Source organism: Echiichthys vipera (genome assembly GCF_963691815.1).
Source record: "Echiichthys vipera genome assembly, chromosome: 19".
NCBI classification, from domain to species: Eukaryota; Metazoa; Chordata; class Actinopteri; order Perciformes; family Trachinidae; genus Echiichthys; species Echiichthys vipera.
The window spans coordinates 19,772,959-19,845,047 of record NC_139844.1 but is presented as its reverse complement, the minus strand read 5'-3'; the positions used below and the strand labels follow the sequence as shown (position 1 = coordinate 19,845,047).

The following is a 72,089-nucleotide window of genomic DNA, read 5'->3' as shown; positions in this document are numbered from 1 at the left end:
GAAAAAGCAAAACACCACCTTTGCAGCACCGAAAAGCAGATGGACAAAGTTAGAGACTAACTGGCGAACATATGTGGAGTGTGTTTAGAAGCTGAAGAGATAAATATTCCCCTCAGGGTTTGGTGGAGGTCAAAAAATAGATCTAAAAGGAGAGTGAAGATTGGACCTATTGAACCTAGTCTATTCCTATCGGTCTGTGGCTTCTCTCAACGTATCTGTGAGACGTGGAAAACAGGGCATATCCAAATGTCTTGAGCTGTCTCAGGTAACTATCAATGAGAAGAAAACCATTTGCATGTGCTTCCCCATCCGTAATAGGCCTGTAAACGATGTATTTGAGGTACAGATAGAAAATGAAGTACTTGAATCGGTAAATGAAGTAAAATACCTAGACGTCATCCTGGATAAGAATTACAAATGTGTTACACAGATAAAGTATGTTGCAAAGAAGGTCAGACCAAATCTAAATTGTTTCCATTTTAGAAGAAGGGACTTGTTAAGTCAAACCGCAAACTTATTTATGTTCGCTATGATTTTCTCTCATTTGTCGTACCGCATCACATCATGGTCACAAGCTTCTTCTATCGCATTAAAACCTGTCTATGTAATATACAGACAATAAAAGTCCAGGACCGGAAATCCATGACATGGCACCACTGTGGCATTGTTAAAAAACACAACCTTTTCCCCTTTGACAACTTTATTCATTTAAGTAATCTTGAATTGTTTTTCCAAGCGTGTAAACAATCATGTGTCACCGCTGTCGGAATATGCCATCAGGCGTCAGAGCTCTCATCGGGCAAACCAGTGGTGATTGTCTTGTTCCAATGCACAAGACATCTTTCGGTCTGTTTTCTCTGTAAAGGGGCAAAACTTTGGAACCTTTAGCCACCTCATTTAAAAACAGCAAAACTTTTAATAAAGAGTTTAGACAATGGTTAAAAATCAAATCAACAGTGCTCACACAAATCATTTACAACTGGTTTATTGTCTGATCATGCTGCCTTTGCCATTACATTGCTGCTCCTTAACCACTGTATTTTTTTTTAAAGCCTCCCGTGGACATGTCTTGAAAACTAGCAATTATGCTAATACGCTTAAAGCTGCAGTTGGCAAGTCTGGCAGATCGAGTTGACTCAGTCAAATTTCAAATGTTTACAACTCTCACGCCCTTCCCCACTACCACAGAGCTCCTCCGCTCTCTCCCATCGAGTGCTCGTCAGTGCGTGTGCACCAGATTTCTGTGAACGTCTGTCAGCCTGGCTAACTTACTCATAGATATCAACTGTTAACATCATTTAGCGTATGCCTAGCTTGATGCCTGTGCCTGTGACATTGTAACATGTACGAGGGGGCATCTGTGGTGTGTGCATGAACTGTGACTGACAGTCAGCTCTCACACAGCCCTACTCTGAGTGGACAGGATGACTCGGGCGCAGTAGATTTTTGCAAAACAAACAACAGGCTTTAGGTGCAAGTAGAGGCGCATTTCTTTTTATAACCGGATGATTCCTGTTGTTCTATTGGAGCCTAGTGTCTGTTTCAGTGAATGCGATCAGTTGTGTTGCCGACTGCAACTTTAAAGCAATACATCTGCTTTGTCCAATTAAATTGTCACGTCCATGTCAAATAAAATGTACTGAACTGAACAGCGCATCCAAAAGTGCCACAGGCACATGTCAGTGAGAGCGACAGGAAGTGTAACTGAGCTGCTGCTGCCGGTCTGTTAGATCTATTCGATATCTTGTTACATGGTGTCAGAGGTTATGATTACTGTTAACTGCTGGTATGATGTTACAGACCTCCACCATCTCCGCTTTCACACAAATCTTTATTGACAATTGTCAATATCCAGAGTGGTCCACAGGGGCTGACAGGCCATTTCATTTTCTATGTGACACATACAGTGTGAGCACTCAGGTCGCACTTTAACGCCTGGACCATGTGTGAGCTTTGCCTTTACATCACAGACAATTTACTTGTACAGTATGAATTCAAATTAAACAACACTTCCAAAACCCTACAGTGTGTGCCCAGTTTAAGGGAATAAAAAAGTGGTTCTGAAAAATCTGGAGTAGGGATTTTCCTCGTCAGCATGCGGCTGGGAAATCAACACTACAGCAGCTTCTGCCGCTGTGTTTCATTAGGGTGAAGATTGGGTTAAAGTGAGAAAACACTGCGTGACAAAGCAATCCTGATAGTGGAAAGCTTTTCTATGTGGCTGTAAGAAAGATAAAAAGGAAAAGGAGCAGAGCAGGAACGCAAAGGACAAATAGAAACGGAGAGACGGACAAACAGGGCAGAGAGCCCAAAACAAGCTGAGACTAATGACGGCAACAAAGTTGGCGATAAGATTGAGGCGGAGTAAAGAGACAAAGGAGGGAGTTTGTGGTGGAAGAGAAAGAGCGTGTTCAGCAATATGGATCCATACAGCCCTGGGTTAGTGAAGACAGAGAGAAATCTTCATCAGCACCTCGACTGCTGCCGATATCGCTGAGTCATCATCGCCCGGATACGCAGCTGCAGGATATATATATATATATACATTTTTAAAGCCTCTAACATCATCACCTCTATTATCACTCATCGGCCTTGTTGTCATGACACAAGGTGAAATCGGTCACGCGTGTCATTCAATATGAGAGAAAGCCAACCTATTCACTTTTGATCCACTTTATGAATGAATCGAACTGTTGGTGGAGTTCATCCTTTTAACTATTCTTCCCAAAGCCTAGTGGGAGACGCCTGGAGCTGTTGGGCATCTTTCCCAGCGCCAGCCTCACACCTGCCCCTGGCAAAAACAAAATAACTAAGCAAAACTGGCTCATGCGGGCTCCCTCTCCTTCCTTGTTTCCTCTTTCAGTTTTTAATTAAACAGAAGTAGAGGGCTGAGAAAACCTGCTACTAATTACACAGCGGCTGCCTCTCTCACTCTCGCTCCTTCTCTCTCTCTCTCTCTCGCTCTCTTTTTCTTTCTGTTTGCTTGTTTCTCCTCTCTTCTCCCTTCACTTCTCACTCTGTCTTCCCTCCTCTCTGAGCTGGGTTGGAACTCCGCCAACAGCCTGTGGAATCACTTACCAGCTACCACGATGGGGGGAGAGGATGTATACACATGTTGATAAGTACACACACACACACAAACACACACACAAATGTGAGAAATCAAGCACCCGCAGACACACTGGCACATGCACAGATACAGACGAACTGTGCAAAGTGCACACTGCAAACACACGCAGGTCACACTCAAGACATCCTGACAAGCTTGTGCTTATCCATTTAGCGCCTTTGCTTTCCCAATGTTACGTGTGTGTGTGTGTGTGTGTGTGTGTGTGTGTGTGTGTGTGTGTGTGTGTGTGTGTGTGTGTGTGTGTAGGGGCAGTGGACTAAGAGACAAGTATACAGGGTCCTCATGTGAGGAGGGCCCACACAGATACTAGAATGAATAGCCGTTGATGTGGGTAGGGGCTAAATGAGAATGTCTATGGGACCAGGATTTGAAGCTACACTCCTGTGAATGAATGTGTGTGTGTGTGTGTGTGTGTGTGTGTGTGTGTGTGTGTGTGTGTGTGTGTGTGTGTGTGTGTGTGTGTGTGTGTGTGTGTGTGTGTGTGTGTGTGTGTGTGTGTGTGTGTGTGTGTGTGTGTGCGTGTGTGTGTGTGGCAGGCGCGAGGGTGATCAGCTCCCTAATGAGAGAGAACAGTAATCATATTTCACACTGACACAAACACAATCACAACATCTGTATCTACTGTGGCCCGCCCTCTCAACCCCCACCCACCCTTCCACCGATGCATAGCTTCCCTCCCCTCTCCTTCCCCCTTGCATCTTTCCCCTCAATCCCCTGCTTCCCCTCGCATCCTCTCCATCATGTTCTCAAGCTTTCTATCACTTCCTTTTTTCCTCGTCCCTCCTCCCCTGTCGTCTTTTTTTCCTCTTCCTTTTCTGAGGTGATAGAGCGGACATTAAATACACAGAGATGGAAAGCTTAAGACTGACAACCCTCACCCAACAACTCTCCTTTGCTTCATCTTTCCCTCTGTCTCTCTTCATCAAACTATGTGTTTCTTTCCACTCCTTTTTTCCTCGCTCTCCTTTCCATCTTAATACAGCGCGCTCTAATTTAAGCTTGCGCTTTCAGGGGCGGGCAGCGGGGACACTGTAATTTAACAACGGGTTTGTCCAATCCATCACATGGACAATACACACACTGCTGCCATGCATTACCTGCAGGCGAGTGTGTGCATCTGTGGCTGTGGTGTGAGAGAGCAGTAGGAGTGAAGGGAGCAAAAGGGGCAGAGGAGAACACATATAGTATAATAACATAGGCAGAGATAACGCGTAAAGTCACATCCACAAAGGAAACACACAATAATGTCTGTGAGCAGAGGTGGGCAGAGAAGGGAGTGATCAAAACAGGAGTGGTAGCTTGATGATAGGGGGTAGAGAGAGCAGCTTTAGCTAAAGTAGCTGGACAGCAGGAGTGGGCGGGACACAGAAGCCCCCTCTGCCGCAATCAAGCCTCTGTCACCATCTGGACGCCATTTTAAAACCATCAGCTCTGGCTCCCCATGTAAACAAGGGCGCGACCCCAAACATGCTCCCCTTACTAAATGGGCTCTTTCTGGCAGCTGCAGACCCCAAAATGGCTGACCTTGTGGGGTGAGAACTGGAGCCAGAATGGCTGACGGACTGTATTACAGGGGAGGCGGTTGTCCTGTTGTTCATTAGTGCAGCATTTCTGACTGTGTACAAATTATGTTAGGCTGTCATTTATCCAAAACGCGTTAGCAGTGGTTAGTTCAGTGCTCCAACACCATCAGAATGGCTGACTTTGAGGAAAAGGGGATGCAGGTGCGTGGTTCAACTGAATTTTACGTTTACTCCCATCTGTAGAGGCGATATGAGTAAAGCTGAGACAGATTATCAGGACAATTCAATACTTTTTTTTTTCAAGTATAACCAAGTAGCTATTTATTTATATGGGCACAATAATAATTAAATTAAGTTAAAATGTTTTTATGCAGTCTGAATCCAAATGGTGGCCCATTTTTTTCCATTCAGCCAATAATAACAGTTAGGGTTAACAAATAATTTTAATATCAGTTAATCTGTCAATGGTTAAATCGATTTGTCGTTCATCTGGCTCATAAAAAAAATGCCAAAAATCACAATAATTATAGTTCTTGCTGTGATCATATCCTTTTCAAATCTACTGTAATACAGGGGTTTAAAGGCAACATGTTGACATGCTTTAATGTTAAAATGTTCAGTCTGAATACACCCTCTTTTATAATAATTAAAAAAAAGAGAAATCTCACTTCTTTAAAATATGGAAACTTAAACAAATCTGTTGGATAGAGCAAAATAAGGTAAAGTAAATACAAAAGAAATGAAGAAATTTAAAACAGACCTGAGACTTAAAGTTTATTATTGACCTTGCAAACAATGTCAAGAATGTCCGCATGCTAGTTTTTCTCCTGAGCTTTCATCGTCTTCCTCAGTAGATGCTCCTCAGTTGTTATTTTTATCACAATCATGTCTTCTAATTGTCTGTTGTTGGGTTTTTTTGTAGCAACACCAAAATCCAGAGATACAGAGAACTAGAAACCCAGCAAATATTCATAGTTGAGAAGCCAAAACCAATTAATTTTGGGCAATTTTGCTTGAAAAATGACTTAAATTAATCACTAAATTACTAAAATAGTTGCTGATTAATTTTCTCAAACAACTTATGGATTAATTCGACTTGTATTTTCTGCTCCAACAACAGTTAAATAGGAAGTTATAGTGACAAACATTTATATCACTCAGATGATGCAAAAATGTAAAAAATAGATTTTTGCCATTACTATTAAAACAGATCTAACTCCTCCTTCTTTAAAATAAGCACTGGCAATTGTTGCCCTTCCACTAACAGGTTAACTTTAATTGGCATTTAGATTAACACAAACAAATAAGCAAACACAGATCATGAATGGCAGATTATTGAGAATTATGATGTGCTTACATGAGTGTGGGACGGAGATAGAGAGATAGAGTCTATGACAGTGAAAAACAGAGGGAGCGTGTCACAGGGATGTGTGTATTCCTATGGGGGATCGTATGTGAGTGTGTGTGTATTTCACTGTGTGTTTGAGAGCAACACAAAGAGAAACAGTTGAAGATCTGATGCAAAGTTCAGACACACACACACACACACACACACACACACACACACACACACACACACACACACACACACACACACACACACACACACACACACACACACACACACACACACACACACACACACACACACACACACACACACACACACACACACACACACACACACACACACACACGTGCACGCACAAACACAGACACATATCGCAGGCAGAAGTATGATAATGACATGGAAATGATATGGTAATGATATGGTAATCTGGCAACATTATTCTGCCCACCAGAGACTAGGAGGGAGAAGAACCTGCCACAAACTGCACACACACACACACACGCGCAAACACACACGCGCACACACACACACAGGGATAAGGTGAAATCTATGGACTGACATGGCTGAGGAGAGTAAGACCGGTGTGGGGGAAGGGGTGTGTTGTCAAAATGTTGATGATACCTATGGTTGCTTACACACACACACACACACACACACACACACACACACACACACACACACACACACACACACACACACACACACACACACACACACACACACACACACACACACACACACACACACACACACACACACACACACACACACACACACACACACACACACACACACACACACACACACACACACACACACTTTAGCAGTAAAGTGTAATATACAGTAAAGTGCAGCACTTTTTGAAACTTACATGTGAAAATCAATGGTGTGCTGCAGAAAACAAACTTACCATCGTAGATTTCTTTGAGCTTTTCAGCCAAATCAAATCACCTCTGATGACAACTGAGTAATCTTCATCCACTGAGGAACTGCCACAAGATAAACTCTAAGTAAGTGACTTAGACTTTGAGTTTAAAAAAATAAATAATAATATTTATATATAGATAGATAGATAGATAGATAGATAAAACACACCTACAGCATCAAAATAAAGAAGTTGACCATAAAGCACTGGTCTATTAATAGAGCTTTTATTACACCTGCTGCAACTTTTTTACAGTGAATACAACACTGCCACCCGCTGGATAAACGTCTACACTGCAGTATTTATAATGGAACAAGACATGAGGAGTACTTCAATGGAAGTGAGTGAGCTTCTATAAGTCATCTATTTAATAAAAACACATTACATCATGCAATACTAATGCTATGTATATGCACCTCACAAATAGATTTATTTGGTGAGATTTTGGTAAGATTTTTTATCACCTTACTGTACTTGCATGGCACATTGTCTCAAGATTATAGTTTTAGCTGTGATCCTGTCCTTTTCAAATCCACTGTATTACAGTAGTTGATGCAATTCAACATGTTTATAGGCTTTAATGTAATGTAATTCTGTCTGTCTTTTATAATATTAAAAAAGACATAGAAATCTCACTTTTTCAAATATGGAACCTCAAAGCCATTGGTTGGAAAGAGGAGTAAAATAAGGGAAAGGGAAATACAAAAGAAATAAACACATTTTAAACGGGCCTGAGAATGAAAGTTCATTCTTGACCATGGAAACAATGTCAAGAATGTCCACATGCTAGTTTTCCCTGAGCTTTCAGCCGTCTTCCTCAGTAGTTACTCAGTTGTTATTATTTCAGATTACTTCCACTATTCTACTTCTAACTGTTTACTGAGTTTACTGAGGAAACTCCACAAGATGCTCTGGAAAAAGCTAGTAAGTGGACCTTGAGTGAGTTTTAATGTGACAAAATAAAGCTGCTTCCAAGGATAAACTTCTTTCTCCTACCTTTCTCTCTCTGGTTGTCAGTGTTTCCCTAGCTGCTTCCTTTTAAGTGGCTGTGATTGACAGGTGGGCTATATCCATGCAATATCACCCAGCGCACGTTCCTATTCCCTCCTGGAGCCTTCATCCACCGGTCAAATTAACCTTCCGTGCCAACGGGAGGGGGCCCTGCGTGGGCCAATCAGCAGGTGATTAGGCCGGGGGTGGGAGGGGTGAGGGGTCACCGCGATGGGGCCATCGCAAGCCTGATTGGTTTCAATCAGCAGCCAGCCGCAAGGACAGCTGGGAGCTGAGCCGCGGTGAGCGCTAATCAACGCGTCCCACAGTGAGGCATGAACAGTCACACACACACACACACACACACACACACACACACACACACACACACACACACACACACACACACACACACACACACACACACACACACACACACACACACACACACACACACACACACACACACACACACACACACACACACACACACACACACACACACACACACACACACACACACACGAGAACTAGATTGATGTGGGTGTATACACACTGACAACACGGACATCACTGTTTGCACACATTCACACAGAGGCAAGAGACACACACAAATACACACAGCAAGACATGGGAAGCAGAAATGAACAGTCAAGACCACAACAGATAAACAGAAAATCCTATAATGGAAAACCAGTGAAGAGAGAGAGAGAGGGAGAGAGAGAGGGAGACATACTCAGAGCAACCACAGAATCTCACAGTACATTGAATGACTAATTGCATTGGATTCGTTAATTTGACCACTGGCACATCTGATAGGGGCCCGTGACATTGGTTAGCCATGCTCTGTCCTACAAACCACAATAACACCTCTTGTATGATGTCTCAAATGTGGAACAATTAGGATTCTCTCCGCCATGTCTGATGTTATGCTAATTCTTGTTCAACTCTCAGGAAAGCACGGCGTTGACCAATCACTGATCAGATGAGACGGGCAAAGTCACAAAGAGCATATTATAGATCCTCTTCGCTGGGCTGGAAGTGGAGACGACAGACTGATCTGCTCGGGTTTCTATTTATGACGGACAGGAATGTCTGCAGAGCTGCAGGAGGAGTGGTGTGTTGTTTGTACACTGCATTCACATTACAGCTAGAAGACTTGCTTTAGGTGAGTTTTCCAAAGGCTGCGGTGGAAATGTAAAATTATCAACTTCTGGTGTTTGACCTTTTATGTCACTGTCTGTAGGCAACAACATGCCACAGTGTCTCTCTTTCATTTCCCTCTCTTTTTACCCTATAAGGAACACAAAAATCATTAGCAGTAATGCAATGTGTTCCTCATTATTCAGAAATGGTGAAACAAAGAGAAACATTTTGGAATTGGTTTACAATAGATGCCAAACACGACATTGTGTTTTTGCACACTAAGATAATCAGTCTTAAATGTTTCATTCCCCTTTTCTGCGTTCACGTGGTAATTACAGTGGAGATTACAAGAGGAAATGCTAACTTCAGAGTGCCTGCAATGTATTAATCATTCCCTTGTTTACGAGACTTGCTTGGCTTCTCGAAAAGTTTCAAAACTAATAATTACCTTTCCGTGAAAAGATCCGAACCCTCAGAGATGCTCTTCATCCCCAACCAAAACATATATTTAAATGAACAACAGAGACGCAGATAATCCTTTATGATTCAAAATGGTAATGCAATTATCACAGAGTTGAGATGAGAAGACTATATGCAACTCTTATGTTTGTTAATAAATATAAAGCTACGGCACGCAGTCTGTTAGCTTAACTTATATCATAAAAACTACAGAAGCAGGGCGGGTGGCTAACCACATTCACATGACACTGTGTTGTAATGAGTGTGGGAAGTATTGTGCAATAAGACTATTCCAATGGCTGAATGACAGTAGGTGAGAAGAAGGTAAGACTAAGTTTTTTTAAGTCCATAGGTGACTTGGCTGGGAACTGGAGGGTCGCTGGTTCGAGTCCCTGTGTGGACCATCAATCGAGTGTGGACTGGTGGCTGGAGAGGTGCCAGTTCATCTCCTGGGCACTGCCGAGGTGCTGTTGAGCAAGGCACTGAACCCCCAACTGCTCGGGGCGCCGGTCACTGGCAGCCCCCTCGTTCTAACATCTCTCCATTAGTTGCATGTATATAGATCCTGTCTGTGCATGTGTGTGTATTTCGGGCCTGTGTGTGTGAAATGAAAAAAAAAAAATAGAGTGAAATGACCCTAACCCTAACCCCATTGCGGGACAAATAAAGGAATTCTTCTTCAGTTGCGCTTTAGTTTCATAATACAAGGCCTGTCCACTATATGTAAAGATCATTTTGTGACATTTTAGTGCACCCACGCCTGATGGCAGCAGTATTATACAACACCATCATCTCAGCCGACTTGAGCAAGACAAAAAGGCAAAATGTTTCCCCGAGAGGCTTACAGGAAGTGAATATTAGCTCCCTGCCAAATATTTTCAAAATGATCAGCACTAAGCAGACTTCCCTAATCCTGCCCCTGTCCACTTAAAATGAAACAGTCACTGGGAGCAAACTCACATGTTTTAATTTTAGGTGCAAGAGTGGAAGCAACACAATGACCGTATGTCTACATACAAATATACAATCAACTTCTAAAATTGATGTGTCTTATAGTCTTTGTAAAGGACTATAAATAAAATGTGGGATGGGATCACATTAGCCGCAACGTCAAATTGGCTTGGGGCTTAAATTAGTGGGGCAATGGTCCCTTCCCCACTTTCTACTCCCACTACTTCCAGCACTCTTGCTTGGACCATACACATCTTTTGATCTCACTACACACCTGTCAAGTTTCGTGACTATATCTTGCACGGCTGTGACACTACAACAGTGACAATATTTGCTTTGGCTTAGAGGTAGAGCGGGTCGTCTTCCATTTGAAAGATCGGCGGTTCAATCCCAAATTGCTCCCTGTGCAGTGCATGTGTGTGTGAATGTGTTGTTATTGGTCAGATTAGATGGCATGTAGGTGTCCACTGCCATCAGTGTGAATGTCTTTGTGAATGAGTGAATGTGACAATTAGTGTAAAGTGTCTTGAGTAGTTAGAAGACTAGAAGCGCGCTATAGAAGCACAAGTCGATTTACCATAAATCCCTATCAAACTACTCACAGCAGCCTCTGTGGTAGTAACCGCTACAGTATCTCCGGGAGCACATTTTGTCATTATGAGGCACACACACACACACACACACACACACACACACACACACACACACACACACACACACACACACACACACACACACACACACACACACACACACACACACACACACACACACACACACACACACACACACACACACACACACACACACACACACACTCACTCACTCACTCACTCACGCACACGCGCGCACACACGCACACAAACACGCACGCACGCGCACACACACACACACACACACACACACACACACACACACACACACACACACACACACACACACACACACACACACACACACACACACACACTAATGGACCAGTAGCCTAATAACAACAATCCAATTATATCCAACACTCTGACAGGGCCCATTCTGCCTCGACTAGGTTACTACAGAACTTGTACTCTTGTTACTTTACAGTTTTTAACATGAACAATATTATCTGAGTTGTTTTTTTTTTCAAAAAGTCTTTATTGAATTTTTGCAGACATGCAAATAAAAGTACAACAGTTGCACACTGCGTCAGAGTGTCCTCTCTAAAGTGAAAAACAAAAAACCCAACATGACTCCAACTATCCCTCCCAACAACCCACGTCAGACCTAGTCACAGTCAACAACTAGGTAATTACATAACATGTAGCACAGGTAAATAATTAAGGTACAATGAGACAAAATAGAGTAAAATAAACTGTAAATAATAGTAAAAGTAAAATAAAGTAATTAAAAAAGGGGGATGGGTCTCTCCTTCAAGTATTAGGATATTGGAGTTTATTTGTTTTTGTTTTATTTGTATTTGCTTTTCTGTTTTCCCCCTTTTTATTCCTTATAAATTTTATATGTTTTTATTACTTTAACATGAGCAATAAAGTGATTAAATTAAAAAATAATACATTTTGCCCATGTATTTTGCCTCTGTAGACTAGTTTATAAGTAAAATTATGAATATAGAAATTGTATTTGTAAAGCCTTGTTTATAGAGTGTGTTAGGGTTAGTTTTACTTAATCAGTGTGAACTTTTTCCACTTGTAAAAGGATTAAAAAGTGTTCTCCAGCTGCTGGAGACACAGAGGGAAGGCCCCACTGTTCTTCTCCTTAGAGGCTGCGGAGTCTGCGCAGAAGCGACCGACACAGCGTTCAGCGCATACGCGGAACATCAGGGGAAGGGGGCGAAGACGGGACCAGAGGAAGCTTCATATTTAAAGTATTTACAGTACAAAGAAGTTTCCCTCTCCCAAAGACAAACACACACAGGTAAGACTTACGCAGGCGACCTGAAAAACGCGAGTTGGGCCATTTTCAGACAAGTAAATGAGGTTGTCAGCTGATGTTGTTGACATAGCCCTTTGGCAACTTTTGCTTACCTCATTAGCAAACGTGTCGTGTAACTTGTGTAAACTGTAGCTTCCTCGTATCCGTCGTACAATACAATACGCATTTGTTTAACTTTAAGGTTGCTGGGTCCGTTAACATTCAGTTTTAAGTCAAATTATCAAAATAAGCTCACAGCTGTCGGGGAAACACTGGTTTCACTTTGTGTTTTGTAGTAAAACGCCCGCAAACTTAGCCCAGACATGTTACATTAAGCTAGTTTATGTCGAGTTATGACTTTGGTTGCGTCAGGAAACAAAATTAAACGGTTACAGCATATATAATTTTTTTTTTAATTTTATTTTATGTTTTTAATTTTTTTTTGACAGCGTACATTATTTTTTATATTACTTTATTTTATTTTTTGTGACAGCATGCATTATTTTTTATATTATTTTATTTTATTTTTTTACAGCATGCATTAATTTTTATATTACTTTATTTTATTTATTTTTATTGTTTTACAGCATGCATTAATTTTTATATAACTTTATTTTATTTTTGTGACAGCATTCATTATTTTTTATATTACTTTATTTTATTTTTTACAGCATGCATTATAACCATATCACCTCTTAACTGTGCCCGCGTGACGCATCATCCGCCGCATCTATTTCAAGGGAAGGTGGGGCCCGGAGCGCGAGAGCGTTGTTAATGACGTGTGACGGGTGGGATTTGACACGGGCTCGAGGAGTGAAACCACACAGTCACTGACAGTTGTTGTATCTTTGCTTTCCGGGCAAGTTGTGGTTCACCATGACAAAACAAAACCCAACTTAACTCCAAGTTCAAACATTTGAAATTAGGATGCTACACGCGTCTTTCACCGTATGCTTAAGGGGTCTTAAACTAACCGAGCTGTGGTACTTTACTGTAGAACAATTAAGAACAGTATTCCAGTTGTAACTGTGCGCTGCTCTACTACAGTTCAGATGTAAATATTGTATGTTTACTACTAGATTTGCGTATGCGGAATCAGATTCAACACACAAAACAGGTGTTTAGTGTGTAAAATATAGTTCATTGTTATTGAATAAACTACCCAACCTTATATAGCTATTATAATAAAGTGGTGGTCAGCACTGTTGCCTCACAACAAGAGGGTTTCTGGTTCGGATCCCGGCTGAGGCCCTTCTGTGTGGAGTTTGCATGTTCTCCCGTGTCAGCGTGGGTTTTCTCCGGGTTCTCCGGTTTCCTCCCACAGTCCAAAGACGTGCAAGTGTTAGGTTAATTGATGACTCTAAAATTGCCCGTAGGTGTGAATGGTTGCCTGTCTCTGTTCGTCTCTATGTGCCCTGTGATAGACTGGCGTCCTGTCCAGGGTGGACCCCGCCTCACGCCCAATGTCAGCTGGGATCGGCTCCAGCCCCCCGCGACCCTGACAGGGACAAGCGGTTGAAGATGAATGAAAGAATGAATGAATAATAAAGTAGTTCAGCTTCAAATCCACCGGCTACAAACTTCTGCTTACACAGTAATGCACCTGTGACTGTGAATAATCCAAGTACATAAAATATAATTAAATAATAACTCTCTGTCTTTCTCAGTAACTATTGCTTACTTGAGATTCAGAACGCAGAACTTCCACTCGTATTATCTGAAACCTCTCACCACTGGAACCGAGAGCATGCGAGCTTATACTGCAACCAAAGACAACATCAGCTGATTTCCCTCCTAGCTGCTCTGAGGTATGCTAATCACTGACATCATCTGATTTAATCTTTAGTTGCAGAAATGAAAAGTTAAAAGCTGCTTAGCTGGACGGAAAGCTTCAATTCCTCACCCCTGAAAGGCCACTGTGTTTCTATTTTTTTTTTAATCTCTATGCATTTCTATATTTTAGATCTCTGTAAAGTTAATATCTCCAGCAACTGAAGACATCAAATTGGGCTGTGGGAAACGAGCACACTATGTTTTAATATGTTATGTTAACTGCCCTCGCTCGGACCACACCCATCTTTGAACTCGGCCTTCATTTTGATCTCAACACACCTTTTTGTGACTGTATTTTGTGCAGTTGGGACGCCGTCGCGATGAAAACAAATCTGTGCACAGACAGACTCAAATTCAAATACTCAAAACCCCGTCTGTGTTAGTTCTCGCTAGAGTAGGTGTCTCCAGGACCACACACACACACATATACACAGTCTCACAATGTGAACACAATACCCCTGTAGCTGTCACGGCTGGTAACAGTTAATTGAGGAAAACATGATATATTCAATGATTGGTAACGATGGGTAGCTGTAGGCCTATTTTGCTGCGCTGTTCCCGTCTGGAGTGTTGCAGGTTTTCATCCCAGCACTACACCCAATGGTTGAAGGTGTGTTAATCAGTGACAGCACAGATCGTACTTCTTCATACACCGTCTCTCCTGCATAGACAGTATCCCTCTGTGATTACTCTCCTTGTGATTGTGGCTCCCAATTTAAAAATGTATCTTGGTTCTCAATGCAGAGAATGTATCGCCTACAATTATGATTATGGTTTAGTCACTTGTCCAGCAATAATGTCAAATATTAGCTGGTTCCAGCTTCTTTCTTTGTAAGGACTTGCTCCTTTTCTTTTCATTACATTTCTATTTTTTTTTTTTAAGGTTTGTACTGTTGGTCGGATGACATGAACAATTTGAAGGTGTCACCTGGGCTCTAGGAAACTGTGACCCACTTTTGTGTATTTTCAGACATTTTATCAACAATGATTAAATTAAAAATGAAATGAATTATTACTTGCAGTCCTGTTCTTATCATTGTGTGAGCAGCTTTCGCTCGGGGAGGCTGTTTCTCAATATATTCTATCAATCTCTGCAGACAAACTGCTGGTTCCACTCCAGCAATGTCTTCCCTGTGGTGGGAGCAGTGGACCCTGCTGGCAGGAAATGGTACCACTCCCTCTGGCTTCTCGGACAACACTAGCTGCTTCAGCTCCACACAGAGCACCGTGCTCAAGGATGTTGGCTTTGGAGGAGTGCCAGTTGTGCTACTGCTCGATTTCTCTGTCTTTGTGGTATGTCTAATAATCGACTGTTTGTCTGCCGTTGGTGTGATCGAGTGAGAGAAGACAGGAAATCTTTCTGTATTGTCCTTATAGGCAAGACACACTCCCTATCAAATGCTTTATATTTTCTTAGATATTTCTTTCTTTTACTGTAAAAATTGCACAAGAAAGTTGTTTTTACCTATTATGCAATTCATTTTCTGCCAACCTCTGCTTTGTTTTTGTCAAGGCTTCAATATATGTTTTAATTTGTGTCATGAGGTGCAAGCTGATTGGTTCTATTTTTCATGCCACCTGCAGGTGTTGCTGGTTGTCTTCTCTATCATCAGGAGGAAGTTCTGGGACTACGGGCGTCTGGCATTAGTTGCAGACAATGAAGGGTCAGTTCACAATCTCACACACTTCCAACGTCATTGTAGCACGGATTTCAGGTGTAAATTTCTTACTTGAATAGTCAGATTAGGGCTGTGTATTAGTATTTAATAACTTTTAGGCAGACTCACACTGTCCATCTGTACCGTGCCCAAACAGGTTTCACGGGTAAAGTCTGTTTGCACATGTACGAGCACGAGGCCTACAGCGGTGTTGACGTCATTTTCTGTGCGCCTGTTCGGACATAGAAAAAAGAAGGAGGGACCATGCGCGGACATTTAAAACAATGGCGGCGAAAGGTTCACGTTGGTGTGATGCGGAGGTGGAGTGTTTACTGCAGATTTGGTCGATGAAAATATTCAAAAACATTAGGAAAATGGAAAATGGTCTATGGAAAGATTTGTAAACAAAGCCACGTATCAGGATGACATCAATCTATGCGTCTGATATGTTACGGCGTGATGACGTATGGACAGGCAAGAAGCATTCGCGTGAGGCCCAGGCAGTGTGAGTACAAACGGGCCTGGCCCGCAGGGTGAGAGGGAGGGGGGGACAAGTACCCTAAAGCACTGGGCACGGTACGGATGGACAGTGTGAGTGCGCCCTTAAGGTATCCAATGAAATAACCTGGTAGTAGTAGTATCAAAACTTCTCCAAGGGGAAGCCAAGGTTATTTATAAAGCACTTTGCAACAACAAGGTGATTCAAAGTCGAACAATATCCGCTTTCAATCCCTTTTGTACCCAGATCTTGAAAAACGTGTATGGTTTGGATCACAGCCAATCACCGCAGGCATTATTTGATTTAATTGCAACGTGGGATTGGCCCATTACCGCAGCGACTGCAACCCATACAGTTCGTGGTGTCACACCCAGACTGAGTCAAACCCAAATACTATTTCACTGTAGTTTTGTAGAGTTATTTAACAAACATTTGAATAATTTGGTGGTGGCAATTGACACAACTGACGGCTTCCTTCCATTCATATGGCTATTGAATCAATTAAATGAAGTACTCCATTGGTATTGATATCACTTTGAGGGTCCTAGTATTGGTACTGGTTTTGCAATATTTAAGCGATACCCAGCACTAAAGTGAGATGAATCTTTTTTTGTCAACTTGATTTATTTCTTGTAATCCGTGTATCAGGTTCACTGAGTCAACGCGCCGCCGCTATGGACACATGTCATCCTTGGTGTCCAGCGTGGATGACCTCGAGCATGAAATGGTATGTAAAAGGAAATCTTTGTCATCAGTTTTAGCGCCAAAATCAGTATTTATAAAGCATAAAAGAATAGCCATACTAATCGAGATGAGAGGTCCCTTTATATTAATCACAATCTGACAAACTGGCTTCGTCAACAGTGCTATTTTAGGGTATCAATTGGATGCACTTTTGTGATTATTTAAACCAATCTCGAAACACAAAGAATTTACCATATATTCCTCATTAATATAATCTTAATTGTATGTTAGTTTAACCAAAATGTCTCTCATTGTGTTTAGGGATTCTGCTCTTGGCTGCCTTACATCCTCAGAATGAAGTGAGTGAGAGGTCATTGTTTCTATACTGAAGCCTCAACTGAAAGTTTTATTTTTTATTTATATTTACAAGCCATGTGTCGATTACTTCTAATCAGAGTGTGTGTGTGTGCGTGTGCGCGTGCGTGTGCATGTGCGTCTGTGTCTGTGTTTGTTTCAGTGACGAAAAAATAAAGGCCAGATGTGGCATGGATGCTGTTCACTACCTGTCCTTCCAGCGTCATCTCATCGTGCTGCTGATGGTCATAACTGTCACCTCCCTTGCAATCATACTGCCTGTCAACATGACCGGAGACCTGCTGGGTGTGTTGTGCACTATTTTGTCTGTTAAGCAAAAAAAATAGAGACTGTGCTTTACAGTGATTGCAGTTTAGCAGTACAAAAATGTAAATGATAATGACAACCAGTTTCTGTTTTTGACTAAAATTACACTTATCTTACATATTTTCAAGGTTATTTGATGTATGGACTAGGTATCCATTGCGTATGTTATGATGGCTTTAAATGTGAATCAAGCAATGAAAACTACACTATCCATTTCATAATTGGTGACTCGCCCCTTAAGTGTAATTTCCCTGTCTCTTTTTATTTACATTTCAGTTTGCATGTTGTTGTTTTAAATGCAGTTGTATCGTTTCTTTCAGATAACGATCCAAAGAGTTTTGGAAGGACAACTGTTGGGAATCTTCAAAAGGGGTAACTACTGTATAAGAGCATGACGAGAACAGTTTGTGTTGCAAAACATCATTTCGTGGGTTGGACAAGACAAAATATTTCGTGGTTTTTGTCTTTCTGCTTCTAGAAGCAACCTGTTATGGCTGCATACAGTGTTTGCAGTCCTGTACCTGACCCTGACGGTTGTTCTGCTGCGGCATCACACATCAAAAATGAAAGGCATGCGCAGAGAGACAGTGAGTCCCTGATAACTACACTACAAGACACTTGGTCTGAATGTGTCCCACAAACGTATACATTTAAACTGTGTCCACCTGACAGATTACAGATTTAAATTATATTAAGTAGATGCTAAGTGGCGCTCACCGGTATCTGACTCATCTTTCATTCTGTGCTTCTGTTTTTAGACCAGAAACACTTTGTTTGTCTGTTCAGTCCCTAAAACTGCAACAGAGGAAGCTGTAAAGACCCATTTCATGTAAGTAGACTGCACTGGAAAAACTGAGTGCTTCCTTATTTTGTAAAATCGAATTTTGGTCCTGACGCAGTGTACTTGAATGTTACCATAAATAGTAGCCTGCTGCTCCATTCCTCAATGTCAGCGCTGTTTTTGTACAGAGAGGCGTACCCTTCCTGCAAAGTCTGCGCTGTGACCCTGGGCTACGACGTGACCAAGCTCATGCACCTTGATAAGGAGAGGTAAGGAATCAGACGTTACCAAACATGAATCATGTGATTGATGCCCTCAGCACCATGGCTTATAGAGCCGCCAACCGTGCACAATTCTTTGTTAATGATTGTCTTTTGGTGTGAACTACTTATACAATATTTTCAGTTTAACAGAGTATCTAAATTCTATGTGAAGTGAAATTCATGTCTGCAACCCACAGAGAGAATTGTCACCTAACACAGCAGCTCTATTGAGCGTTGTGCAGCCTCTTCACACTCATTATTTTAGTTTTTATGGCCCACAAATTTACTGTATGGTTCAGTCTCAAACTTACTCCATATTTTATATTAATAATTAAATGGTTTCAGATGTTGTACGCATGTCTGCATGCAAACACCATCATTGAAGCCCATTTCAGGCTTAGAAAATATGTTTTAAATGTTGAAAGCTTCCTACTTTAGCTTCTTTTCTACTAAGTTAAACCAGCTTGTGTCTTTACTTTCTTCACCCTAGAATGCGAGCAGGAAAAAACCTGCGCTACTACGAACGTGCCCTGGAGAAAACAGGGAAACGGGATTTGATTAACCCCCGTTTGTGTGGTCATCTCTGCTGCTGCTCCAACTCTGAGAAGGTGAGATGGACCAGATGATAAAACTGTTTAATGCAAGGTGTCTGGATACTTTTAGTTTTTGTCTTTTATGTTCCAATTTAAAAGTACTGCATGAGAGGTTTGTAATGACTACAAAACTAAATAAGAAAAGGTTGTATCAGTTCATTTACAGTGGCAGAAAATGAAGCCAGCGTGAACTATTTTACGCAGTGATTTTAGTAAAGGTGTGTGTGTTTCTGTTTCATCAGGTTGATGCCATAGAGTACTACAGTGCTAAAGAAAAAGACCTGTTGGAAGAGGTGAGGAAGCAGGCAGAACTAGTGCCACAGCACCCCCTGGGGATGGCCTATGTCACCTTGCAGAATGAGGCTATGGCCAAGTAGTGAGTACCAATTTAAAGGTGCCTTTTTCTGTCATCACTTGTGTCTGTATTCACTGTACAGACAAATGAAATCGCAGCGACATCTGTATTACCTGATGAAACACCTGACACGTGGAAATACAATCCAGTCCAACAGCAATGGGCATCTCTCGATTTTTATTGTCACCGCATGACTTTTTACTGAAGGCAGGCCTTTGGGCAGCTGACATCGTTGAAAGCTGGTTAATATGTATCACTAACAACTGTCAATTACTCACCTCAGCATTCTGAAAGACTTCAATGCCCTTGAGTGTGGTGGCACAAGCTGCTGCTGTGGGAGGGTGCCCCAACCTTCCTCCGACAGCAGAACTCTGAAAGTGAACAAGTGGAGCGTCAACTTTGCACCCCATCCCAAAAATGTGTATTGGTAAGAAACACCAACCCTTCACACATGCAGATCATATGACTTGGTGTTTATAATACTAGTGCCATCAGGGCTGTGCAATAATTTAATATTAATAATATGATTACATTGACTTTTGGACTTTACTACATTGACTTTAGTGGAATCATATGGTGTTTGTGCTTTATTAAATCCAGAAGGCCAAATGAATGAATCCAGTTAAATTATAGTTAAACAGCATCTTTTGAAGTTCTACTTTTTATGCCTCTGCGTCGGCGACTAGATGCATTATGTGTTTTTTTAAGTTGATCGTCCCATTCTTGTTAGCGTGATATCTCAGGAACCCCTAGAGGGATTTTCTTCAATGTGGCACAAATATCCACCTGGACTCAAGGATGAACTGATTAGATTAGACATCTTGGATGTAAACTGCAACTTGACTGGTTGGAGGAGGCATACAACCGTAAGGTGGTCATTATAGTTATGTCCGATGTAATTCATAAAAGTGGAACAACACAATTCATTGCATAGATCGGCAGATGGATTTCTTTATATATCCATTCGTTCAACCTTTATTTACACTCGAGAGATCATTGAGGGGCAGCCCTCATTTACAATGATATCGAGTTACAAAGACAAAGAAAACAACAAAGAAAAGGAAGCAACACCATCATCAGAACATGAAAGGCACCAAAACTTTCTGAAATGGAAAAAACTATTTGATAAACACATCTGGACAACCAGGATCCAAAGATAAATACAACTATGTAAAGCAATTACAAGTAGAAGTTTGGTGAATCCAAAATCATATTTCTAAAATGTCTGATCATATAAAATCTTTCTGATCTAGTTCCCTGAACAAGAGGAATAGAGGTCTGTGTGGGAGGAATCACAATGGACTCCACACTGTTATGTTCTCTCTACTTTGCACTGCCTCTTTGTACGTAACTGTCGTGTGTTCCTGTTCTCTCCTTCCTACAGGGACAATCTATCAGTGCGGGGCTTTCCCTGGTACATGCGCTACTTGATGCTCAACTTCTTCCTTTTCTTCCTGCTCACCTTCCTCACGACTCCCACCATCATTATCAACACCATGGATAAGTTCAACGTGACTATGCCCATCTACTATCTCAATGTGAGCTTTACACATGCAGATACACAAACTAGTCAGAAATTCTGCTTTTCAAATCCACCAATCTACAGTTTGTTTTGTTTTTCACCCCCAGAGTCCGATCATTAGTCAGTTCTTCCCCACTCTCCTGCTTTGGTCCTTCTCTGCACTGCTGCCTACCATAGTTTACTACTCTACAATGGGAGAGGCACACTGGAGCAGGTATTACACACACACACACACACAAATATTGCTAGGGCAGTAATTGCATTCTGTTAGCAGAGAAAATGATTTGACCAAGTACCATCTGTGTCTCAGGTCCAGCGAGCAGCTGAGCATGATGCGTAAACTGTATTTCTTCCTGCTCTTCATGGTGCTGATCCTCCCCTCGCTAGGACTCACCAGGTAATTTACCATCAGTCTCAATAAGAATCAGTTTGCCCAGAACCTAGGTCGATTGTATCTTTGCAGTAATAATTTAGTTGTAGTTGTATGTCAGATACAGTGATAAATGGGGAACTAAAGCCCAGTTCAGACCAAAGATTTGCAAGACAACAAAACTATTTTGAACGTTGCAGGTAAAAGTTGCAGCGGTGTGAACTGACCCGTCTCGTGAATCTAGCTGGCTGTCGCTACTGGTTCAACTTGTCGAATTGCCAGCAGCTGGTTTTAGAACATCACACACGTCACCTGTTTCAACAGCCAATCAATCAATCGAAGTCTCAATGATCGCGAGAGAGAGAGAGACAGGAAAAAGAGAGATAGAGATAGAGAGGGTCGAGCGAGCAATATAATGAATAAGGAGAGGGAGCACCGGCCGTAATCCAGAACAAAGCAGTGAATCAGGGAAATAAAACTGTATTTTTGACGTTTCATCACAACTAAAAATGCAGCTGTAGCAAGTACCTCACTATCTCTGTCCTCATTTATATTTTATGATGCTACAAATTATACCCAGCTACGAAAACAAGCCTGAAAAGTCGGAGGTTAGAACGGAGGTACAGATTGGCGTTGCTATGGACATGATGCATTGTCTCACCACGTCTCACCTGTCTGAACTGGCAGGTTTCATAAAGTTGCAGTCCTGCACGTTGCAAGCAGTTGAAGAGTTCTACTCGTCTTGTTGCAAATCTTTGGTCTGAACTGGGCTTTACACACTCCGCACAAGATGTGACTCACACTTGACACATGTGAAATAGCAAATAAAAAAGTGAATGTCAGTCCCAGGCTAATACATCCATTTTAGCATAATTGAATTCAGGGAGAACCTTGTCTCTCTTAACCTTTTGCATCTCTTTGTTTCCCCCTCATTAGCCTCGCACTGTTTTTCCGCTGGCTGTTTGATAAAGAGTTTCTCACAGGTGGGAAACTGAGGTTTGAGTAAGTAAGCCCTTTTTTTTTTTGCTTCTTGCTTTTTGAAATCGAAACAAAATAATAATTATTTTGAACCACACTGATAATAAGTGCATTCAGTCAGTTTTACTCTCAGCTGCCATCATACAGGTTCAGCTGTATTCAAGTTGTTTTTTATAAAACATCCCATAGTTGCAATTTGTGACCCACTATTGCTTGTTTGCATTGTTTTATTTACTTATCAAGTTTCAAAATGTTCGAATGTCCTCTTAAGATTGGCTGTAATTTTTCTTTAGTTTGTTGAAACTGACGTGGTCAAAAAAATATGTGAAATATACTAATTAAGAAAATGTTTTTCTAAGAGTGGACTGGATTTCTGTTTTCTTAAAGTTCCTCCTTTTCATTAATGTCTTTTCCGCAGCGCTTCGACTTTAAAGTAATCTTTTCTTTCATCGTTTTTTTCCCCCTTACACCAGGTGTGTGTTCTTACCTGACCAAGGGGCGTTTTTTGTTAACTATGTGATCACAGCGGCCCTGGTGGGCTCTGGGATGGATTTGCTGCGGTTGCCAGGGTTACTGCTCTACATCATTCGTATGGCGTTTGCTCGCTCTGCTGCTGAAAGGAAATATGTCAAACAGGTTTGTAACGGCATTGTCCATTAAAGAAAATGCTAAGTCTAAGAGTCATTGATGTGTTTCATAGCAATATCTTAGTCTGGAACAGAGCACCAGGACCAAGTTGTGGGTAAAAAACCACCTGCGGTAACATTTACAAGTCAACTTTTCCTTTTACTTGTGTTTACAGAACCAGGCCTATGAGTTTGAATATGGAGCCATGTATGGCTGGTCCCTGTGTGTCTTCACAGTCATTATGGCTTACAGCATCATATGTCCTATTATTGTGCCTTTTGGTGAGTAGTTGAGTCTGTACACAAACGTGCACTCACATAGTCCATGGCTATTTGACATGCTCAGAGACCTCAGTGTCCTGTCCTGCACTTCTATACATCCAACATATTTCCATTCACTTTCCATGGTGGGTTTTATAATGGCTGTGCGTGCGTGTGTGCAGGTCTCCTGTACATGATGCTGAAGCACCTGGTGGACAAACACAACATCTTCTTTGCCTACCTGCCTGCTCGTCTGGACCGGGAGGTCCACCTGGCAGCTGTCAATCAAGCTCTGGCTGCTCCCATCATCTGCCTTATATGGCTTTACTTCTTCTCTGTCCTCAGAGCAGGTTAGAAACAAGTGTGTGGTGAACCTGGAGAGTTAGGGATAGAAGAGGAAAGTTCATATCAGCCAAGTGACTGAGATTCACTAAGAGCAATTAAAGGGGTAGTCCTGATTTTTTTAATTGGGGTTGTATGAGGTAATTATCCATAGTCAGTGTATTGCCCTCAGTAAATGGAGAAGTCTTGACACAGAAACTAAGCAATGTACTGCTAGGAACAGGGATAGCACTCTAAATGTATTTTAGCCACCTAAAAAAATCTATATCAGTTTAGGTGTATGCTGTACTAGGAATTGTTTCGCTTCCTTACCTTAGCCCTGTCTAAATTTAAACAGGGGACTGAAACCGTTCTATGCTCTCTTCGAAGCCACTAGACTCTGTTGACAAAACCAGCCATTTAAACCTTGCAGAACAAGAGAGTCGCTGTTCTCCCACTGCCTTCTTTAGTTTGTTATTTTGTGACTTTTTTGTGTTTAAAACGGTTAAATACAAACCAAACTGTTTGTTAAACAGCAGTAGACCAGCAACTCCTGTGTTTTGTGTGGTAAAAGTACTGTTTTTTTGTCAATGGAGTCTGATGGCTTTGAGAAGAGCATAGATAACAGCTTCAAAGCTTTCTGACAGCACGGTAAAGTGGTGTAAAAATTATAAATATAGTTTACACTTAAACTGATATTGATTTTTTGCTACATTTTGCTGCTGCGTCCATTCATAGCCACCATGCCTGTAATCCCATCTACTGTAGCTACACTGACTATGGATTAGCACCTCATAAAACCGCACTTTAAATAAAAATCAAACTATCGCGTTAAGCACTTGTGATGCTTAAAAAAAAAATGTAAATACAGAGGACACTTCAAATAAAAGCTTGGTGTATTGACAATTATTTGGCATTCAGACAGAACGGGTTACTTTATAATGACATGTAGGTGTTTGTATACTGCTACATAAAAAGTCGTATCTCTGTGCCACGATTTAAGCTATTTGTGTGTGGGTTTAAATTAAGCGTTCCTTTTCAGGTTTCTGGACTGCCACGTCTCTATTCACACTGGTGGCCTTGTGTATCACTGTCTGCATCTGTGTCAGCTACACCTGCTTTGGCCACTTCAAGTACCTCAGTCCACACAACTATGCGGTAAACGTTTGGTTTCGTGTGCATACGCTGCCATTTTTTTGTCATCCTTCACGCTGAGCCTTTATGTCGTTTGTGTTCTTTTGCAGGTGAAGGAGAAGGATGAGGACACAGCAGAGGGAGTGGAAGAAAACACTATGGTACCGTAAATTTGTTCCATAACAAAGTCTACAGCGTGAATAAAGAACAGATGTATTTAGGGCAGGTCTGACCTTAAAGTTAACTTTCCAGAGCTTGGCTGTAAATTCTCTAACCCCATCTGTCACTCTTCTGGTTTGTTATTCATTAACATAGTAAAATACCAGAGCTTTTGAGGTCAATGTTTTCATCCGTGCCTTCTGAACAATATGCTAAAGACCTGATTATTCACAATGAGCTGTTCTCGCAGTGAACTTTGGTCGTTGCCGGTCGTTCTTGCTGACCAAGCTCATATCCAACACGTCCTAGTTTGCCCCGTACATTTACAGGAGCTTTCTCTTTCTCTAATCTTCAACATTCTTCTGTATCAAAATCACACTTTGGCCATTACGTGCAGTATTGTGTCATACAGGGAGGCTGAAAGCATACACAAAAATGAATATTGAGAAACACCCTTTTTTGAGAAACTCCCTTTAGAGCCCTTCTTGTTTGTTTACAGTATCTCTTCTGTATTGTGTAACTGCAGGTCTACCTTCCCAGAGTGCTTAATCCCAAATCACCTGCCAGTGCACAACAGGGGTCTAAACAGTCTTACGGCTCTACAGAGGGCAGCCCGGTCAACAGCGCCAGCCCAGTGACGGACAGCATGTCGGACAGCTGAATTGGCGTGAATCAACACGAGTCAGGATGCTCACGACTCCTGATCAATGACTTCAGCGTTGAAGTCAGAGTTTGAATCGACCTCCATCCTACTGTCGGACACAGCCTCTCCCATTGAGATCAAATATCCAGACGGTACAAGAGAAAAGTGCAATGGATTCCAAAGACTTTGTTATCTTCTGTTTTTGAAAGAGATGAGTTAAAAGTACCAGTGAGGGACAGTGTATTGCTTTTTAATTGTTTTCTACACTAAAGAAAATAGGAACCTATGTAATCTTAATTATTTGCACTCGATGCACAAAGTAAGAACAACCATGAGAACCCTTCTTTTTTACTTAGTTACTTGGTGTCTTTTCTGTATGAAACCTCTGACCAATTCACCAAGGAATGTTTAGCCAACACCTGCCGTTTCAAACAAGCCATAGTGATTTTTAAAACACAAAAAAAACCCTCACAGGAATCCATTTCTTGCACACAGGAGCTAATTATGCAAGTGCTACCACAACAGGACAATCAGCAACCCCGATGCCAAAGATTTGGACACACAGAACTTTCTGTTTGTTACTTGTTATCCAGATTTCTTCACAGTGCCTTTTCTTGATGCCAGAGGACATCATCCACCAAGGGAATCACTTATTGCCCAATGTTCATAATGCACTTTTTGTATCAAGAGAGGCCCGTTTTGTTTTGACGCACAAGATTTTGTCGTATTACAGTGAACATTTATATCAGTATTGCAGGTTTGCAACCAAACCTATGTGTTTATCCACATATGACGATGGTTAGAGCTGTCATTTTGTATTATTATTTAGCGGTCCCATATTAAGAAATGTGAGACTTCCATGCCTTTTTCTTTTTTATTATAAAGCAGGTTGAGGCGCCATATAAATACTGTTAATGAAAATGCAAAATATAAACACACACAGCCTGTATTCAGAAATTGTGCCATTAAAAGTGCCACCAGGACGTCCGTATGGTTGTGATGCAACAACTATAGTATATATGGGTAGGAAGTGCCACTACAGTGCCGTTATTCCCTGTGATGGCAGCCGAGAGTGCAGATGCAGAAGACAAATGCAAATGGTGACCGATCAGCGCCGACTGGTTTCATAAAGGATGGATACAGGTGTATATATTCAGACATTATGAAAAAAGTATGCTTTTTTTTACATTTAAGCATTTAAACATGTTCTGCCCGAAACCTGGAATATGTAGCAACCTGTAAATGAGCACACTGGGGCCAAGATCAAATATGGTCTTCCATTAATGAAGGAATGTTTTAAACAGGTCAATGTTTCTTTGTATACTATGTACTTTTTTTTGTTTTGCAGCTTTTTAAATGTACATGAGCTAAATCCTAAAATCAATGTCACCAAATGTCAATATTAAACAATCTTACGTGCAGTTTTTAAATACTGTACAAACATCAGGAACAACCGTTATGAGCGTGTCTTGTCATTAGGGGGCACTGTTGAGCTGCAGTGAAGCAGCTCAGACTGAAATATTCATACTGGAGTGGAAAAAAGGACAAAATGCACAGTGTTGCATTGAGGATTTATAACTTATTCTGACATTGGAATGAGCCAGTTTACTGGACGACAATAGTGAAAGATCAGGTGAGGAGGTGGAGCTTCTGGAATTGTTTCTCTTTCTTTTCCCTGCCCTTTCGCTTCCTCTTTCCCCTGCCCTTTCCCCCTTTCTCACCACGGTACCTGCCTCAGCTGAGAAAGACCTCTATTGTCATTAGAGGACTTAAATGTCCTGCAGTGATTAGCAGGGCTGTTAAATATGGGTAATGAAGTGCTAAGCTAACAACATATGGGTTATTAGCTGTGGTTTGGATTGGACTTTTGGACGGGGATCAGTGTACCCCAGTGGAGCCTCACAATAGTGCTTGCAAAACAAAACTAAGGAACAGTAGCTACTGAAGTGCTCCTTAATAGCCTAACAACGGCCGAGTACTTCCTGTCTCAAGTATGTGACACACTTTTCTCTACGGTTTCATTATTGCCTTATAGATGCGCATACTTACAGGCCTTACACAGACTAAATACACACATAAAAGTCACAATGTTTTTTACATTTTAAAACACTTTAAGAGCTGCATATTTAGCCACTGGTCACACACAAAGTTTAAATTTTGTTCACAAAGAGACTTTGAAAACGTTTTTTTTCATATCTGAGTGTGCAAGGGTTATTGACTCGGCTTTACCCCTAATGTCGGACAAAGATTAAGCATTACAAAACAATCTCTTGTTTGTTTACTCTTTCTCAAGTATTATTTCATTGTGTGTGTGTGTGATTAAGCAATAAAGAAAGTGTTCTCAGTGCTAAATGTTCTCCAGTCCAGCGTGCTGAAAACCCAAAATATAGCCTGGTTTCGATCTAATAATCACACAAACATACACAGCATGACTCCCATGCAAAGAACACTCGAAGACAGATCTGAACAGACATACCTCAACAAAGTCACATGAGAAAGCTGTGCAGGGTCAGGATGCGGGGGCACTAATAACTTGCAGATATTCTCATGTGGCTCCAAGGATGAGCTGGGAAAGAGATGTGTGTTTCATATCAGATACCTGATATATTGTCTGTGGGTTTTGTGTTAAATGTGTGTTTAATGCACTTGCTGTTACAGAAGACTATATCCCATGAGCTCGGTGGAGCAGGAGTAATGTGGACGTTGAGGCTGCAAGAGCCTGGGAAGCAGCACTTTCCAACTGCAGCAGCCAGAACTACAGTGTGAAGCTTTCCAAAAAACCCACTTCCAAACTTTGATGCAATGATACACACCACAAAATTTGGTCTTGGCCTTCGGGTAATGGGTATACGTGGAAGTCTGATCTGAGGTTTTTTCCAATTACATTCAAACTGAGCAGTTTGTGGCATCTCGTGTTCAACCAGCTCACTCAGATGTTCTCACAGACATAAGTGCAATGCTCTGCACCTCACTAATGCCTCTCGCTCAGACACTTAAGGGAACAGTCAAAATCCTAGCACCAGAGGCTGAGTCATCCTGACCTTAAATCCCTCACGTGGGACAAGATCCAAAAATGCCAGATCCTACATTTCCCACAATGCAGCTTAACAACATTGTTTAAGACTCTCTTTGCCTGGTAAATGTTGAAATCTTTGGAACGCCGTGTACCCAGTCTTGTCCCACTCTAATCCAGTTTAAGACAACGTGATCATACACCCTTAAATTTGTTTGGTAACACCTTATTGTACATCTTAATTTGGCACAGATTATAGGAGAAAATGTACAAGAAAAGATCAATTCAAAACCACATAAATCTGATTTTTTTATTATATGAAAATATGTAACTGCATGCTGACCTGTACACAAATTTCATGTGCACGTTTGCATGTTCAATTGGCCTGTTGTGCACCAAAAGTGACACTCGGGGTTATAAGGTTAGCTTATTTAATCATCACCAAATTACATAGTTCTTTTACGGAAATCTTGGGAATTATAAGAACATTTACAGACCAGAAATTCAGAAATAACAGACCGGTAAAATAAGTATTTTCACGGAATATTATTACTTGCTTTCCTGCCGGGATTAAGATGAGAATGATTCTCATGCTGAATACGAGGCTACAGCCAGGAGAGATTCCTGTACATCTTAAACAAACAAGAGGTTAATCTGTAAACCATCTTCTGCCTTCTGTTCCCCCCTTGCGTCCAGTGTTTGTGCTAAGCTAAGCTAACAGGCTGCTGGCAGTGGCTTCCTATTTAGCACCGACACAAGGGTGGTATCAATCTTCTTATCTAAACTCGCAGCAAGAAAGCCTAAGCAAATAGCCTAAGAGTATTTATCTTGACCATAGCTTGACCATTGCAATGTCAAAGTAATCCTTTACAGAGTCGTGAGCTATGATATGCTACGTAGCAGGACATTTTAAAGTTGGAAATAATGGACAAAATATTAATGACAGTTTCTTAATGATCTCAAACACATCTTTGGCAGTTCGGTACTGGAATTTCCTGTCTCTATTGGTCGACATTATACACGTATCAGCTTGTTGCAGGTACAGTTTATCTGCAACAAGCTAATAATTTATCTTTATATTTGTGTATTTGTAATCTAATCTAAATGCAAAGTGTGTAAAATACAGAGGGAGGGAAGTATCGAGGCAAAAGAACAAGCCTTGAAATCCGAGTAAACAGATGAAATCTATTGATGATAATAATTACTGCTTTCGAGCAGTTTGTTGGCACTCCCGGTCAAATGAAACAGCAGTAATTTAGCCTCTAAGGTATTACTAGTTTACACAACACGCCCTTCTCCGGATCAAAATATTTATCCAGTGTTAATCCAAAACCTCTGTGTTTGTGTGTAGGTGTGCAACCCACTGAACTCAGTGCCCCTGATGCATTCTTGGTATTGTTGTCGTCTGTGCTTTTGTATACCACAGACACTATTATTTAGTCACTTCGCTCCCTCTCTCTCTCAGTATTCACTTAATTCTGCACTCCCAGGCCACTAAAACTTAAGAAAGAGCCCCTGTTTTTGTGTGTGTGTGTGTGCATGCATGTGCGGGTATCAAATAGGAATTAAACCTATTTAGAGTCCTGAGGTTTTGAGGTCAGGTTTCCTTCATGTCACCACCAAGATCGATGGATGTGACCTCTGACTGCTCCAATTTGTATATAAACATAGCGCAGGCCAATCACAGCATCGCGTGGGATGGTGCCAGCCAATGAGAGCGTCTGGCAGCATCATGCTCTGTGGCACTCCCATCTTTTGTCCGTCAGGATTAGTGCCGTGGCAACGCTGGTCGCCTGGGAGGTGAGTTTCCCAGAGCTGCAGGACCAGGACAGAAGCAAGCCGCTTCAGCCCAAGTATTACTTCCTTCCCGGCCAATTGGGAAACAGAACTGGAGTGGTGTGTCTGTGTGGGTCACTCTGTGGCTTCCAACTCCAAAACTTCCACCTAGACTGCCAACTCTAATGAGGTGACATCCCCAGCCACAAGCTCAAAGTGTGTTTGTCTGTGCGAGTGAGTGGGTGGGTTGGCGAAGGGGCTGTCCTTGTGTGTTCTCTTCTGTGTGGGGTACTCTGTAGAAAAGTCACCCCACTCTCCCTCTCTTTTCTGTTGGTGGACTACATTAGCCAGAAGGGCGGAGGGCCAGACAGCTGAAATCACCACTGCTGATGAAACATGTGACTCCAGACCGAGGCCCTTTTGTTTGGACAATTACAGCCAACACACAGAGCGGCATGGGAATGGGAGAGCATGGGAATGAATGGACATTAGTTATTATTAAAACCTGCTTGTGTTCTTGAGAGAAACCGCTTGAAATAGGTTTTTAAAATCGTATCCCTTGAGATTTTCACAGAAGCAATATTTTTTATACTATTTATGGTCGGTCTTTCTCTGCAATAAAGGCATTCAATGTATTTTCACTCTGTAATGACCTCTTTAGACAGTAGTTTTCATTGTTAATGGCAGAGTCCGCCATCCCCATGCTGAATTGAAACTCCCTTCACACGCCCAAAGGGTTCACAACAAACAATGCACGCTTCACATTCAATTGGCTGGGTGCACGCAGCAGTAGTGCATGTTGGATTTGCATTAGCAGTTCTTTTTACAGCTCTGATACAACGTAAGGCTGATATCAATGACATAAAACTACAAAAAGTAACGCTGGGTTACATGCATGCCTAATTTCCTGAGAATCATCGGTTTGTGTGAAGGCAATTTGAGGCACAAATACATTCATTCATTCATCTTCAACCGCTAAAATGCCAAACATAAATAGCTTATAATGCTTATTATTGTGTTGCTTGTTCTATTTCTTGCATTTACACTGGAGATCAAAATTATAGAACAAAGTATTAATACTTTATCTATTCTGAGATATTGTTATTTTTTAATGTTCCGAATTTGACAGAATATCCGCTGTGTCTATACCACTGCTGTACTAGCATGTTTTTTCAAATAACTAAGGCACTTCAACAAAAACCTTTATTTTGTAAAAAACACAGTGAGCAAAATTAGAGAACAGTAACCATTGTGTCAGCAGAGAAGATTTAAACCATGTTTTCTTCGGGCTATGGGATTAAAAAATGAACAGAAAGTGTAGAGGCCTTTGCTGTGAATGACTTCAGCACATCTGAACCCACAGGACATCACTGGTTTCTCACTCTGCTCTGGTTTGAGCTTGATCTATTCTACTTCAGTCTCTTCCACAGTTCAGTAACTGTAGTGGGTTTCTTAGACATTACTTTGTTTCCGAGGATTTTTCCAGAGATTCTCTATGGGGTTTCGATCTGGACTCTGAAACTTCCTTATTTCCAAATTTAACTGAATTCTTTAGACACTTTGGGTTTAGTCGTTTCCAGTCCGACGGCAAACATAATGTTTCCCCTCAAACATAAATAAATTGAACTTTAGCAATGTCATGTCATGGTTTGGGGAATGTTTTCTGTTCAGCTACATGGCAGGGTGAATGCAATTGTTTATGTGAACCTCCTTCGGCAACATGCAATACCTTCACTGCAATTGTCTCCCAGACAGCTGTAATTTTCAGGCAAGACGTAGTTCCTTGAAGCTAAGAATATTGAAACAATGAAATGTCCAGCCCAGAGTCCAGATCTAAACCCCATAGAGCATCTCTGGAAAATCCTTGCCGACAAAGTAATTGCAGAGAAACCCACTACAGTTACCAAACTGTGGAAGAGACTGAAGAAGAATGGACCAAGATCAAACCAGAGCGCGAGAAACTAGTGATGTCCGTGCAGATGTGCTGAAGTCATTCAAAGCTGTGGTCTCTACACTTTCTATTCATTTTTGAATCCTATAGCCCGAAGAAAACATTGTTTCAATCTTCTCTCTTGACACAATGGTTATTGTTCTCTAGTTTTGCTCACTCTGCTTTTTTTGCCTAAAATAAAGGTTTTTGTTGAAGCGCCTTGGTTATTTTAATATTATATTATTCTATCAAATTCTAGTGGATGGCGATGATGGTGGATTATTGCCCTATACTCAGTCTGAAAGGCACAATCACAAGGATATTAAAAGATCAGATTGGTAGACAGCTGATTGATCAGATATGACTGAAATGTGTTAATGAAAGGAGCTTTTACATATATGAATTAAGATTTGAGCAGAAAGAATATCTCACCAGAATTGACTGTGAAATACTCAAAAAACAAGCAAACGCAAATATTCAACACAATGACATAAATCACACAGCACATTCCTCCCTTTTTCAATTGCAGCCAAATCACCTGTACAGCTCAACCCAAAACGACGCACACACACACACACATACACATATCGTATCTTTGCTCCTCTCATTTTTCCAGCTCTAAATCCTATAAGCCCAAAGGAAGACAGCCTGCTGTGTACTGTGAGTTCATGCCTTGATAAATTTACCTCTACAATGTCTCATCTCTAATTACACACACATCTGTTAACTATTCAGGTGAACACCAACATGCCCTGATGCTGTTCTTTTTGCCTAATATGCAGAAAACCACACACAATGATTGTGCGTACATACGAAATGCAACTTAAAATGATTTGTAAACACTCTTCACTCCTGTTCCCATGTGCTATACGGTTACGTTAGAGGGATCTAAGCACGCATCCTGCCAGCTGTGCAAAGAGCTTATGTGATTCTGTTTTCCAGACACAAAACTGCTACTCCTCCATTTCCTCTGCCTCTGTCTTTGGGCTTCAGAGGTCTTGAAGCCTGCAGCCCAAAATCAGCACAAAAGCAAAACCTCGAAAGAGCTTAAAAATCGTTCTTTCTGGCTGTAAGAAAAAGGGAAATACACATAATAATAATATGGTAAAATCTATTTAGGAGACAGGCAACATACTGTAGTGTATTGTATGTTGAGTGTCCATGTTTTATGGGTAAAACATCTTACGATGTGGCATAAATTGGCCTTCTTACAGGATATTAAAGGTTGAATATGAAGAATGAGCAGAACCTCGCCATCTAGTGTCTCAAGATCGAAGTCGCAACAACAGAAAATAATTCCACCACTCAGGTTGCCAGGTTGGTCAGACTGCCTGTTTGAACCCATCGCCTCCGGCAAATCGCGCCATAAAAACAAGTACTGCAGGGGAGTTTGACTAACAGTTACATTAGCCGTTACCGCTGAGTAAACATGAAAGTTAGCTTACCAATCAAGGAGAAACGTAGCCATTTGGGCGTGCATGTTAGTGTTGTTGAACTCCTTTCTCTCAGTCCATGGAGTGAGTGCTTGGCCTATATTGACTCTAGTTTTTGCCTGTCTCCGGTCACTCAGCTGCTGGGACAAATAAGCAGCTGCAGGATTGGTAAACTCCATTTCAACCAGTGCCAGCCTACGGTAGCTGCACCCAACAACAGACAACCCTGGCAACCCCCTTTGCTAAAATAATAATTAAGACTAAATAAATATATATTTTTATGGAAAAGCAATACTTGCATTCTGTACCCCATATGTAAGTAAATACCCTGTTGGTGTATTATTTATTTATTTAAACATAGCTTTTAATGAAGATTCTACATATTCAACCTTTAATGATAGCTGCATCCCATTTGGGTGTTCCTGTTGTTATGCATTAGTTTATCCTCATAAGGCCATAATGCTGTTACACCAGTGCCTTTCCTCCTGTTGTGAAACGTCCTGATAGTTTCTGATATTATTAAGTGTTAAGTCAGGCAGAAATAGGCAATGTGATAGTTATCATTATAGTGACACACGTGTTAAAACTTTACTGACCTTTCTGCGTAAGTGAAATGAAATGGTAGGCTGAGCACCACTCCTTCATGTTTCCCTCAGGAGTGTGCGGGTGATTCAGAGAGCGGCCCTTACTGTATCTCCAGCTACATTAATATTTATGTCTGAGGCATGACGTCTGCCTTGTATAATAAACACGACAAGCAAACACTGCCAAAGTCTGACGTCAACAACTTTGTTTACCTTTTAACTGTATATTTACACACTCAAAGAATGTCATTTGTAAACGGAAAAAAAAGAAATAACAAAAACTGGCGCGTTGCTATGACTACCAGCGCAACAACGTTCGTCGTCATTAGCAACCAAACTAGCGTTCAGACCGGAAGGCTTCCGTTTAGCCGTTATGTTGGCTAGCAAGTAGGCAAAAAAACGCCAGAAAACGGTAAGCTAACTAATATCTACGCTTTAAAGTAGTTTACTAAAGGAACAATGGACTCCAATTCGTTATACTATTCTTTGGAGCTCGTTGCCGGTAGCGGGTGCACTTTAAACGTTGAGCAAAGAACCGCTCTGCAGACCTCCCTGGTGATCCTGAAGAAAAACTACAAGTTCCATCGGGTGTTGTTTTGGGGCAAAATATTGGGATTAAAAGAGGATTATTTCATCGCTCAGGGGAGAGGAGAAGATGAGATGCGAGATAAAAAGAACCTCTATAGGTAAGATTAGGTTCATTGTAAGATAGGCTACTTCATGTCTGCCCCTTGACAGTCTGGAGGAACGTTACCTGTCTGTGTGTCGTGTCCTTTGGCCTCTTGTCTTCAGCTTCAACTGCATGGACTGGTTCCTGCTCCCCCCTGCCACAGACTCTATGATCGAGGAGGTGTCCAAAGGGGCAGCGGGTCGCTTTATTGGAGACCCCTCATATGTGTATGAGGGGCGTAACATCCGCAGGCAAGGAGAGACTAATGAAGCGACAGACGAGGAGATAGCGGTGAGTATGATCAATACTCCTTTTTGTAAAGTGGTCATAGTGTAAATATTGTATTTACAGAGCAAAAGCATAACAACTGTTATCCCAGGATAACTATTGCAAATAGAGTAGGTCTTGACCACTCACTTTTTATTTACAGAAACTTAACAATTTACCCATGAGCAGCAGCAAGTCGCAATATATATATAATATTATTAATAATAATAAGAAGAAGAAGCAAAGGAAGGTTTTCGTTGCCACTGTGCAAGAAACCACAGAATTAACATTAAAGGTTGAATATGGAGAATGAGCAGAACATCGCCATCTAGTGTCTCAAGATCGAAGTCGTAACAACAAAGCATAATTCCAACAGTCGGGTTGCCAGGTTGGTCAGACCTGGTCCAGCAGCCTACAGGAGACCGGAGTCTGTCTGAGCCTGTTTAAACCCATCCCCTCCGAAAAATTACACCATAAAAACAAGTATTAGAGGAGTTTGGCTGACAGTTACTGTTAGCCATTACAGCTAAGTAAACATGAAAGTTAGCTTACTGATCAAGGAGAAACATAGCCATTTTGGCGTGAGTTTTAATGTCATTTAACTTCTTTATCTCAGCCCATGGAGTGAATTCTTGGCCTATATTGACTCTACTTTTTGACGGTCTCCGGTCACTCACCTGCTGGTACAAATAAGCAGCTGCAGGATTGGTAAACTCCATTTCACCCAGTGCCAGCCTACAGTAGCTGCACCCAACAACAGACACCCTGGCAACCCGCAATGCCATGCCAAAACGCTATTGGTTGGTAAAATGTAAACAGAACGTGACAGAAAGTCGTTGTCAAACGAAAAAAAAAAAAAAAAAATTAAATAAACAAAACATTATTTTAATGGAAAAGCAATACTTTATTTCTGTACCCCTCAAAACGCCCCGTGGGTGTATTATTATTATAATTTTTTAAAATAAAGCTTTTAATGAAGATTTGACATATTCAACCTTTAACTGTAATAATATACAGTATATAGTAATGTGAATATAACCAACAAGATATGGCAGTTAATATACTAGCTAATGTACTAACGGTATGAACAGCAGGCGGCTACTGCACCAAAGCAAGAGAAAGGGTTTTTGTGCATGGTCTTTGTTTAGTAGACTAATAATGTGTCAGTAGAATTATAACTAAAGCCAAAACCAAGATGGATGTGGGACCTAAATTAAATATTTAAAAAAAAGAAGAAGAAGAAACTGCAGAAGTAACAATGTTCTACCTTTTTTGCCAGCAAAAAAAAAATCATTCCACCATATCTCAGGTCAGCTATCTCTGCAAGTGACAAGTGTTTTTACTCATGAAGAATTAGTTTGAGAGAGAATTTAATCTCAAAGCTGCAGCTCTTCAGTGATTTATTTGTTTGTTTTTTTCCTGGATACCAACGTTATCTGTACAGCCATGAAATTCCAGCTTGGTAATGGGCAGTTCTTGGTTTCAGATCAAAGTGAATGAGGAGAGCAGGCTGGCGGTGACAGTTTATAAGATCGATGAGGAAGTGTCTGTGGTACCACGTGGCGCCTTTGTCAAGAATCCACATGGCCTTGTTCAGATCAACCGCAGCTTTTGTGGTAAAAAAAAATTACATCACTCTGCCACATGGCGTGTCTTTGTCTCATTGTAGCGTGTTAACACTTGCTGCTGCATGTGAATGACCCCGAGGTGTTTCATAATATTTGGTATTTATTTGAATTGGACGGAAATGATAAACAACATTTTAGGATATAGGTTATTACACTTCGCAAAAATTATTTGGTTAACCCATTAGTGCTGCTTTGTGAAGAAAACATATGCATGCATGTGTATATTTTGACATCGTTCTGCTGTAAAACTGCGTAATCATTGCTGCGATTCAGTTTGAATCACTTGCCCATGTGCGTTGTTCCTCAGGCCTGTCGCACTCAGAAGCAGGGAAGCTCGACAACTTCTTCCACTTCAGCAAAGCAAAGAATCTGCACAAGAAATCCATCCTGGAAATGGGGGAATTAAACCCAGCTATTGACTTCCTGGATGTACTGAGTGACGACATTCCTAAAGGTGAAACCACACAGTTCAGTCTATTCCATACTTTGTTATTTTATTATCCCTGAGCTTCAAGACTTAGACACTACAGTCTATCGAACCAGTGCAGATAAAAAAAAGTCATCCTATGATCTGGACTAATTAACACTCAACTGTTTTGAGCAAGTGTTACTGAGGTCTTAAATGGCAGTGGTGCAACATTAGGTTTTTCTTATTTAGTCTGATCCAACTGCCGTGCTACATTACAACTCAATGAGGTGTGGTTTCAACAGAAGTCATTACGGTGATTCACCTGACTGAAAGTCAAGAGGGGTTGCTTCCAAGTGGAAATAACTGAATCATTTTAACAGTGAAATGGTCGGTTAAGCAACATTAACTGATTAAATAAATTCCCAAAACTTCTGCCATCATCCTGCCTGCCATGATTGAATACGTTGGAAGAACTTTTGCATACAGTGGTCTGATAACTAGATGACTACTGCTGATATCTGAGCTCTTGGATCAGGGTTCATCCCACCTACTGTGAGAATAACCTCAAGTTCTTCAAAAAGAAAGAAGAGTTCTACAATCATCAAAAACAAGTCTAAAACCAGTACATGAGGACGATCACCTGAAACCAAATGCTGTTAAATGCTTAATAGTGCGGCTCAAATTTACAGGAAAACAATAATCCAATATCAGTGTGTTAGCTAATGTAGAACAAATTACTACATCCAATTAGTATCCATTTTTCAACATTAAAAATGTTAGTGCAGTACAATGAACATTCTTAAAGGTCCCATATTGTGCTCCTTTTCTGGTTCATACTTGTATTTTGAGTGTCTACTAGAACATGTGTAATCAGTGGAGATTGCTCTAAGACTGCAAGGGAAGCTGAACTTCCCCTAAAATGTCACCCAAAAACAATAGTGGTGAAATATGTACTGCTGTGTGTACATTTCGGACTAAATACGCGCCAGAAAGCCTTTATCTTTTGTTCAGAATCAGCTACTAATCACAGACCACCGGCGCGACTTCCTTCTCATTCATCCCCACAGCACTTTACACAGTCGGACGCTCAGCTTCTACTGACCTCAATAGGGAAGCATAGAGCGGGTTGTTCTACTGCAGCGAAACTAGACGGTCATTGGATAAATGCTGGGCTTTGTCCCGCCCATCGAACGGTCAGCGTCTCTGGGGGTCTATGGGGAAGTGGGCTAGCTTGGATTCTGCATGATGATTGGATGAGTTGTCTGAGGCGGAATCCTCTTGATTGACAGCTAAATGAGCGAATCAGCGATCTTGAAGAATAAACAGCCACTGGAGCTTTTCCCAAGTTTTTCATTCTGTTGTTTTGAACTGATCCGGAGACTTAATCGATCCTCTGTGACTTTGTCTAAGTTAAAAACAACTAGCGCTGTGTTTGGGGACTCCGTTCTGTCATTCTGCGGTGTCTCTCCCCAACAGCGGCGGCAGTTGCGGAGCTCCCCCCCCCCTGTCACTCACACTCACAGGCGGTCACACTTCAAAGTAGCCTGGCGCAGCAGCTCCAGCTGGGCCAAGACTGTTTAAGCAGCCTAGCTCTTCTGGCCATTGAGAGGACACTGGTCAAGTCCCTGGAAAAGACGACTAGTTGGTACGACAAGGTCACAGATCACTTTCTTGAAAAGGAACAAAGGGTATAATTTACATATAGATAAACACATTTATGATGTAGGCCGGAAAAATGAGCTTCCCCTCCTTGAAAGACCTTCAGCCGCCACTGGTGTAAAACTCATTATTTTTCTCATTGCTTCCGTCTGTCTGAATATACCTGTATTCACCTTCTGTCTGAAAACGCTCAGATTTAGCACCTGTTTTCCACATCTTCCTCCTGCTCCCACATTACAGCCAGGCAATGACTAACAGCACTGTAGCGGCACTTTCTACCTATATATAATTGTGACATCACAACTGACAGAAGTCCTGACGGCTCGTTTAAAGACACAGTGTCTGAATACGAGCTGTGTGCATTTCTCTGTGGATTGAGAGTTTTGATAGTTTCACAGTATTTACATAGCACCCCGACCTGCTTTATATTAAAAAAAGACAAGAAATTCAGGTGTGTGTTCAAATCCTGGTCCTACATGTTAGAAAAATCACACCAGGATGCAAACAATAAGCAAACATGGATACTGTAAAAAGGAATGTACTCCAGGCCATAGTGAATGTTGAGAAAGTGGATTTACAAGTATACATGTGGAAGAAAAAAAGAACTAAATGTTTAGCACCCATGACCAACAGATGTCTGATTTACAAGGGCTTCCACATGTGTATATGTTTGTGCGTGTTCTTTGAGCTGATGCGGATGTCGGCAGTGTCATCACTGCAGCAGACATTACACAGCTGTCTGAATGCCACACTCAACGCAAACGTCTTAGGGGCAGTTCGAATGCGTTCGCTGCAAATGGGAATGAGTTAACATTATTTTAAGGGGGACTCTGGGAGAAATGTAGTACGAGCTACCTACAGAAAAAGACAGGGGCTTCCCTCTGGGACCTTAAGTTTGGCTCCCCCTCTTTTGCACAACAATCCCATAAACCTTTCCCCAACTCCTGACTTATGGTTTGAGATCTCTCCTGCTGCTGCAGCAGTACAGTACACGTTTTTACAGTTGCATCATACTTTGCCCGATAAGTTCAAAGGCGATCAAAAAAAAAAGTGGTGGAACAACTGTCTTAATTTATCAAAATCATGTCCCTTTTCTGTAAAAGCATCAAAGGGCTTTTGTTCTGAATCCCCTGAATCTTGGGTTCATGGCCATACCCAAACATATTGCGAAACAGGTTAAACTGTAGATATCAAAAGCACAAAGGGTTGATTTATTGGAGTATCCCTGGGCTGCCTCTAGCATGCGAATAGTATAATCTCCTTGGACTGATTTCCAAAGATTATTGTAGCCTCTATTTCAATTCTGTTGAAAGTGAAAGCCTCCTGCATTTAACGTCAATTGTTTACAGCAAAGCCTTCTTTGTTTGTGTGTAGGATCATGGAGTCTTCGGCTTGAATGTGCCAGCAAAGTGAGCGTGCTCCGGAGCCTGTTGTGGCTTGGCCTGAGCTTCTATCATGTCCCCATGACGCCACAGCATGGATACATCTATATTGGTGATGGGATCAAGAATTTGGACATTCCCTTCATGCTATAAGGAGACATCTATAACCCATTTCATGCTACAAATTCTTCATGTGTCTCTGTTGTCCACATCATCCCTCAAAATGTATTCTACGTAACATATTCCAGCACTTTTCGTTGGTTTCTTGACAAATAAACTGAAGAGGTACCGTCATGCAGTTTGTCTAAAGCTTTTTTGTTCCATTCAGTTTTCATGCACAAAAGCTAAACACATGTTGAGAGGCAGAGTAAACACACATTTTATTTGCACATCTGTGTTGCCTTGAGAATACACTGTCAATATACCACCTACTTTGAAACTGTTACACTGACCCGGTTGTTGCGCACATTAAGCTGTCTGAGACTTCACTTCAAGGGCTTTCTGAAAACCAGCAGAGACAGAATAGATGGTCCTGGGTGGGGCTGAGCACGCTTCATTAAAAGGGTGACGCAGCTTAATAAACAAAAGGTAGAATAAATACAGATGGATCAAGCTTTTAGGCCTTTCCCCAGGGCAGTATAGCAAAGAGTCAATCCATTCTCGTCGAGTTGCTCTGCTGATTTGTAAGGCTTTCTGTCCTTCACTGTTTTATGTAAAGTGGCTTGACACCGTAACGCACATTGTCCTTCAGTGCTGGGTGGCCAACAGCCATGCGCTTCTTACACCACTTTAGTCCAGCTTTATATATGGGTTTCACCGAGCCAATGGACCAACGAGTCAGGTATCTGTACAACAGAAAATCACTACTAGTTTCAGGTTGACTGAGAATGGTGCTAACAATCGATAGATAATGGTGACAAAAACACATTTAAGTAGACACATGTGTGCATTACCTGTTAAGCTGTGGTGGCTTGGTGCTCTTTGGGACATAGCCCACTCGATGTTTGGGTATATGGTCAGGGAGCAGACCTTGAATGCGTCAAAAAAAGCAAATCATCAGTAAAGCAAGTCAAAAAAGTACAATCGTAGAAACAGAATGAGTAGACAGGACATTCCAATTCAAATCAGTGCAGTAGGTTGACCACAGTGCCGGCCATTTTTTATTTCTGCCGTTGCCCTTTCAATAGGCTACTTTCTGTACAAGTTGGCTTGCGGAAAGTCGCGGGGGTAAGGTTTTGCAGTAATGGCAAAGAGCAGTTGATGGTAATGTATGCATAGAGAGCCAGTCACTAAATGAGTCCATTCTGACAACTTAAGGGCTCACTGCCCAACTTTAGCCCTGTTTCTCCGCTCACCGACAGCTTTTGGAGCTCCCCAACAAAAGCCCCAGATCAGAGGCAAATTAGGGTTGGCTCAGCGCTCCGAGCTTGAGATTTAATCATGATCCTCTTACACTGCTTGGAGACTTGGGTAGGCATCAAAGGCTTGGCTTTTGTCACGATTTTACCTGTCCAACAGAACATTTTCTGTCGCACTGGGTAGCTCTACTTCCTCAATGGCTCACTTGACATCTGGGGTCCCTCAAGGCTCCGTTCTTGGCCCCCTTCTGTTTTCTATTTACATGCTTCCTCTTGACCAGGTTATTGAAAACCATGATGTGCTCTATCATTTTTATGTTGACGACACTCGGTTATATCTGCCATTAAAACAAACAGATCCTAACAGCCTAGCAAATCTCACAACCTGCCTCTCTGATATAAACACCTGGATGTCCTAAAGCGTCCTTAAATTTAATGATAAGTCTGGGGTCATTCTCTTTGGTCCTCCACATTCTACCTGGTCTTTTGGTGCAAACCATGGTGGTCTGTCAAATAATATAAGCAGGCTGCTGGGAATCTAGGGCTGAATGCTAAAATCAATTTTGATGATCAAGTCAAAACTGTAGTTGAGTCATGTTTCTTCCAGCTCAGGAAAGTTTCTTAGATTAAGTCATTTTTTATATATAGCTGATCTACAAAAAGTTATACATGATTTTATCTATTCTCATCTTGGCTATTGCAATGCACTTTACTCAGGTATCAGTCAGGGCTCCCTCCTTCCCAGTTTGCACAAAAAGGCTGCTGCTCAACTCGTTGGCGGGATAAAGAGGTATGATCACATCACCCCTTTGCTTGCCTCCCTACACTGGCTTCCTGTTTGATTTCAAAATGATGTTAAAAGGATATTGCTCTCTTGTCCTTAAATACATTTCAGACTTACTGCCCTGGTATGTGCCCTCTCAACCATTACCGTCTGTGGATGGGGCCCTGATGATTACTCCGAGGTCGAAATTTGTGGCAAAAGTTGATTAGCTTAACTTTTGCTATTCGATCCCCCACACTACAGAACTTTGTGACAACTGAAATCAAACACCCTAAGTCACTAGGTTCTATTAAATCTAAAATTTGGAGTGAATGAAGATCACCACCAAAGGGCAGGCAGTGACACTGACCTGCTCTTTGAGCCATCTGGACACACACTGCAATCTTGCGATGTTCCTCTGTACAGAGACCAGTGATTCTCTTGGGCAACATCCCTCCATCTGACCTGATGAACTGACTGAGCAACAAGACATCCTGGACAAAAAAACGACACAATAAACACTTGATACACTTCCCATAATGTCTGAGATAGTCAGGTGATTAAATGCCTGTGGACTCACTCACCGTGTAGTTGTATTTGTGCTGCAGGTTCCATCTGTAGATAGGACACTTGGCTGTGGGGTTTGGAGGCTGCGGTGCTGCTGCAGTGTCTAGTATTTTTCCCTCAATCTGATAGACAGTATAAGAATAAGTAATGGTAGGTTCCTTGTCAGCTTGACTGTATATTTTTTCATGTGCAGTAAGATAAAGCGTTTCCCCCCCCTCACTCCCACTATCCTATCTAACTGTTGGTCATAGGTGTGCCAATGCAGGTCAAAAGGAGTTGCCTTTGTTGCATCTCCTCAGATCTGACGGAGACATTCCCTTGGAAAACAAGGTTAAGCATATGTGTCTATGCTCTGTGTTGCAATGATTTATTCTTTACCCGGAGATGACACATTTGAATGATGTGTAAAATTGTAAACCCCCGCTATATAGATTTAAAAGACAATACCAACCGCATACAATTTAACTATGTTATTATCACAGTGGATTATTGTACAATGTTCTTTCTTTAATTTAAACATCCACACTATAGCAAAGCAGCCGTTTTCTATATTTGGCTTTTAGGGCGCACTCACACTGTCCATCCGTACCGTGCCCCGTGCTTTAGGGTACGTTCCCCCCTCCCTCTACCCCCGCGGCCCAGCCCCGTTTGGACTCACACTACCTGGGACTGCCGCAAATGCTTCTTGTCTCCCTACACGTCATCACGCCATAACACGCCACACACATTGATTGACGTCATCGCGATTGTTCGCTTTGTTTCCAAGTCTTTCCATAGACCTCAGAGTTTTTGTGCGTCTTGTCGACTGTTTTTGAATATTTTCATCGACCAAATCTGCAGTAAACACTCCACCTCTGCATCACACCAACGCAAACCTTTCGCCACCATTGTTTTAAATATCCGCGCATGGTCCGTCCTTTTTTCTATGTCCGAACAGGTCGCACCTAAAATGATGTCAGAGCCGCCGTAGGCCTCATGCTTGTGCTCATACACGTGCGCACGCTCGTGCTCGTACATGTGCAAACGTGCTTTACAAAAGCCCACCTCTCCCAAACGGTCTGTGACCGGCAAGCGTACCTCGCCTTATGTGTTCCACTCACACTGGTCAAACAAACTAGACTTTAGCCGTTAAACGTGCTTGAGCACGGTTCGGATGGACAGTGAGTGCGCCCTTAATTTATTTCTTCAGTGCATAGCCTGATGTCATACAAATCAAAGCAATCAGTTATTAGAGAAAAAAACACTAAATATATGTATGCTTTTCACCACTAGTTCAGAATTCATTAAAATGCTGCATTTATAAACATTTTATTTTTTATAGTGCTTGAAACATCAAAACACTGTGTATCAAACAAATACACATATATATCAGTTTCATGATACCAGCTAGTCTGGCTTTACTTACTGTTGTTGTTTTATCCTCCTTCTTCTCCAGCACTGTAAAACAGAATATGCATGGTGTTAGGCCTTTATCATGAACATAGCCTGACTACCGTACCTTTCTTTTCTGTCTTTCTAATCTTTCAAAGACATTGTCAGTGATGATGGTACCCAGTGATAAAATAATATGCTACAAATACTTTGACAGCCAGTGATTACAATTCAGCTTGAGTCTCTCCAATAAATGGTGTTTGCCCATAGTGATATTCAGTCAACATGTTGTTAGGTGAGGCTACAGTTAGTACATTGTTTACATCTTTTTTTTTAAAGAAAATGAGTAAATGTCTCTTATTTAATATAGATATAGCTATATAAATATTTAGACACATAAACCACAAACGTAAAGACATTTAAAGTCAGTCGGAAAACGTGTCAAACTCGGGTAGGACACACTCTCTGATGTGTTTACTTCAATGTGACCGGTTCATAAGTGACATTTGTTGTGTTCGTAGATGTCAAAAAGGAAACACAGCCTTAAAGGAGGCATGGCTAAGAGCTACTGAATGCTATAATGTGTTGTTTTTGTTTGTTTTGTTGTCCGTGTGTGTTGTTGCATAAGGGATAAGGTAAGTCGGTATCTCCTCTGACGTGCATGTTGTATGATGCTAACGTTAGCTCTTCTAACATTAGCGGGTTAAACTCTTAACGTTTGCAGAAAAGTCTCACCTTGGCGAATCCCTCGGCTCTGGACGGTGAAAGCGGTTATCTGGGGCACATTTATCCTCTGTTGAACCTTCACGTTGCCTACGTTCAAGCTCGCAAATGAGGAGCACACAGACCTCAACATACTGCGGGCTGCCATGTTGGGTTCCTGACCTTCTCTTCTCTTCCTGTCTGGTAATCTCGCGAGAACGACAACAGTGACGCTCACGGTGAAGGCCTGTTATTACATCGATGGTGGTGAAGACCAATAAAAGACTGGTACTTCCTATGAGAAAAATGGTTGCATGGGAAATTCCCTTCCAAATACAGATACATTTAATCATAGCTATGACCAGGCTTCAAAATTTGGGCAAACAAAGGCTTTAGTAAGCAGATTTATTTGACAACAACTCTCTCATTTGTCGATCTGAAACAATATGACATCCAACCAAACCTTTTTTTTAAATACCTGCAGATAAGAAGCTCTATATTTTAGTTACAGAAGTCTTTAATTCTACCTACAGTAGACACACATCTACACACAATAGAAGAAATAGCAACAAGTCAACATCATAAGAGGGGATTGACTTCAGTAATTCCATCTTATAATGTTGATTTGTTGCTATTTTTTTAATAGAGTTAAGTGTCAAAGGATAGGAAAAGGTCGGCATGGTGTGAAGATTAAAATCCAGTAATTTCCACTGAGGACTGGCAGAAGATTTGCTCAAAATCTCAAACACAAACAATAAATACCCATTTTAAACTACTTCAATACAAGTGGATAATCAGACATCATACATGTAACACCAACTCAGCTTAATAAATTCAACTCCAATAACCCTGACACGTGCTACAAGTGTAGAGAGGGCACGCTACACCATTGCCTATGGGACTGCCCAATGATTCAGGCCTTGGATATGATCTTGCAGGTTACTGCTATAAAACCCATATTAGACCCAAAGCTAAGTATCCTTGGTATTTTTCTGATAAACCATAACCTTAGCAAGGCAAATAAATCTATGATTATTTTTTGCATGCTACAAGTCAAATACACTAGAGCCAAATCAAATCCTCTACTAAACCAAGTATTAGTGTCTGGCTGCAGGGCTATCAGATTCACTGAGATGAGCCGTATTGTGATAGTTTTGTTTTGCACCTTATATCTTGTTGTAGTGGGATTATTTATTCTGAATATTAATAAACACACTTGGTGAAAAATAAAAAAATACAGCTATGATCTTCCATCAAAGGACCCCAAAGGATTTTATTTTTATTTATCAAACTTTACTCATCAGTTGTTTCATAGGCTACGATTGTTAAATCTATGCAGTGAAATGTGCTTTTACCCCATACTAAGAAGCAGTGAGCAGCTGAAAAGCACCCGGGGAGCAATTAGGGTTTCAGTGTCTCCCTCAAGGGCACTTCAAAGTGTAGACCAGAGGAGCCGAGGATCGAACCTCCATCCTTCAATTCAATTTATTTATAGTGTCAAATCATAACAAAAGCTATCTCAGGAAACTTTACAGAGTAGGTAAAGACCACACTCTACTTACTTATGATTTATGATTTACATAGACCCAACAATTACGGTGGCAACGAAAACCTTCCCTTTAACAGAGAGGAACGTGGGACAGACCCAGTTCTGTGGAGGACGGCCATCTGTCTTGATCGGTTGGGGAGGAAGAAAGGGAGAGAGAAAGAGAGAAAAGACATACAGATGGAGAGAGAGATACAAAGACAGACACACTTCCTTGTGGACTAAAGCACAACCGCTCTACCTCCTGTGGGACAACACTTTTTGAGCTCAGTTCATACATCTACAATACACCACAACCACATATCAATCACAATATCAAATCAAATCAGACACAAGGGGGAAAATAACATAAAACGTGGCCTGATGGAAAGTATCTATCGTATCCAAGACAAGGGAACTCTCCGGAAAAGGTGACAGTCAGATCCAGATCACAGAGCAAGGACGAGGATGATTCAAACATAACGTGCCAGCGCAGGGGCAAATGAATCCTGCAGTCTATACGATAAACTGCAGCACGTATCTGTGGATCTTAGAGATTCTTCTTGTGTTGCTTTCGTTCAGATGCTCAGAATGCATGAGAAAGATAGGCTTGACGCTCATGCCTCAGTTCATACCACGCTCATCAGATGAAAGTATGAGAGGCACATGGAGGAGCACTGTAGGAACATGCCAAACGTTTGTTGCAGAAACCAGAAGATACAGGCAGGTTTTTCACGATCAGATAAAGAGACTCGGAGAAGATAAAGAGTTGGATGTTTGATTGTGATCATGAGAACACTATGCCATTGTCCAGTCGTGTTTTAGTTTGTCAGGGTTTATCTCATGGCTTCATCCGTTTGCGTAAAGAAAGCGTAACGAAAGCAAAGACAGGCCGCAACAATAGATCTGCTTACATAAATCCCTTTTTTAGATACAGACAACACATTTATTGAACATATTCTTGTGAAAATCAGAGCTATTATCTTTGTGTAAACAGGTTTCTTTTTTTATTTTCAGGGTAGATCTCAATTTTCCAAACTAAATCATAAGAATATGAATATAAAACATTCATTGTCTTTCCAAAAGCTCTGCCTTGGTAACACAAGACAAACCAGAAGCCTGGTTGTGAGCAGTTTCATGCAGGAACTATTTTCTTTCTACTGAACTAAACCCACCAACCATACTGCGTAAAAGGAAGCGTACTGACAGACCGCAAGCACCACAAGCCCAGTGTCTACTTCCATCATACTCGTGAGAAGGCTGATATTTTCTACTGCTGATAACAGATGGCAACTCACACCAAAACAATCTAAATTGATGAATAACCAAATGTGGTAAGAGGGAAAATATGTATTTCTCTATTTTGGGCTGAGCTATCCTTTATATGTAAACAGAAACTTTTATTTGTTTACAAAAACACATTTCAGTGTCAGAATCTAATGTATTTGGAATGTATGTTTGATACAGTGATACTGCACGTTGACTGCTGTTCATTTTCTGATATTGCACAGCAACAGTAATGCAGTAATTTAGAGAACGACGTTGTTGTGACGCACGCGAGACGATTCAGTTGTTCCCATATCAATTTTCCAAACGCGTTCGCCATTGTGGTTGTTTGGTCTCAAGGCCAGAAAAAATGTGAGTAATTTCTCGATTGCCATGTAAACCGTGGAGCCTAAAAGAGCTGGACACTGAGATGCAAATGGACTTCTGTGTTCGTCTCGTCTATTGAGCTGAGAGTAGATAGAGATTACCGTCACCCTGCCGCCACAAAGGAAGCATTGTCTCAGTGATCAGGTCCCTTCGTCAAGGGCACTTAAGCAGTCACATTCCTTGAGAGAAGCCCAAAAAATGGCATTTAAAGTGTCTGGCCACCTCCTCATAGGCTTTGATATTCAAATGAAACATGGCCCTGTACAAACAGGCGCCTCAGCTGAGGAAGAGTGGGGGGGAGAGTAAATCAGATAGGATTTCCCTCACATGAAAAGAGCTCGTCTGACATTTTCACAGCGAGCGCTGAGGGACGCTGAAGCAATGTTGGTTCGATGTCATGGTGGGAAGTTATTGCTGTGTGGAAAAGGTTAGAGTTTTCACCCCTGCTTCCTTGGACAAACTGCTAAAACGCAGCGTGGAACAAGCAAAAGAGCTGAGACTGGAGAGAAGATGAGTGGGCACGGTCACATCACACAAAAACAAATCCAACCCACCCCGCCGCATTCCCCCTTTTATTGTCACGCTGCTCAGTTTGTTTTGCCTTTAATGTTTTGGTGAAGACCGAAGGGCCCCTGGCGATGGCTTCTGCCGAAGAGTCTAAACACAAAAAGACCCCCGAGTGGAATCGTCACAGCAACACCGTGGGATCTGAGAATTTGACGTGGTACCTTTTAATCGAAAATCACTGAATTACGCAATATGACTGTTGCGGCCGCGGCTCTCTAACTCTCTAACTCGCTAACGAGTGTTTCCTCGAGTGAAGATTTCTCTCGGTGGGAGCCAAGAGTTCCTTTTCGACACAACGTCTCATTCCCATGCAGATGGAATGTGTGGATTTGTTGCCATCCAAATTGATGGGCACAGTCTGGTATGCAATTACGGCCTCGCTGTCACTATAAGAGGCTTTCCTGGGTGATTAACTTGTAAGGGCTGTTGCATCCAAGGAAGTCAACTGAACACAATTAGCCTATTTCAAGGGAATGAGTTTGGTTAAAAGCCCCCACCGAGTGTAAGATAAGGCTAGGAGAGAGAAGCATGTCAAAGCAGACAACTGGAAACAAGAGAGCAGGCTTCGTCGACCAGGGAGTAGAGCTAAAAAGTCTACAATGACATTCGGTGTTTATGGCTATGATGTTGGCTAAATCTTTCTCGCAAGTGACATGAATCATCATCCATCCAAGTATCAACGAGGCCCCCCTACCTCTTCTGTTTCTCGGCCCCTCTCACTTACTTACTACCCCTCCGGCACTTATTTGGGTGTACGTGCTAAATGGCACTGGCTTCAGCAAACTCACTGCTCTTTGAAGAGGCTCTCATCCTGTTTTTTTCCTCCGCTTGGCCCTCTGAGAGTGCCAGCTTCTATCCTCTCTGGTACACACTCAGCCTGCCCCGTAAATCCACGTATACACACACACTCCCCTGCATGTGTCTTTCTCATACGCACACACTTCATGTATGATGAGCAGCTCTTAGTATTTCCATGCGGGTTGCATTGCCTCTGATACAATAAAAACAATAGATCCTTGGCTCCTGAGGGGTCCTCTTCAAATGTTTGGAAACAGTTTGTACCCTTTGATTCTTTTTCTCTTTCCTTCAGTTGAGTTGTGTTTGTCACCCCCGGTGGCTGGCAACAATAAGTCAATTAAAGCAGATGGATCAATGCCTTGTGCTACATACAAATCTCTGACTGTAATTAGTTTCCTTCCATCTGTTTTTGATGAAAGATTCACATTTAACCTGTTGGAAGAGCAACACAAATATGTAACATGTGATTCATTTAAGCTCTGAAGGATGTTTTAATGGGACACACAGCCATCTCACGCTGTGCTGATTTTGGATTTTGGATTAGTTTCCCACCATGGCTGCCTCTACTCTTAACTTCCTCCTTGTGCATGTTGCTATGACGCCTGCAGCGGCATTCTCACACGGACCAGATGGTTTCCAGTGAACTGCACTCCCTTTGACTAACAGGGAAGTGCTCCTGTGACTTATGAGGTGACCGCTTGCAGCATATTATAATATTATATATTTAATATATTTATCAAAGGAACTTCCACTTTGCCATTTCTTGCCTTGTATTTTAAACCCGATGAAGGAACCTTGTTCTGAAAATGTCTTTTCTTTGATATTCAATAAAGGATTTTTAAGGACAATGAAAAAAATCAGCAGTTTTATTTGTTGAAATGAAAACCAGAAGGCTAAATAATAAGGCAGTTAGGCCGCAATGCAGCTAATATGCAGTATTTGCACATCAAATTAAAAAAGTGTGTACCACTGACACCAGCAGCCACCATCTAAAGGCTTTATTGGCTGTTTTCAACATTACACACCTTACAAAAGACGTGGTGGGCACCACACCGGCTGGAAATGCTAACACAGGAAACAGGAAAAAGTCTTAGAAGCCTATTTTCTTATTTCTTCAATTCTTCTTTTCTTTTTCAGTGTGTCAGGTGTCACTTCATCAACCTCTTCTTCTTCATTACTTACAGGGTTGCCAGATACTTTTACAAATATCCCCCACAAACCTATTTGTTTCCTTTGCTGTAGAATTGGTAGATTAGCAGGATGAATTACTGACCGGGTGCGCCGCGGGAGATAAGGTTTGAAAATCATGAGTCTCCCGCATGAATCCGGAGAGTTGGCAAGTATGTATATGTTTTACTCTCAGTTCACTATTCTTGTCCAAGGCAAAGTTTCTGAATACGGGTTAACTATTAACAGAGAAATACATGAGAGTCGCTAGAAGCCGGACGTGGCTAACAGTGATTAGCTCGGGGCAGTACGGTGAAGGCATTAAAACGGCTTTTTTAATCAGTAATACTGCTCAAAATGACACCAAACCCCTGCAGTACACATTAAACGAAGCACCAATGGGCTCCTTCATTTTGGATTGCATTTGGTAATCGACTTGAATGGACTTTACTATGAGACGAGACTGGTACTGGGGCCAGTTGGATAGTCTTTTAATAAACTCAGGGTTCGCTAACTACGGTGTTGGTGCTTCTTTTTATGTGAAGGGACTCTTAGCATGCTACTGCAGAAGTTTGGTGTTATTTTGAGCAGTATTAGTGGTTAAAAAAGCCGTTTTAATGCCTTCACCGTACTGCCCCGAGCTAACCAGTGTTAGCCATGTCCAGCTGTTAGCGACTCTCCCGGATTTCTCCGTTAATAGTTCATACACAAAACTGTCTTGATGGTTTATTTGATGTATGTAAGTGCAGAAAAAGACACTTTACACTTTAATTTCGCTACTTGAGTGAATGTAATTAACTGCATTTTGCATGCATGAGTTTTTTTACATCTCCGTCTCACGTCTCGCTGCGATATCTCCTACTTATTTCCCCACTGCCGTTTCGTCACAGTCAAGCTTATCTCAGCGTGGCCTTAATACGTGCCATTCTTTCCCTCTTTGTATGGGTGAGAAACCCATTGAGAAATCTGTCAGTTTAATGTGGCCTTGCTCATCTACATCACATAACTGAACGTGTACTTACTTCAGCACAATGTGAACTGGTTAACATTCAGGGACACTTTTATACTAAGTTAACCAGTGCATAGTAAACTTTGGGCTGTCAAAACCTCACAAATGATGTGAGGCGACCTTCAAGTGCGACATTTGATGATGTTTTCTCTCGCAGAAGAGAGAAAGTGAGAACAGCCCATTTCTGGCTGATCTACGCCTCCTTTATGTGAAGCACACCTGGCTTGTAAAGAAACCTCCGTGTTACACAAGGTCGCTTCAGCATTTTCTTGGCCCTCATTAATCTGCCTCCTTTTCTCAGACTGAAACCGAATGAATGGTAAAGAATGCACAGAATTGTAGACGGGTGGAGCCCAGCAGGGGGCAGTGGTGATTGTCAGGTGAAGCTTCGCTCCACTGACACTGTTTGACTGCCTCCCACCTTCAGCAGCAGTCAGTCAGTCAGTCAGTGAGACCTTGAGGAGTAAATAATAAAACACATTCAACTTGATGTTGTGAAGGCCACTGGGCACAGTTTTCACTACTTATCAGCCAAGTAGAGTCAGATGAGGTTCTAGTCAATATAGAAACATTTAGATAAGCTGATCCTGTTCTACAAATATTAAAGCAAAATAATTAATGAAGGATTTAAATGCTCCAATCTACAAGTGGAATAAAAGCAGAGGCAGTTAATGACTTTTCCGTCAGAGCGGTGTGTTTTCAAACCCCCTCTTCCACCACCGAGACATGTTATGTGGACTCCCCGATGGGCTACATGATCTTTGTCCCTTGTTCTCTTCCTTTCCCAGTTGGGGGTCATTCATGGAAACAACTTGAGACCATCTTTTTTTTCAGATTTTTACGACCCTCTTTTTTGTTGTATTTTTAACACCATGTCCAATACATCTTATCCCCTGAATAAGAATGTAAAAACCTTACTCTGTGTGTGTGTGTGTGTGTGTGTGTGTGTGTGTGTGTGTGTGTGTGTGTGTCCAGTCTGCCTTTGCCACGGTGAGAAGCAGTAGTACAGTGAACAGCAATCAGTCAAGAGTTTCTCCAGTCTTTATGCATCAGGCTTAATTAGGAGACATTTTCTCAACACAAAGAGACATGATGCAACAAAAGAGTGGACGCTGAAAAGAAGCAAACCTGAAGTCCTTCCATCTCCCATTCAAACGTATGTTTAAGGACTGGGCAGTCAAACACAAGGCAAACTCTCCAGTAAAATTCCATGCCTGGCAAACACAGGACTAAGAACAGTCAGAAAGGAAGAGCGACTTTTTTCCAAGAGCTGCTTTGTCATCGAGTGGAAGCACACTCACATGTTTCATTCTTTGCATTCACACCAAGAAGAACTACATGTTTTACGCTCTTAACCTCAGTACATATGCTTTATGGTTAGATCCTGTGGTGGGACTGTGTAACTTTTGCCGCACATTGTGGCAGCGATCAGCAGTTAAGAAGTCATTTGCTTTACACTCATCATTACCGTGACTGAGAGCGCACATGGGAGAAGTCTTCAGGGCAAATCCTTCTGCCGGAACGCCTTCCTAACACGTGGTTAATGTTGAGAAAGGTCGAAAGTCACCTTGTTGGTAAAATAAATATTCATGTTCATGGGAGCGTTATCTAGTGTGCAGACTATTTCTCCGTCTTTTACATGTTCGTCTTTCTGGCGCCGAGTATTTATTGTTTGGATGTGCGTGCTTTTGTAAACTTTCTTTGCTCTATTTACCTTCCTAATGCCTTGGGCTTTCTCACAGACAGCAGTGAGAGCAAGTGGAACACAGAGAGAAACTCTCAAGGCTGTAGCATAGTCTCCGTGAGGTCACCCATAGCCCCAGCCATCTTGGCAATGCCTGCTCCCAGCTGATACAAAAATAGGCAAAGATGGATGGAGCGGAGATGGGTCGAATGAAGCCTACAGTCTGTGCTAGCTACCTGTGGTGGCACCCACCTGTCACTCAAAGCGGTCTGCTCTTAATGCATACATTTATGTTTTATTTATTGTTATAAATTGACATAACACTTGCTTTGACACAGGGTGGTCTCATGTAGTTTTCGTACATATAACAACGAAAAGTGATGTGCAGTAATTTCTGTGTTTCACGTATCTATTGCGTGTGTATTAAATGTATTGAAAGCATGTGACGCAGTATAAAACAGCGAGTCGGCGCATGTGGGGGTAGGTAGGTTGGGGTAGTGATGTTATGCTCGAGCCTGCTTGCTCGACACAATGTCAAACTGTTTCGATCACATGACCACTGGGAGTGAGGCCTCGTTACGTCACAAAGCAGGTTTTTCAGACATTTCTTTCAGATGCAGTTCTGAAACACAGCCGACATATGTCACTCTTCTGATCGATGACATGCTTCGAAGCAGCGTTTAATTCATGGGCACCTCTATCAATGTGGTTCACTGATTCATCTCATCTCATCTCATCTTCAACCGCTTATCCAGAGTCGGGTCATAGGGGCAGCAGCTCTACCAGGGGACCCCAAACTTCCCTTTCCCGGGCCACATTAACCAGCTCTAACTAGGGGATGCAGAGGCGTTCCCAGGCCAGTGTGGAGATCTAATCTCTCCACCTAGTCCTGGGTCTACCCCGAGGCCTCCTCCCAGCTGGACGTGCCTGGAACACCTCCCTAGATAGGCGCCCAGGGGGCATCCTTACTAGATGCCCGAACCACCTCAACCGGCTCCTTTCTACAAAAAGGAGCAGCGGTGCTACTCCGAGTTCCTCACGGATGGCTGAACTTCTCACCCTCTCTCTAAGGGAGACTCCAGCCCCCCTCCTGAGAAAACCCATTTCGGCCGCGACCTCAAGTACTTGATTCAAGAAGCTTTGATTTCACCATCACTAGGTTGGAGTGGCGGATGGATCCTAAAGTATAGGATCGGGGGAGCAGGGTTTGGTTCCTGGGTGGTGGCCGTTCATGTACCGGTGCTGTTCATGTCATGGACGTACTAAACCAAACCACAGCCTTTTTTCTAATCCTAACCAAGTGGTTTTCGTTCCTAACCCTAACCGTCAGCTTTTGTTGTCTAAAATCAGACATGTAACCTTTTTTTAAGGTCTGTTGTTGCGAACCACTTCTGGGTCGGCTGCTTTTTCAGTGTCATTTTTCGGCTAGCGTTTTACAAATTTCTCTGCATAACATTTCGTACGACGTCCTACGAACCTTTTCAGGAGAACACGTTGTTTGACAAAACACATATGCTCAGATTAGTGAATTTGCATTACACAGTGTGTCCCAAAAGTGTGTGTGCATGGGTGTGTATGCGCCACCATTTTGTTATCTGTACTACATGTAGTAAACCAAAAATCATTCGGCTCTAAATTTAAGACAAATCTTGTATATTGCCTTAAAGCGATGACGATTAGGGGATCGCTCAGGTTTGACTTTTTCGCTGCAACACCCATGTCTTCTTAGGTGTTGTAGATGAGCCTTGGAGGGAGGTGATTGGATCATACGTTTCTAAACTCTCTTCCAGATGTTTCCGATTTCTGAAATAAATCTGGCTATTTTACCATATGCTGTATATTTGTTATTGGTGTTGGATTGCTCTGCAGACCCAATCGTCCTTGACACCTCAGCATATTGTCAGCTTGGTTTTTCTGCTGACTTAATGTAATGCCAGAGGTTTCAAAGATGGTTCTGCTAAAGAACTGAGCCCTTTCACAACTTCTCTATCTAGCATTTTATGATTGATTATCTGCTGTACTCTCTCTTTTGGCCAAACCAAGGTGATAAACACATTTACTTTTTTTGCCTTTTAATTTGTGGTAGTTGTATTTATTTGGTCTTACAAAAGGGCTCAGTGTTTAACATCTGGCTGTCTTAGAAATAATACATTAATTCCCATAAAGGACAGACAAGCAAGTAATAATGTCCAAGGGAAGAACTTGGAAAAGGAACAAGTCAATGTTATCATGAATAAATCCCCTACAGCACACACGAATCACATCGGTGATACCAATGAATCCTGTGGATCTCACTGAGCACAGGACACAGTTAATAGACACAGAGAACTTGCATCAGAGAGCTAAGAGGAAGGTGTCAAATGTGTAAAACATTGTGGAAATCTAATTAGATCTGATTGGGTCACATATAACCCACGCTGTTGGCTGCTGAGATTCAGAAGAACAGACTTCCTTTCCCCCTGCTGAAATACTTGTTTAAGAAAACCTGTCCAACTGGCAAGAGCCTGTACACAAATGTGGGATGTGTTTTCTTTGTTGTGGTGAGCACAGTGATCCCAAGCACCAGGAGCTCTCATGGGCTGTGATGGTGGAAAGACAAAAAAGGATTAGAGGAGAGTGAACAGTGAAAAAACACAGGAAAGAACAAACACGTCGTCCTCTCAGCTGATTTAAGTCTCTTCATGTCTGATAAACACGCTGTTGACCACAGGCTCCCCATATGCTCATAAAGAAAGAAATAAGCACAAAAGCATCAAAGACACCGGTCCCTCATGTCTCGTACATTTGATCAGTGTCACATTTACTCTTTCATGTTTTTGACCACACAGCTGTTCGAGAGATAGGAGATGTCTCCCTAGCTTTTTTTCTAGCAAGGGTTATCTTTCACTTTAAGTAATGCTATTTACATGGATATAAATGAGGTGTCCTGGTTGGTCAAGTGAGCGTTGTATACAATGTTCTGGTTTGCCCCAATTTGCCAACCCCCATTCACATAGTAGGCCTATAGCAAAAACGGGAGATAGTCCGTCCCAGACGCATTCTCACATACTGGAAATACTCGGTTTGCTTTTGACGGATGGTGTCGCCTGGGTAGAGCGTGCAGAAAGAAGGACATGGCGCGGGTTGTTAGACATTTTCATTGGCGTCTTAATGTAAATGAGCTGTCTTCTTCACCCTTGGATGTTTTTTTTGTTTTTTTTTACTGATTTTCCAGTTCCTCCCACTCGCTCTGGACAATAACCTGCTCTTTTTACACTGGTGAAGTTAATTAAGTCCACTTAATGTCCGGTCCAATTTACTCAGATAATTACATTCTCACATACAGCTTGGTCAGGTAATAATAATTTCAGATTTGCAGTGCATGTGTGAAAGGGGCTTAAGAGTCTACAGCCATGCTAATGGTCCATGAGGCAGTAAGCATGAGATCTAACCACATGGTTAGTTTTGCAGGTATAACTGGATATATAGAATATCAGGCAAATCTAAATTTAGCCCTAATGCACTCACTACAGAGAACGACTTCTGGCAGAAATCTTTCTGGCAAAAAGCTATGAAGGCTAATTTCATGTCTTTACAAAATTGTATGTTAATCCAAGTGGTAGATGTTGAGATATTAAAGTGGATGAGTAAAACAGTTCAACTTGCTGCCGGCACAGGTTGTCAGGAGATCCCCAATGTCAGTCGGATTTATGAAGCCATAAAATGTCTGAACAAAAGTACATGGAAATCAATCAAAAATGGCAAAAATGTAAATGCTGCTTTTGCACTGGAGTTGTGTTTCTGAGTTTGAATGATAGTCTGCCGCCATAATCTAATCTTAGGCTGACTTCATGTTCTGTTTTCGGGAAAACCTTTCCTAAAAATTGCTCTCTGGTTGCATCTGGATCATGTCAGAGCGGCACTCCCTGAATGAACAATGGACGAGTTTCAATTTTTAAACAGAGATAGCTCATCTCCAGACAGATTCTATTCAGACAGATTTATATGTCTCAAACAAAAGCTTATTATATCATTTAATTTTATTTTCAGCATAGATACCTTTCCATAGTAAGTAATGGTGTGCTGTTGCTGTGTACAACTTGTTTTCCTCCTCCTGGAGCACATGCCATTGGTTTATCTCTTGGTTTAGAAGTTAAGGAGATCCATTCTGTGTTGTCTTTGTGAGTGTTCTGTATGATTCATTCACTACTGGAGCTCATCTACTGCTGATCCTCAGGAAATCTGTAGATATTTGATCTGAGGAAGATCTCTTTGAAAGTTCAAAAAAGAACATGTGCCTGCGCTGCACCCGGAGCCAAAAATTAAATGAAAACTGGACAAAAGCCATGCCACTAATAAACAGTAACCAGAGACTTACTTTTGTAAGTGCATAAAGACACAAAAAACAACTAGGCTGGCTACTTCCAAAGGCACAAAATATCCACCTACCAGCACCTCTAGTGCTCACTAATTAACACATTATATTAACTTTAAGAAGTTACGAATGCTAGCCAAGAAAAAGCCTGGCACACAAACCCCCCTATAAAACAGCAAATTGTCACTTTTACACTTGTACGGATGTGTGTATGAATGAAACAAGATATAACATGTTAATGCGAGACCTTAGGAGAGGTGATGGGATTTTGTTTCCTTTTTATGCAACAAGGCTAGCAGTTTCCTCTTGTTTCCAATCGTTATGCCAAGCTAACTGGCTGTTTGCTCCAGTTACATAACAAACACAGTAAAACACAAGAGTGGTGTCAATCTTTTCCCAAAATGTCTAACTATTCTTTGGCAGACTAAACAGTGTTTATGATTAATCCTACTTTGTACTTTTTCCCCCCGCATAAACTCATTTCAGGAGGCTTTGCAACCAGCACAGAATAATCATCCACTACAACTGTATTACAGTATGATCACTACCTCGACCTTACATATATCCGAGTGCAAAAAGCTTCCTCCCTGCAGCAGAAATGTGGCTCTGATTATTGGAGCTGTGCGTTGAATGAGTTGCAGGGTAAAGCTAGGGACACACAATAATGTAAAACAGATATCTTTAACACAATAGGCCACACTTACAAGGAACTCATACCGCTGTCATTATCCAGAAAATCATGTTAAACTCTTGCGCTCTGGGCTGTGAGCACTGCTGTGCAAATCCAGATAGCAGACAACAGTCTCTGAGGACACAGACAGTATTACCTGCACACTGAATGAGATTCTTTTCCCTGAAGTAATATCTGCTTAGCCCGAGGCAACAGAGCATTCACTGACAGGAGGTAGGCTATAGAGTTTGCATGCCACCAGTAACAGGATAGTCCAACATCATTAAAGTCATGCACTGTCAAAATATTTGCAACTCTATTATAAGTATGGGAAGGCTCTACGGTATCTTTGGTGGGATTTGTTGTTTTAAACTACAAATATTTGGATAGTTTCATTTCCCAACTGTATAAAAATATATTTTGTTATTCCAGCAGGTCTCATGTGGAATAAAAAAGTAGCTTGACTGTTTATGTGTAAATATGACATTTTATTCGTTTTGCCTATTAGTAATTGTATTGTGTGTAGAACACTGTCACTCCTCAAGCTTGTATTTTATATTTGAATTTGCAAGTATAAATAGGTTTATATATCATTTTCAAATAGTTGCTTGCACTCATTAATAAATATGACCAGTCTTTCATACTTTCATTTATGAAGCCCTCTGAGGCAACCAGTATCAAACCGATCTTTAAAGAAAGAAATACATTGATCTTTATTCTCCAGTGGTTCGTCCTTCAACTCTGACTGTTAATGAATACGAACCCACATGGGAAACATCTTCCTTGGTTGCTTTGTTTTTGGGCACGTTAAGTCCCACTACAATATCTGACAGACTATATTTGATGTCTTAAATGATAATTTTGGCATATTTTAGCATGCAGGGCTCATACTGACTTAGTACTTGTCACCTCTGTTGTAGAGATTCAGGACAAGCCGCGCAAGTTACTAGTTGCCTGGAACACAAGTCTACCTGCATTGGGATCTTGCACATCAGTTTGTTTATATGTGTATGACTGTGGATAGTTTTCCAGTTATAATGCGTTCAGTTTGGAAAAAAAGAAGAATAAAATGACAAGATGCCCACTGTGCAGGTTTTGTCCACTAACTCTACCACTGGAGTGTTTGGTTCAGCCGGCCTCCGCCTTTGCTTCGAGTTGACTTTGGGAAAATGAAACAAAGTCTGCAGGATATAATGTTGATAAGCGTTGAAAGTTCATTTGTTGTAGTTACACAGCTGGGATCACTCTCATCCGTGGACACATGTATTTTCCAAATCTGGCATCAATGGGTCCCGCTCTATGCAGCAAAAGTTTTCCTCCTGTTGCTTCTCTGCCTCCATTCTTCATGTCTCCTCTGCCTTTGTATGAAGAAATTGGAAATGACTATATATGGTGATAATTAGCCCTTGCCTTTAGCTTTTTGAGTTTCCTTAAGGCCCATTCCCATCCTACGGTAAATACGGATACAGACCGTTTCGTCCGGTCCTGGAGGTAGTTTCGTCCGTCAGTGGGTCCCTCACCTCTGAGCTTATGAATCCGGAGTGCTCCGGACAAAACGGAGCAATACCACCGGAAATCAAGATGGCAGTATAGAGTCAGTCCAGCTATTCGCGAAAATCAACCAAGAAGAAAGTAGTAACTGGACATTTAAAAAGCAAATCATGGAAAGAGGCGGCGGACATTCTAAAGTATTGGAAGTCCCTTTCCTCACCCAGCTCTCTCATCAGCAAAAACAGAGCAAATTGAGTGTCTCACATGCCACCGCCTCAAACACTTTTTGCGCCCTTTTTGCCGATTTCAAATGACAAACCGTAAAATCATCTTCTCTACAGATGCCATGTTTGTGATTGCCGATGGCAGTAATTTGAAGATGTATTGCTAAACATCCATCACAACACTGAAAATGGACGAGGTATGAAGGGTTGCACTCGAGACAACGTTTGGAACAGATGGACGAATGTCGTCTGGATCCGGAGGTATGAATCCACCTTTAGAAAACAGTATGATGGCAGTGAAAGTAAGCATCACACATGTGAAAAAAACGGTTTGCACTGATAAGTGTGTGGTAAAGTCAGCTAGCAAGTTGCTCTTGGTAAAGATACGTATGCAGTTAGTCTCGCATTGCCAGGCCTAGTGCTGTAGGGGTAGGTCTGGCTTTACATCATTCTGGGTTGTTTGTATGTCTTTAAACCAATCACAACCATCTTGGGCAGCACTAAGCAGGGCATGTAGCAAAAGTGCCCTTGCAAAATAAATAGCGGGGATAGCGGGAGGGTGAGGTGAGCCAGACCTTTATGCAGCTAACCATGATAGCAGTTCAAGGCGCCTATTTTCTATGCTTACTATATGTCAGATTCGGTCGGACAGAAGTGCTGTATGTAAAAATCAGTAAATGTAAAAATCTTTTTCATTTGGAATACTGAAATAGGCTTGTGCAGCTTACCCTGATAAACATGCAACCTTGTTTCCCTGGTTCTCTATAACAGAGGTGGCGTGTTCAAAGACAGCCAGAGCCAATGAAATCCAAAAGCCACGTTTACGGGGAAAAAAGAGTCTCTACACAGTTCTGCAGAGGATTCAATTCAGAAAGCTGTCTATCCAAGCGCTAATTCTGTTGAACAAGACCCAGGCAACCTCTAACCTGACCATATACAGTATATGAAACTGGTCTCTGGGACTCCTGCCAGATTGCAATCACATCGACTGCAAATCAAACAAAAGACCCAAGGGGTCAGAGTTTTGAAAGAAGTGTTTGTTAGCAATGTTTTTGTGTTATCTTCAGATACATTTTCTTTAGACACACTGAAACAGAACAGCTTAGTTTATCAGTTTGAAGTTTTTCAATAGCCAAAATCCCTGTAATATGTTTATATAGCTCATACAATGGCCCATTGGAAGCACTACAGTTATCTTGCGTCCCACACAGGGGTATAATTGTCTTACCTCATTCTTGAGTTATTGCTGAATCCCAGCAGTGAACTAAAAGATAATAAAAATCACAATAACCTTTTATACCGCCTGAATTATTAAGATGTACATGCAAGAATGTTTGTAGCCACATTAAATAGGTTTGGGACACAGTCAAGGTTTAGAGGGACCTCAGGGCACATGTCTAGGGAGCCTTCACAACCAGACTTTTAACATGGAAATAAAATTATCTTTGTCATCCTCTACATGTACAGTAAAGACCCCACCAGAGATCCTGTGTTAGTTTTTACATTCAGCCAGAGGATCCTGGTGGATCCGCTCCAAGCAGAGTATGACTCTGTGGACTGGAGGCCCTGCTGGAAATTAAATTACCTCTTTTTCATAGACGCATGGTGGTCACATGTTAAAAAAACATGAAGAAATGTATTACTTTTTAGATCGCTAAAGATAATGTTGATGAGTGGACACGCTCCCTTTGGCTGTTGCATACACTAGTTTGCATTACAGGCTCACTTACAGAAGGGATGTTTTGTCTGCGTTTTACAGAACGGAAAATATACTTTTCATGGATTTTGTTGTAACTTCATGCCTGTTGCACAGCAGTGACTGCTTGACCCTCTTTAATTGAAGAACCCTGTTCTTGTCCCAAAACACGTGTACGGTGTAATAACTGAGCAGTCATGCGTTAAGTTTGTATTCTGTGTCTTAACTTGCATTGTCACATCTGATTTGGGAGTTCATCTTACTGAGTTGTTGCTAAGGAAAATCTTTGATGGATTTCTTTGTATGTTCTTAGTCACACAGCCTGGCTTTAGGGATGTAAATGTCGGTAAGTCTGTCAGCACACCACATGATACTGAAATGTCTCAACTATTATGGGATGGATTGTCATGACAATTCGTGCAGACTTGAATGGTCCCAGAGGATGAATACTACTGACTTTGGTGATCTTGTAACTTTTCCCCTAGTGCCACCATCGAGTTGACATCTTTGATTTCAAGTGAAATATCTCGACAGACTACAGGAGTTATAAAATCCTAACCGATTTTGAAAATAGGGTTGCATCACACGCATAAGGAGAATCTTCTTTCTTAAATTATATCTTAGATTAAGACGATTGTGTTTTAACTTTTACCAGAAATGTTATCAGTTTAAATATCTGTCAACAGGAGGATGCACTTAGCCACTAGGGCTATTAGCAATTGGTTAGCATTGCTTGGTAACACCATCAGTTGTTGCAGGACTCATTCTCACTGGTTTTTGTGAAAGTACAAATGTAATCGTATTCGTTATCTTAAGGGTTTTAACTAAATATAAATCATTATGTATATATTATATACACATTATTGGGACGGCCCCAGTGAGGCTGTGAATAGTTCTGGAGGTTTAAGCTTGGATCTGTAAAGCGCTGACATTATCAGATAATCTGGGCCGAACATCGATACAAATCAAGGTCTCCGGACCAGATTACTCTGCCGATTGTTGAGAAGGGTGAATCCGGGTTAAATAATCTTAAGACTCGACAGAGATGGTGAATATTACGTGTTAACATTAGCATGTTAACAATTGTCACTGCCAGAATGTTAGCATGGTTATGTTAGCATTTAGCTCAAAGTAAAGTTCAGCATCACAAAGCTGTTTCCATGAATGTAGACTGTTGTTTCCAAGTAATTGGCATTATAAGTCAACCCACCTCACAGTTTCTCAACCAAGTTCAGTAGCCTGAAAATCAGACATCACGTTAGCTGTTTTATTTTCTAAATCAAACAAACATGCTAAATAAAGAATTGTTAGATAATTTCTAACAACCTGCACAGCTGCATCAACTATTTTAAAGCTTGTTGCCATTTTTCTATCAAGTTTTCTGTATTCATTTCTGGCTCTGAAAGAAAAGATGATGTTCTCATTTTAAATGGTGCTTACAAAGCTCTGATTGGCTGTTTGGGGGTTACTCCAAGCAGAGAAAGAGCAGTCAAAGAGCACAACTACTGACCTATTTGAATCACTGAAGAAATTGGAGATCTGAGCAGCAATTTAGAGATCTGGAACCAGACTACCGCTAGGATAAACAGTGAAAACTCCTCAATCAAAACAAGTCTCCTCACTCGGATTAAACTTTCTTTAGACGTCCAACCGCTTCTTAGGAAATTGGCATGTAAAACAAAACATTGAAGGCGGAAGACTCTAGTTTCGATAAATCTTTGATCCGAGGTTGTCTTAAACAGACTCATGCCTCGTCTTTACTCAAATGACTGTAACATCCATTTCTTTTGATTTACTTTTCACACAGAGCTCTTGGTGTTTAGTGGTCAGGAAGTATTACAAATCGTATGAGTGATATCCTGATCTCCTACCCAGGAAGCATTAGCACAGTCATTTGCTTTCATTATCGTGGAGTCTTTCTGGGATGTCGAAACCACATCAAGGCAACACATCTAGTTACCCTGAAGCTACAAAGAGATTTCAATTTTTTAAATGCCAGACATTTAAGCCAGTTAAATTGTGAACACAGCCGTATAATGTTTCAGTTGTTTGAAGCTAATTGACCATTTTTCTGTGATTTTTTCCCTTGCAGTTTCATTAACCTTACTAATTGTTACACTGGGGGGTTGCTGGAAGCCATCGCTGTGTCTGGAGAGAGAGAGAGAAAAAATGCAACAAACTGAAAAGGATGCTACATAAGTCATGTCTTCAGCAGAATGAGAAAAATGTTCTTTCATGTCTTTGCTTTACTGTGTCAGCGGAGTGTTTCAGCTGGTTGTTTGTGTTGCTTAGGGGTCCCCGAGTCGGTTTTGGCTGAAAACTCTTGACAATGACATATACGAGGAGGATTCTTCAAAGTCAGCGCTCTCTTCTGCCTTTGTGCTGTCCATGCCTTTCATTCTTCTCCTCTCAAATATCCTTGTGCAAATGACAGAGAGGATGGATGACTCTTAACCAGTGGAGCTCCTGAGGTATCCAGTTGTCTTCCTGCTCCATCCGTTAATCAACACATCACAACAAATCCAGACACAACGTGATGGAACACAAACCCACGCGGTGACGTCCCAGCTACCTCAACAAACATGACCACAACACGATTAATGAAGCGATGTTTTCCAAACAGACTTAGTTAATTTAGTTTTCTGATACAATTATTATCTCTAGGTAGCATATTTTATTAAACGGGATAAAGTCAACAGTGTAGTTCATAAATAAAATACAGGAACGTCTCAAATGAGAATATTTGTCTGATGCCCTCTGGAAGAAATAAATTATTTACTTTCAGTCTGAGCAGCAAAGGTTATGATTCTGCGGTGCAGCACACTATGAAGAGTTTTCTTAACCCACTTAGTACACCCTTTATTTATTGTAGTTTATTATTATAGTTTTGAACAATGTCTGGCTGGCTGCCTCTTGGCGATTTCTGCCCACACTGTATTTATTTCCTGTCAGATGCTCGTCCTAATAATTCTGTCATTCCCTGTGGTCCCACCACCCAGACAGCAAGGACCCCCATCTCTCTCTTACCTCTGGCCCCCTGCCTCACCCCTGGAGGCAGTGACAACCTCGTTCCCCTCCTCACTCAACCCGCTATATTGGCCTTCTCCCACAGCTTCACTTTTTCTTTCTTTTTCGGCGCTATTTTCCCATCTCGTTGCTGCACCTTCTTCGTCCACACCCTCCTCCCTCTGTTGGCTCACACATCTGGGAAAGGTTAAGAGCACAGACATGCTGGCTTCGTGGTCACTTAGGTTGAGATGCTTCATGAAATGAATGCAACAACTCTATTCTCATCCTTGTTTGTGAGATACGGACAGATTTATCAACTTGGAAAATACAATATCTCAAAAATGTCACCGGTTTGGAGGACACAATAGTTATGAATAGACTACAGATAAGCAGGTAAAGTTAGAGCGTTCAGATATCAGGGTTTCAGATTGAAACAGACAACTTAATGTGTGTAAGTTACTTAGTGTCTGATCCGGGCAAAAGGCAAAAGTGTTCCTATTAAATGCTCATTTTCAGGTTCATACTTTTATTTTGGGTTTCTACTAGAACATGTTTGTTTTAATGTTCAAAAAACACATTATTTTTCTCACACTGTCTGTCTGAATATACCTGTATTTACCCTCCGTTTTAGCGCCTGTCTCTTTAAGCCCCGGTACTGAAAAAGCCCAGTTTGTTCTTCTCAGCGTTTTCGGGTCTTCCACATCCATGTTCTCAGCTCTCTGCGCCGGCATTGCAGCAGGGGGATGACTGTATCAGTGCTGTCGCGGCACTTTCTACTTATATATATTATAGTTGTGACATTTCTCTGTGGATTCAGTATTTTGAGACCTTTACAGCATACAAAAATACATGGAAATCTCTCTATTTACATTAAGGGACCTATTATTACTATTGAAGGTAGGGGCCAAAAGCCTGTCGTCATAGCCTCCTCATGGCTCCATCACACTGCCTCCACTTCTCTAAGAGCTCTGTGTCTTTTGTGCAGTGGTGGAAGAAGTACTGCGATCATCTACTAAACTAAAAATAACTATACTATAGTAACTAAATGAAATGTCCTGAATTCAAACTTCTACTTCAGTAAAAGTAATATTACCAGCAGAATGTCCTTAAAGTATCAAAAGTAAAAGTCCTCACTATGAAAAAAAGAAAAAAAAAACCCTGTGCAAGTGTTAAATTATGGAGCCTTCAAGGTCCCCCAAAGATGATGTGTCTATGAAAACAAGATAATAATTTGTACACACACGTTTTTATTGTGTGAAACAAGATAGGAAATCATTTCTCCAGAACTTAAGGGCCTCTCCTGATAGTTTTGTTTTGGTGCGATTTACAACTTTATCATTCTTGCGAGCACACAATGACCTCACATAAATCCCAGCAGAGCTTTGTGTGTCTGATCAGCATAATAACTGAAAAGAACCTGTGAGGGTATGTCATGCCTTAAACCTCTTTTTTTGTATTGATATAATGTGTTAAACAGTGAGCATTATTAGTTTATTTGTTTATTAGGGATTCCCATTAGCATGTACCGTAGTAGTAGTCTACCTGGGGTCCATAGTTGTATTAGAGATGCTGGTAGGCAGACTTTGTTCACTTTGGACAGAGCCAGGCTAGCTGTTTCCATCTGTTTCAAGTCTTCATCAGAGCTGTCCATCCCCTAACTCTACCTTCATATTTAATATAAAAATATGACATCAATCTTCTCACCCAACTCTCTGCAATAAAAAAATATAAATATTTGACTACAAGAGAGTGACTGATGCAGGGTGCTAAACAGACTTTTTTGTTCATCTGCAAAAGGGCTTTGCTTGTGCAAATTTGACAAGCAACCACTTGCATATTTTACCCCTATTCGGCTATATAGTGCTATTTCTGTACCCTGCTGATGTAATTGATTTAGGTTGTAAATATAAAGATCGTCAGCATATTGGCATGCTGTTGGCTCGAGTCTTCATGGTGGAGTTTTTCAGAGTGGATATATATTTTGGAGAGGATCAGAAGAGGTTATGAAAGTAATGAAAGTTAAGGGGTATTTCTGAGTCATGGCAAGGACCTCCAGGTGAGCCTTACCTGGCTGAAAATTGAGGACCACCTTAGACGAAATGAAGACAAAGTGATACTTAGCAGTCTATCCCGAGGCTGCTGAGCACATCTGGCCAGAATGCTGTTAAAAGGAACCTGTTAAATCCATTATCATCGTAGAGTAGCTTAAATTACAGCCAGAGAACAAGAAAAGACAGCTGTGAGAGTGATAACCTGTGAGAAAACTCCCACTAACACACATTGACACAGGCCGGCAGGTTTACAGGGTGAGAGATTGACTACCAGCTGTAAAATACAATCAGGGAGGGTGGGTTGCTGTGTCAGTCAGAGTGTAATGCAATCCTAATGTCACAAGACATGAGGGGAGGGGTGGCTTTTGTCCTTCTGAAGGCACCTTTCAATGAAGACAAATGTTGTGTGTGAGCGTGTGGTGATTGCAGCACGATCGGCAGAGTTTGGGTTATTTTGGATGTGAGGCTTGCTAACATCCCGGAGAGAAAAAAACCCCTCCGAGCTTGCGCTGAGTAAAAGTACCCTCCTTAGGGACGTGCTTTCCAGGAGAAATCATGGGGCCCGACCAGAGGCCAGCGCTGAGACCGTACTCTGAAAGGGGGCCCTTTTGGTATTTGAAGGATGGAGTGATGACAGTGGGACGTTGTTTGTGTATAAAAAGGAAACAAAGTGAAACAGCTCTGAACATGTCAGCCTCTCTGCTTGTCACTTTTGAAAGAAATGTGTATTGACCCGGCACAACTACAAGCCTGGTAACCCCCGAACAACACTGTTGTAGTGTGCTGAGGCTTGTGTGTGCACACATAGTTAATTGGCTGCCGTCAGTCTGGGGTTTGCTTGCTTAAAGTCTGTCTGTTTTCGTTTGTTTAGTAACATTCAACACAGGCAGGATTTAAATGAACTATAAGCTTATTTGAGCTTAGCCAGCTATAAGAACTCCATCTAATCATCGTAATGTTGTTCTAAGTGTCTAGTGTTATGATGTTCTGTCACTCTTCTGGTTTCTGTATTTGATTTTGCTGTTTTAATGCTTATATCATAATTTTTTGGTCATTTTATTATCATTTTGGAAAATATCCTTACTCGCTTTTTTGCAGAGTTAAGCAAGATCACTTCCACTCTCACGTCTGTACGCCTAAAGCTACAGCAAGCAGCCAATTCGATTAGCTTAGCATGAAGGGTAAAAAACACAACTTGCCATTGTGACGCCTTTTGTGTGGAATCAACTAATGCAATATAACATGTTAATTACTGAACTTTAAAGGCGCAGGTATAAGTTGATTTTGTTCCAGTCTTTATGCTAAGCTAACTGTCTCCTGGATCAAGCTTTATAAGTAAAGGACAGGCATGAATGGTATCAATCAATGGTATCAATAACTTTTTTCGTTGTGATTTGCTGATAATAGCAATAAAATCAGAGTGATTATGATCCATATTTTTGAATCAGTGCGTATACTTTTTTTCGGTGTTTGAATAACAACATGATACGTTTGGATCGATCCGGTAAACACCACCCATTTATGCTGATAAAATCAAATGACCCGGTTCTGCCTTATATTTATGTTACATTTCATGCAGTGTGTTCTACCAAGCACTGAACCAACACCCTTTAAATGCAAAGTCATTTAGTCCATTTGGCACCAGTGGCAATCACCCCATCACCCTGTCAGTCCCATGACACATCTTGACCACACATCCACAGTGTTTGTTATAATGATTGTCAGTGTGAAGGTATGCTCACCGTGATCCGACAAGGTTAGGACTGTGTGGCCATGCAGGTTTTGGCAGATGCACGGTCTCGAGGAGGCAGCGGGAAAGGTAATGTCACACTGCTCGAACAGCACTATTCAGGAGAACTACTTGTGGCATCCATCAGTCCATTCCTGTCCTGCATGCTTCACGGGTACACACACACACACACACACACACACACACACACACACACACACACACACTTGTCAGACATACTGTTAGACATACTGTACACAAGTTTGTGTACGTGTTGATGGCAAAGTCACCTATGTGGTGAGGGTGCTGGCGATGTTATGTAGACAGCTGCACAACTCTATTTTAGTTTGATATTAAATAGGATGGCCTAATATAGGCATGGGGACAGGGTTTGTCTCTGCATGCTGAAAAATTAGTTTGTTTTCAGATACTTATTGACTGAATTTAACAAATGAGATTACAAATTATTATCTATTTCTCACCGCTGGTCAATGAAAAAAGGGGTTCAAGTGGTGGCTATTTCAGATTTTGGCTTAAGCGCACACACACACATCAAAGAGGGTGGTCACAGTGTACTTGTTCAACTCTGCAGCCATTCATTTGCTTCAGTGCCTGGCTGAGCAAGGGCTTCCCCCAAGAAACTGACCCATCACAGCATCACACACAGACGGTTTGTGTGTAAGATTGTGCGTGTGGATATCACGATCCTACATGCAACGCCTTCCAAAATACTTTTCAGGATTTTTTTTCCAAATGAGTTGTCGTTTTAGCCTCTTTTTATGATGTACCCACCTGTGCTGACATGGGAACGAGCCCCTCCTCCTCCTCCTTTCAGGGGGAGAGGGTGAGCTGCGTTTGTTTCTTACTAATCCTCCTTATGGGAGAGACAGCTCTTATAGCAGGAGCCAGCTTTGATCCCCAACAGACCAAGACAAAAAAAAAAAACACTTCTTCCGTCTCTCGGCTCATCCCTCGCATCGCTGCTCATAAGATCTGTAATGTCAGAGGATGAGGTCAGTGAGGTTGTGCAGGGCAGAATGCTGCAGATGTGAAAGCTCTAAATTAGGGTGCAGACATTGGTAGTTTTATCTTATTTATTCATTTGTTATATGTTAAGGTACACATGGACGCCCCTGAATACATATACAAAACACAAAGGCGTACCTCTTGCAGTAGTCACACACTTGATGTGTTTGTGTCTAGTGTAACAAGTGAAGCTTAAAACTAAATAAAAAAAACAGCTGTGTTGAAAGTAGTGTCAACACACACATCTGTGGGTCGGGTTCAGTACGTGAGGTCAGGCGATCTGTTTTATTCAACTATTATTTATCAAAAAACACAGTTTCGACGACAAGTGTGTAATTCCTCTGTATCCTTATACACTTTGTGTCTATGACCTGTACGTGTGTAAGGCAGAGTCTATGCAATCATTTAAAAAGTTTTGCATGTTGTATGTGCCGCGGCACACGGTAATGATAATTAACACAAACTTGACCAGTGCCAGAACCTGCTGACAAGAAAATGATCGTGTGTGTGTGTTTGTGTGTGTTGATGTGTTTGTTTTCCAACTGCAGTGACATGGAGGACCTTTGCAGCGACCCTTGAAGTGAAAAGTATACAGATACAGACATCCTAAACACTCTATTCAAGCTCCAGGTGTCCAACACACACACACACACACACACACACACACACACACACACACACACACACACACACACACACACACACACACACACACACACACACACACACACACACACACACACACACACACACACACTCGAACATATACCGGGTGACACATTTTTCAGTAAACCAGGCAAAGATGTAGGTATACTGAGTTCTGGAAATACTCTATTATTATTATTTTAACCATTTATTAGTCACACAATTCAATACATTCTCTCTCTCTCTCTCTCTCTCTCTCTCTCTCTCTCTCTCTCTCTCTCTCTCTCTCTCTCTCTCTCTCTCTCTCTCTCTCTCTCTCTCTCTCTCTCTCTCTCTCTCTCTCTCTCTCTCTCACACACACACACCACACACAACACACACACACACACACACACACACTGTTTGAAGGTTAAGGAGTACAGCTGGGAGCTGCTGCCAGACCCCCTCCTCTGTCACTCTCAGTAATCAATCTGTCAGTATGGTAATTAACCCACAAAGTTAAGTAAGCATGACTACTGAACTGCCCCACTCCATCTAACATTCCTCTCCTCCTCCCTCTGTCTCTAGCTCCTACTCCCCCTCACTCGGTTGTGGGCGGAGGTCGCTCATTTTCTTATTGTGAGGGCATGTGATGCCTTCAAATTTGAGTGTAGAAATGAGGCCTCTTGATTTACACCGATAAGAAAAGACTTGACTATTGAGGTCTGGTCGCCAGCAAGTTCACATCTAGCTTTCTAGAGAATAGTTCCAGCTTTTACAGCTAGTATATTATTTTCGGACCATCATTACACATTTGTAATTTCTTGACCAGGGGATGAGTTAAATGACTTTTAATGTGAAAGACAGGATAAAATAAGGAGAGCTCAAACCTTGAGGGTTGCAGGCTTCTTACAGGATTTACTTCAAATCCCTAGACAAGGTTGGCAATGCTGGTCAGGGACAATTTAATAAGAAACACTCCTTGTGGAGCGCTACTGGTGAGTCGTCCTTGAACGAAGAGTTAGATTCATTTCTACAGCACAGCTGCTCACTCAAAGCCGCTGCACACTAAACACCAGCAATAATCACACAGGAGCATGGAGCTGCAGGTTGCTGAGAAAGAGCATGTATCGTTTAACTTCCCTGGATGGATGAAGGGATAAAAGCCACACACAGAGACAGACGTGCTGTTTGTCTGTGGAAAATAACGTCCAAAATGGAGAAATGGCCTGTACTAAAAGAGTAGTACGATTGTTCTTGGACCACATAGCTGTGGGTCCTCACACCAGCATCAGGAAATATTAGCAACTGTCTGCTATAAATGTAAGTGATGTTTTGGCTGAGTGCTACAAAATCTAAAGCCAAATCACTATCTTATTCCCAATAAGAATATTTTCACCTACTAGGCCTATATATGTTGCATTTGTTTTTTGCTACGCTAACATCCCAGATAGTAATGCTAGTTAATGTGCCACTGTGGAACAGACTTAAATATCTTGACAACTATTCAAAGGGTTGGCATAAAATTTGGTAAACACTGAACCCCAGGCTAGTCC

At 41.5% G+C, this 72,089-nt stretch overlaps 3 protein-coding genes across 3 annotated transcripts; 2 read left to right on the top strand and 1 right to left on the bottom strand.

The window, feature by feature from the left end:
• The first annotated feature begins 12,272 nt into the window (after positions 1–12,272).
• On the top strand, positions 12,273–27,191 carry tmem63a (transmembrane protein 63A). The gene is made up of 23 exons (XM_083933906.1): positions 12,273–12,386; positions 15,314–15,509; positions 15,801–15,880; positions 17,022–17,100; positions 17,379–17,416; positions 17,575–17,717; positions 18,059–18,110; positions 18,217–18,325; positions 18,497–18,567; positions 18,708–18,788; positions 19,273–19,390; positions 19,618–19,751; positions 20,014–20,157; positions 21,115–21,268; positions 21,360–21,466; positions 21,563–21,649; positions 22,559–22,624; positions 23,074–23,236; positions 23,403–23,508; positions 23,670–23,837; positions 24,851–24,966; positions 25,053–25,103; positions 25,628–27,191. Exons 2-23 carry the CDS (start codon positions 15,339–15,341, stop codon positions 25,760–25,762), a joined length of 2,373 nt encoding a protein of 790 aa, XP_083790032.1. The 5' UTR covers positions 12,273–12,386; positions 15,314–15,338; the 3' UTR covers positions 25,763–27,191.
• Positions 27,192–34,939: 7,748 nt separating this feature from the next.
• Positions 34,940–40,648, top strand: rsph9 (radial spoke head component 9; the record flags this gene model as incomplete). Its single annotated transcript, XM_083933701.1, has 5 exons — positions 34,940–35,166; positions 35,273–35,441; positions 36,904–37,033; positions 37,353–37,499; positions 40,488–40,648. The coding sequence occupies 5 exons, from the start codon at positions 34,940–34,942 to the stop codon at positions 40,646–40,648; spliced, it is 834 nt and encodes a 277-aa protein (XP_083789827.1).
• A 239-nt stretch (positions 40,649–40,887) lies between these two features.
• mrps18a (mitochondrial ribosomal protein S18A) lies at positions 40,888–45,432 on the bottom strand. Its single transcript, XM_083933509.1, has 6 exons — positions 45,290–45,432; positions 44,589–44,620; positions 43,201–43,305; positions 42,987–43,110; positions 41,449–41,524; positions 40,888–41,340 (listed from the first exon to the last, which is right to left on the bottom strand). Exons 1-6 carry the CDS (start codon positions 45,423–45,425, stop codon positions 41,196–41,198), a joined length of 618 nt encoding a protein of 205 aa, XP_083789635.1. The 5' UTR covers positions 45,426–45,432; the 3' UTR covers positions 40,888–41,195.
• Between the last annotated feature and the right edge of the window lie 26,657 nt (positions 45,433–72,089).

What these genes read in the sequence shown, in the direction of transcription:
- tmem63a (XM_083933906.1), top strand. Translation starts at nt 15,339, where the DNA reads ATGTCTTCCCTGTGGTGGGAGCAGTGGACCCTGCTGGCAGGAAATGGT. An exon ending in GTTGGGAATCTTCAAAAGGG is followed by an intron (nt 18,111 to 18,216) that starts GTAACTACTGTA and finishes TTCTGCTTCTAG; the next exon opens with AAGCAACCTGTTATGGCTGC. An exon ending in GCTGTAAAGACCCATTTCAT is followed by an intron (nt 18,568 to 18,707) that starts GTAAGTAGACTG and finishes GTTTTTGTACAG; the next exon opens with AGAGGCGTACCCTTCCTGCA.
- mrps18a (XM_083933509.1), bottom strand. Translation starts at nt 45,425, where the DNA reads ATGGCAGCCCGCAGTATGTTGAGGTCTGTGTGCTCCTCATTTGCGAGC. An exon ending in AGCACAAATACAACTACACG is followed by an intron (nt 43,111 to 43,200) that starts GTGAGTGAGTCC and finishes TTTTTTGTCCAG; the next exon opens with GATGTCTTGTTGCTCAGTCA. An exon ending in AAGCCACCACAGCTTAACAG is followed by an intron (nt 41,341 to 41,448) that starts GTAATGCACACA and finishes TCTGTTGTACAG; the next exon opens with ATACCTGACTCGTTGGTCCA.